Raw genomic sequence first — 70101 nt, forward strand, 5'->3', positions numbered from 1 at the left:
TAGAAACTTTCTCGAACGTAACATCAGTTTTTTGCTAAGCCTTAACATGCCAAAAAAATTACCTGGTTAAAAGGAAACACTTGTTGCATACCGTACTCAAAAGTAATATGTTTAGTTCTAAAGGAATGAGTTTTCATCTTTTTCCAAAAGATAATTTTATACGAAATGAATTAACTCTGCCTCCATGAGAAGCTTTAAAATTGCCTGGTATTATAAAAATATTACATATAATTTTAATTATTTATACCATAAGAGGATGATAATAATAATAATATTATCTTCTTAAACTTAGTTTTAAAAACATTATATATGTTACCTTAAAATATATTATCGAAAATAAACATAAGTATATTCCTTATACACGTGAGCCGACGTGTTTCTTATCTGACGCAAAATTCTCATGAGGGCAAAAACGCGTCTCCAATTGGCTTAAATATGACTTTGTGGCTAGCCATTCTAACCGTTTAACCGACCGACCGGAAATAGCTCCTTCCCAGAAGAATTTGGAGAGGGGAGTAGAAACCGAGTATCTTTTATTGAAGCGTCCATTCAAATCAAGAAACTAAAGCATTCTTTTGAGCTACCTTTTATTATCCCTACTTATAGTAAATTTTGATTACAAAATATTTAGGCTGCAGCTAATATAATAGTTTGAATAAATATAAATAAAATGTATAATTGTTTTCTACCTCAACGCGTGCGAAAGGAAATGCAGAGACAGGCAGCAATTAGCCGTGGACAAGTGGATTGATCATTACTAGTTTATCAGTCCACTTTCGGGTTCTAAATATGTAGTATTTCTGATAATTAAGTTACTTTAATCAAAGATAATGTACCCTAGATTTGAACTAGAAACGTGTGGTGGCGGAGTGGTTAGCGCTTTCGCCTCGCAGCAGGAGGGGCCGGGTTTGATCCCAGCTGGTGGTACTGGGTGAAAACTCGGAACAATTCCTTCCGCGTTGAGTTTGCAAGTTCTCTCCCCACTGGCTTATGGGGGTTTTCAACCGAGCTCCTCGGTTTCCCTTTCCATAAGAACTTGTAGAGGTAATAGTTGGTGTATGGGTGCTTTTGGCTCGCGTCGCATGAAGGGCTTGCCTACACCCTCCTACGCATTGTAACCCAGCCACCCGTTTAAAGGCATTATAAGTCGCTTGATGACTTGGGTATTATCCTAGCTGATTGTTATTATTATTTAGAGAGCTTTCCGATTGATGGTTGTTTTGTAGCGAAACGATTACCCACTTCCCAGCAAGAATCGGTTGCTGTTACCATGGTAACTGTGGACAGGATTAAGTGGGTAAACGCTATTTATTTATTATCTCTGCTTTAATGAACATAGAGTATGCTTTCTGATAGAACCTTACGATACCTGAGTGGCTGAGATGATGTTTTCCACAACTAATACTTCGCTGTACGTCTGCAAGTCCACTGAGGTTAATGACGCTATTAGTTGCCTCTACAACTTTAAATTTATAATTGCAAACCAAAATAAAAATTTAAAATGATCGAGACGAAACGGTTTGTAAAAAATAGCTTTTATTCGAGCGTATGACAACAACTTTTTGCGGTTGGAAAAAGCTCTTTAAATCAACGCCCGACTACAAACGAGAACGCGAGATATATTTACAAGTATTTGACTGTCTGACTGAAAAGAACTTGAAGAACGACAAGTCGATTCGAAGTGATATTTCTGAGCCGTGTCGGAGCCGAAGGGGAAATTGCTTCATTTGGATATCGTAGAACGCGAGGGGACACCCGAACCATTTAGCATGAAGGGTGACTTTGGCAAAGTTTATTTTCGTTAACAGTTTTGGTATGTATTACTTTCCGTAACGGTGTGAAATTGTCATTGTCTTTGGTTCGCGATGTGTGGACGTTGGATCGTCTAGCCGCGAGCCGTTCCAATGTTGTAAGAGAGGAGATCGTACGGAATGGAAGGTGGCCCGTAGTTTTCCTGCTCGCGTCTAATCTCTTCCTGGGACCTCTGACGCGGTGGGACGTATGGCTTGCCGATGGAGGCGAAGTAGGCGGCGTGGTGTGAGTTGTAGGCTGGGTTGCGGGTTGGATTACTGTAAGTTTGTTGAGGCGCTGCTTGATAATGAGCTTGCGGTCTGTACTGTTGCGCCGGTGGTTCGCGGTACTGAGGCAAGGGTTCGCGGCGTTCTGGGGCTGGTTCTCGGTACGCGGGTTGAGGAGCCGGGGCCCTGTAAGCGGGTTGAGGAGCTGGGGCTCGGTAAGCGGGTCTCGCTGGTCTGGGAGCAGACTGGCCCACTGGGCTGTCACTGTCCAGGACGAATCCTTGAGCTCCAGCCGTGTACTTGACTAATCTCTGCTGACCAGCGTCGTCGATGTAGCCGTAAGAGCCCTTGACGGTTCCATCGGGAAGTCTGACTTCCTCCCGGAAGCTCTGTCCGGCTGGTCCCTTGCCAGTGTCGTAACCGAACTTGTAGTCTCCGGCTAGCTTATCCCCGATGGAGGCGTAATGCAGAGGTGCTGGCGGGTGGTAAATGCGGGGTCGCTCTGTCGTCTGGTAATTGTATTGTTGTCCCACTACCAAGGTAGCGCAGAAAACCGCTAGAGGTACCTGCAAGTACACGTTCCATTGTATTAAAAAATTGAGCTTGATTAGTTCAGAATCTGCATTGATGTTTATGTTATGACTTATTTACTAGTTTCGAATGACCTACTGACTACCGCGTTAAGGCCTCGAAATCACCTTTCGTTAATAGTAAACTATCCATCCTTAGCTAACAAGTCTAACCCGGCAAGAAACGGACCAAAGACGTTTTTGTTAATGTACTGCCTTTTATTCCCTTTAATTAAGACATCAAGTGACATCATCGCTTATTCAGTGCCAGAATAATTACTTAGTAGTAGTAGTGAAGGGGGAGGGGGTTGTATATCATGAATTTATATGTAGATTCATGAGCGGATATAATTATGGCTGCTAAATTGTCGAACGATTTACAATCTCGTCCCGTAAACTAATAATTATCCCTCTCTCGTAGTATACTATATTATTCCCAACTTTAATTAGTATCAATAACAAAGCCGACTTTCCGAAGATTTAAAAAAATTATAATAAATAATATTCCAACTCGGAAATGTTCCGAAGTTATACTATATCGTACTTTAAATAAAGTAGCCCAGTGATACGCGATTTGGCCACTGTATCGTAATGACAGCATCCATATAAGTTGGCAGCTGGTGTAGAAGGCCAGTCCGCTTTTATAATGGAGAATTTTCAAAGTGCGGAATTTCAAGAGTAAGTTTATAATCGCGTCACGCGAGAAACCGATCAAGTTTGAATCGGTTTTTGATAGCTCAACTAGACAGGTGTTTTAAGCTCCTCGGACGATCTGGAAGGGATAATATGCCATAGTCATTATCAAAACTTTGAGGACGGCTATAATATTAATTTTCGCTCGGCTATTTTTAAAATCAGAAGGCGCCAATTGCTTTCGATATTTTTTATTGTAAAACCCGACTGAAGTCAAAGGCGTGGAATTGGGTATAGTTTGTTCCCTTAGAACCGCTTCGATCGTACGACCACTAATTAGTACGTAAATGATCGCTCTTTATGTATATTATTTGAATAGGGATAATTCGGTATATAGTAAATTACCTCGAATCATTTTAAGGTAACTGCGGGTTAATTGAGGTAACTGAACTTTAAATTCAAATCCATTTTTCACCTTTGTACGTGATTACGGGAGATAAAACTAAATCGTGATTACGAAACGTATCTTTAAAACCTTGCCCGAAATTAAAACCGAAAATTATCCGAAACTTAATCTAGATTTTAAGAATAAATTAAATCAACCGACTCTATTAATACGTATTTAAAAAAAATGTACTTCCTCGTTTAAATAATTTTGAAAAAAGTTTATCGCGAGTAAAAGTGTAACCGCCCTTTTAAGCGTACAAAAAATTATTAAAAAAAACCTTTTAGCAGTCAACCCTGAGTATTTCCGGTATCGAAATGATAATTATTATACAATAATAATTTTTAATGTAAATTCGCGGGATTAAAAAAAAACAATGGAGAAAGTGTCGACACGCGGTATCAATAATAAATAAAAACAATAGGGCTTACCAGCCTGAGCATGATTAGGCTTGAGCTTCTTGTAGCAACGAACGTTCAGTCGCTTTTATCCTCTCGCAAATGGCTGTCTTTAGCTTTATATACGGGGCTCTGGGCTTCCAAGACGCCTTTCGCTGCCTACTGGAAAGTATTATAACGGCACTTTGAAATTTTCGTATAAGTTGGTTTGAGGAGAAGGGGAGGAGACGGGGGGGGTCCTTTCGAAAGAAGGACACATTTTCGGGAAGGGAGGCTCGTCGGGGAAAGTGACTCTCAGCCTCTACTCGAATGTTCGGCAGATACACCTTAAATACCGTTATTTTCACGTTCAATAAACACGCGACGTTTTGTGGAGAATAAAAAAATGCCGTTTTCTCGGATGATATTGAGGATGCACTAGTCTAGTTTAAAGCAGTCTTTACCCTCTATCCGCCTTGAAATGAACTTTGTAAATTGCAACCTTCGCGATACGTATATTGAAGAGATAAATTCTTATTTCCCGCACCGGTTTTTCCTTCTAGAAACGCTAAAGGAACGGTTCTTTTGAAAGTGAAATGTCGCTGCCTTATTAACCTAATTTAATTCTCTCGAACTTTTTCAAAAGTAAGCGAATACCGGGTACCCCTCTAGCGGTTTTTTTTAAAGAATTTTCTTATAATATTTTGAGGGATGTTAAATTGTCGTTTATCGAACGTCAACTTATAACGTCTAGCTAATAATGCAATTTATTATCACCTTTGTCAAATTTAAGATTACTTCGTTATTATTACTATAAATAATTAATAAAGAAACGTTACAAAATTTATTAAAATTTGCTTGAATTAAAATATTATCATAAATATTATGATACTTAATATAGTATCGAAATTAAAATCAGTGGCGTAGACAAGGGGAGGTTTTCCGTGTCCAAATCCACTCCTTGGGTACTAAAATTTCATCCCCTTCTCGACCCCTCTCAGGTATTTTACATAGTTTGAACCCCTCCCTTGAAGGATTTCTGACTACGCCACTGATTGAAATGATTCTAAACAAATGGAATTTGGTTGACTTTTTAGAATACCTCTCTTATTTATAATAGTTTAGAGTAAAAGTGAAAGGTTTTATGTAAATAATTTAATTATTATTGCTCGTACCGTGCCTATATAGAAGCTCGACGTTGAACGTGACGTTTGGGAAGGGACTGCTGAAACTCGGTTTAATATTAATAACAGGAGGCTTTCGATTTCGGATCAACTTGGAGGACACGCCGTGTGAAGATAGAACGTAGGATGATCCAGATAATAATTCTTTTGACGTTTTTCCGAAATGGTATCAAGGTTTTTTGGCGCGCACCTTTTAGTACGTAGCGAGAATATTATTACCACAGTCCTTGGGCTTACAGTCGTCTCGAAGAATGTTCTAGAGCCACATTATAATCGTTCGGAATTTAGTTAATTACTTATTTGGTTAAAAGACTGGGGACTTGATTTTTTTGTACGTTTGCACTTTCTAAGTTATACATCTCCGGTCCCAACCTGATATTACTTTTCAAGGCTGGGGTGAAAGTAAAGTCTGCGCTGGAGTGCGTTCAACCGAATTCGAGTATCCAGTTAGTCTTCAGTAAGGCTAATGTTATTGATTGCTCGTAATATGGCTAGAAGCGGTTTTCCGTTAAATTTGACCGTGGCTTTTGGAATTTTTCTTTCGTTTGAGAAAATGATCTGTTTCTTTTTTGTCTCTTCGCTTATTGGAAAGCCAAGGTACTTTGGAGATTTGGCCTTCTGTCCTTGCGTTTAATTGGGGCCAATATTTTATTCTATACGGGCCCAAACTGTTCCCGGGAATTCGTGATCGAATTTAAACAATTTGGCTGATTTAAATCGCGAATTAAAAATGTTGGCTGAGCTTTGGCGTTATTATTATTCAACACTCCCGTTTGAGACAAAATTCATAAAAAAAAATTTCTTACTTTATTTTTATTTTGAATATTTACTGGTTCCAATTTAACCGGTTTTGTAGCGTTTTTTGCCCCTTTTACTGAGTTATTTTGTACAGTTCATTTGCATTTAATAACCGTTATTATATCCTTCTGGAATTTTACGCTGTAGTTTAAGTTGGTTACCTCACTTTCGCATATTTTTAGATATACTTTAATACCTTTATCACGTAATTTATATTTCAATCTTTTGGATAAGGCTTGCTAAATATATTTATTTTATATAGTTTTTAAATATAAGCATCCCGAGAAATGTTTCAACGTTGTTCGTTGTGAAAATAATTTATGGAATTTGACTGATTTACGGTTTTTTTCTCACAAATCACAATGACATTTTCTAATCGCTATTATTCAAATCGATATATGACCGTAATTTCAGACTAGTTTTTCGGTCCCAAAATTGTTGGTCATAATGTTCATTCCCGAAATTCTCGTACGACCTAAATGCAGGCCACAAATAGCTTTTTTGTTTAAAACGATTAAACGAATTATCAGTAAATAAAAACGAGAATGTATAGACGAGGTAAAACGTCGTTGCAACGGGTTTTTCAAGGTAAAAATGCGTGTAGAGACAGTGTACCCTTGAAATCGGGGTGTGATAACGTGGTAAACATTGGCGCACTCGCCACAAATAAACAGCAAAACAAATAAATTTTTAACTATATCGTATAACGCCCTGAATTTTTGTTGTACGAACCCCCGTAAACCGGTTTCCGTTTATGAAACCCTCCCTCAAATATCGTAATTTTATTATAATTTTATCACCGCAAGTATCATGTACTCGTACAGTATAAGTCACTGCCAATTTTTCCAAAATAAGTGACCACATTAAAAATTTACCCGTTCTCCAAATGGATACAAAAAATTTTATTTTTATTTTTTATAAATCGTAGATGGTATTAGAGACTTTAAGCTCGAGTTTGGAAACGTGTAGGGGGAACTTGAAGGGTCTGCGCTCATTAAGGTTTCGTCTACACTCCTACAAGTTTCTCCTACGCGTTTTTAGCACGGGTTTAACCGAATATAGTAAACGTAAGCCTCCGGAATGTAGATAACATTCTTCGAGACAATAGTCATGGACAGTGAAGTAGGTTGGAAAGCGTACGGACATTTCGACTAATATCTCGGTCTATTCTGATTGTCTCGCTGCGAAGACTAGCAGCGTTTGTCCGTTTGGAACCCCTAAAGCAGAGTTGCCAGACGTACGATAACTATCGTACATGTCGATAATTTCGAGATAATTTTTGGGACGTACGATATTTTCAATGGGGTACTATTTAGTACGCATATTTAGATAATTCAGCTCACGCGTACGATAATATACGGATTTGTTTTTTTGATTAATTGAAAACCAGTTAAAACTGCGATTTTTAAACATAAGTTTTCAATCGGTCGAACTTTAAGTGTTATTAAAAAGTTTGATTTCACAAGTTTAACGTCCCTATTTCACACACAATTTAAATTTACCGCATACGATAATTTTTTCTGAGATCGATACTTTTTTGGTTGTGGTACGATAATTTGAGTTTCAGGAACTGGCAACGCTGCCCTAAAGTGGGTCAAGTTGAAAACACAAGCGTTTTGGGGAATGAAAGGGGAAATTGCCTACCTGAACAGAATAATAACGAACATTCCATCGTCGGTTATAAATGCCTATTGCTAAGGCTTAACGCGTAGTTCTGTTTCTCGAAGTTCCATACTAGCCCGGGCCATCAATAGGGGATCTCAAACAAGGAGGTATATGGGATTCCAAATTGTGGTTTCACCACGGAAAACTTTTACTTATGATAAGACTTCGTTGATTAGATAACAGAATCTTAAAGACATACAGAAAGTGAATTTATTATAATGTCCATAATATTGCCTTTAAATATTTAAACTTTGTCTACTTAGATTAAATACTTTTATTTAGCTACTGAGGTTAAGTTGATCTTTCTTTATGGGCCGAATTACTAATAATAATAATAATAATCAGCTAGGCTAATACCCAAGGCACCATCTAGCGACTTATAATGCCTTTATTCCAGATGGCCATATTACAATGCGTAGGAGGGTGGTGGCAAGCCCGCCAAGCCACGCAGGCCAACAGCTTCCTACACTAACTATTACCGTTAACCTCAACAAGTTTTTATGAAAGGGGAAACAGCAGTGGGGAGAGAACTTGCAAACTCAACGTGGAAGGAGTGGTTCCGAGTTTTCACTATAGCAGGTTAATGTGATGGCGACAAATATACGCATTTTTGGTTTCAGACCTAAGCGAGTGTTTATAATAGTCAATTTCATGTTCCATTATTTCTCCGAAATAAACCTTATTTTTACTTTTGTTTGTCTATTTAATGCTCAATAGGCCTTGGCTTTGAACAAACGAAAATTAGCTTGCGAAGGTGATTTATCGCCTTTGATACCCGGGTGTTACACACAGTGCTAAGTGCGTTTGTGGCGTATATGTGAACTTCTTAATCGATAATTGTTTTCGTATGTGAAAGTTATTTTTACCTCCTTTTAAACAGGTTCCCGGAAAATTAAAAAATAAATTTTAACTCGGTGATAATTTATATTGTGGTAAAAATTAGCGACTCAAGTTTGGTTAAGACACCATAGCGCCCTCTAACGACGGAATTTAGTAAATTTATTTCCTTATGCTTACCCCGTGTTATTTTGACTAACATTGTAAGTATAGCTATTGTGTTAAAAAGAACCTAGTCCTACACCAACCGGTTCAGCTCGCCAAACCAAAGAAAATAAAGATAAGGAATAAAATATAAATTTTGTTTAAAACTTACTCCATAATACACTTAGAATAAAGCCATGTTCAAAAAGAGTAAATCATTTTATCTTGTAAGAATTTTATAATAACATAAAAATATCCCTAAATATAAATTATAAAAATAACTAACTAACTCTGGTTTATTAAGTTTTCGGCAGCGATTGTTACGGTGACGATTTCATAACCTTGACCAAGGGCATCTCTCGTTGGGCGCTCATCCAAAAATGGCATTCTTTCGATATTCGACTATTAGCAGAGAACCTTGGGATTTTTCCGTATCTCTGTTAGCTCTTATATCGAATGTGTGTATAGATACCACACCCAAGATATTTCACTTTTATTTTATTTTTGCTTTTTAACTATTCTAAACCCATTTTCCCCGTTATGTCTGAAAGTTAAGCGTTAAAAGACGTCACGTATTTTGAAGGAAAATATCTCTCGCGGTTTTTTCAACCGTTTATTTTTTTACTCGTCTGCATGATTTTATATATACTCTTTTTTACATAATTATATTACCGTTTCAATTGGTGATTATAGGTGGGCCAGCTTTTAATAGTTTCATTTCCATCTTTTTTAGGCCGTGTATTTCTAGAGAATTCGTTGTCCTAATTAATATTCCAAGGCTAGATGGTGAAATCTCGGCTGATGTAATACGTAGAAATACAAAATATTTTAATTTTCTTGTATTCAGTCTAAAGAATTTTTAATTATTTTTCTTTTACTATTAGTGCTTAACGGATACATTCGAATCTTCATTCTTGGAATGTCTTTCGAAGTTATCTTAATTTGAAATAATTTTTGAATAATGTTCTTTTTAATAGCAGTCAGATATAATCTACGGAGCCCCTCGTGCAATTATCTTTAAAACTCAATATTTCTTTTAGAAATCTTCGTGATTAATAGGCCTGAAATTAAGACACTCAGCGGCTCCTCAAGGCGTGATTAATACTCCATCCCCATCCTAAATCGCCTTATAAAATTAGAAAAAAAAAACACCTTCGCATCAATAGTAATTAATCTAACCGTTCGTAGATGTCACTACGAGTCAATTTAAATCCACTTGCATTGCGGTTGGAACACTTTTACAGGGACGAATAGTTCAATAATAGACCAAACTTTTTTTCGTTATTTCAATTAAATTAAAACTAGTTTTTGAAACTGCAATTATGTGACGAAAGATTCCAAATTTTCTTACTTTAAAGAATGTAAAATTGATCAAGCGTTAAATTGTAAACTTCGCGCATCATTAAACCCTAATTTTTGTTTTACCACGTGGTACCGGTAACACGTTATTCAGCGTATTTTAATGAGACAAATAGAAGGTTTTGCGCAATATTTTAGTACACACGTTTTAGGTGTGTACCTTTTAATTTTTATTTTTGGGATGACTATATTTTTTGTACGGAAGGGCTGGTCCGAATCTTCAAGGTTGTTACGTGGTACTTGATGGGAAATTGGGGGGTACAAAATTACAGTTATACATCCTTGTTTCGAATTCAACGCCTAGCTATAACGAGTTTGCCGTTCCCCTTTTCCCATTGGGGGGATTGAGGGTTATTAGATATTAAAAAATAAAATTGGGGGGAAAAAATTGCGTAGCCTTGGTTTTTCACTCGAGCACCTGCCGACAGGTGGCATCCTAGTATCGTTTAACTGACGCCCCTAGCGGAGAAATCATGAACTCCCCCCCCCCCCCCTTTAGTCTGTAAAAAAACAAAATGGCCCTTTTTTCAAATCTTTTAAGCCTTATCTCGTGCATCGGGGAAAATTCAATTAAAATTTTAATGCATTTCAGGGATCTTTAATACCAACAGAAATAACGAGGATTTTAATTATATCTCAATCGCGAATTTCTAATACCATTCTTCAACTTCTATAAACAAAAACACGATATTATACGCAAGGCTATTAAGTTCAATTTTATTTCTGCTTCAAACAATTAGTTTTATTGATATACGAATAGTTTAATTTTAACTCCTAAATCTCTTTAGTTAATGATTTATTTCATTTCATTCACTTAACTTATTTAAATTATTTATAATTAATAATTTATTTATTTATAATTATTCTTTATTTTTTTTAAATCAATGCTAATCAAATATTTTTTTTCAAATAATAATAATAATTGAATAATTAAATTTAATTTGGACGGATTCTTCATGGATATAGCCGTAATATTTATAATTGAATATATATTCAATAATACTTTTAAACTATTGGTTGTTTTAATTGAACCTAACCAACTAAGCTTTGAATGTAGTCACGTGACTGGTAATTACTAGCTGACAAAGAGGTTGGTTACGCCGAACTATTTTATAATACAATATTTAAAAAAAAATAAAACAATTACCAATTTAAAACAATGGGAAAACAACATTCTATTGTTCTCTTTTTAACATTTAAATTCAAGGACTTGTAAAAGTGTTAATTACTTTGAAAAATACAAGAAATATAAACAGGCACATAATTGATAAAATATTTGCAAATTGTCCTTCCTACCTTGACTTGCGTTCGCGCTTACGTTGAGACCAGGTGCTCCGCTTTATAAAATCCATCTTTGTTTTCGAATTTAATTGTTTGGGAACTTTCTTTAAAAGATGTGATATCTTCCTAAACCGAATCTTGAATGAAACCTTTCATGAAAGAATAGTTTTCTGTGAGCCTCCACTATAATTCAATATAGTTTTTTGGAATTCGTATTGATATTAATAAATTAACTTTTATGACAAAAAAGAAATCAAAATATCTATGTAGTAATCTTTTTAATGCTTGAAAATGATATTACACGAGTGGTATAAGTTGAATAATAATGTGGAAAAATTCTAGGAATAAAGATAATCTAGGGTTGTCAATTAGGTCAATGAAAATATATTATTGGTGGAGTTTTGTCAGGGGATTTAAAAATTCAGGCGTGGTCCATTTTTAAACTTTTAACGGTCGTTTAATCTCCCATTTTTCGAAGTAAAAGTACTAAAAATCGCCCCATTTCCGACTTTAAACTGCAATAAATATCAGGAAGTTTGGTATTTTCGCGACTGTTTTCGACACCGTAACCGGTATCGTGACCGGTTATATACATTTGGCAGTAAGAGCGGGTTTTTTTAATTGTTTTCAGCCGTTCAGATCGAAGCAAACGATATAATTTTAACAAGTTGAACTACTTTTTTCTCTAATTTTCTTAATTCACGTTTTTCAAGTACACGTGGCTAATGGTGGTGGTGTAGAGGAAAAGCCTAACAGCGAATAAAGTTAATAAGTGGTGAATGCCTATTCGAACGAAAGAAGCAAATCTAAAGCTAAGCACATTTAAGAACCATAGGCCTAGCAACGTGACCTCTGAACAGGGGCGTAGGAACGTTCTAGAAGTTGGAGGGGGCAAAGATACACGAAAAGGGGTCTGGAGAATGGTTTTTAATTTTTAATGGAGTGTAGCTTCTCCAAATGCGTGTGTACTTGTTACTACTATGTAAATAGGCGGGAAAAGACTGAAATTTAAACACAGTTGAGGTTCTATAAACTGTATATGCTTTTAAAATGATAATTTGAGCCTTTTGAAGATTTCAACTGACCAAAGGTTGGAGGGGGCCATAACATTAGTTGCCCCTCCCAGCAAAATTCTAGGGAGGGGCATTTCCCCCGTGCCCCCCCCCTCCCCGGTTCCTATACGCCCCTACCTCTGAATCGCCACGGGGTACTTCATCCACGACTTCGTTTGAAAAAAAAGTAAACAAATAAAAATATTTGTACGTAACGTAAGACCATACGTTTCGGCGGGAATGTGCCCCCTGTGCCCACTGTGCCCCCTGTGCCCACTGTGCCCCCCTGGCTACGCCACTGCCCTTGAACTACCCCGGAAGCCATGTTCACACTGACGAAACACTATACTTCAGCTTTGGACAACGAACCTATTTCATTTTGTTGATCGAGCAACAGGTTACTTGGATGACGATAAATATTAGTTAAAACGCGATTTTTATGTCAACCTTCAAAACGACTGCCTTCAGAAAAGAAACTTATGTTTTAAATAGTCATTTTTCATTCATAAGCTCAGCTAGGTTAGGCTAATACACAAGGCACCACCTCAGGCTTAAGTCAACAAGCGACTTTTAAAGCCATTAATTCAGGTGCCCGAGCTACATCGCGTAGGAGGGTGGTGGCAAGCCCTTCAAGCCACGCGAGCCAACACTAGCTCCCTACACTCACTATTACCGTTAACGGTTAACCTCTACAAGTTTTTATGGAAGGGGAAACCGAAGAACTCGGGGGAAAACACCTTTAACCAGTGGGGAGAGAACTTGCAAACTCTACGCGGAAGGAGTGGTTCCTAGTTTTTATCCAGTGAAAGCGTTTCCAATAGTACTATTTCTCAAGTAAAAATTAGCTGGCGAAGAAGATTCCTCGCACCGTTACCTGGAAGCAGGAGTGCTGGAAGCTATACTCAGCGCCAAGTTCACTTGTGGCGTATGTGTGAACTTACAAGGAGACTACAAGAGGTGTAACTCATCGATTTTGTTTAAATTCAGGGATTAAGTAGACCTTCATGTAACTTAAAAAATCCCAAAGGGAAAAAATGCGATGGGCTTTAGTTTTACCATGGCGGCAACCGAAAACGTTTTTGACAACTAAAATATTATATTTCTCTATGTAAATTAACATGGCAAAATAATTTAAACAAAGGTGGTTAAATTTGGGTAAATATCCAATTTTGGGAAAATATCCAATTTTGGGAAAATATCCAATTTTGGGTAAATATCTAATTTTGAGTAAATATCTAATTTTGGGTAAATTTATAATTTTGGGTAAATATCTAATTTTGGGTAAATATCTAATTTTGGGTAAATATCTAATTTTGGGTAAATATCTAATTTTGGGTAAATATCTAATTTTGGGTAAATATCTAATTTTGGGTAAATATCTAATTTTGGGTAAATATCTAATTTTGGTTAAATATCTAATTTTGGGTAAATATCTAATTTTGGGTAAATATCTAATTTTGGGTAAATATCTAATTTTGGGTAAATATCTAATTTTGGATAAATATCTAATCTTGGGTAAATGTCTAATTTTGGGTAAATGTCTAATTTTGGATAAATATCTAATTTTGGGTAAATATCTAATTTTGGGTAAATATCTAATTTTGGGTAAATATCTAATTTTGGGTCAATGTCTAAATTTGTTTCTATAAAATAATAAATACATTAAAATATTTCATTTAAATTAAAAATCATCTTAAACAATATTGTTTAATATAATATTTGTTTAAAAAATGGTTTCACTATCTAAACTCTTTGAATTTTACACGAACTTAATAAAGCTTTTCGAATTAAATTCACATAACCTGCTCGAATAATATTCAATTTAAGAATTGATAAAATTTCATCCAATTCACAGTAGCTGATAAAATTTTATCCAATTTACAGTACCTGATAAATCTAAACAAATTAAGACATTAGATATGAATTAACCCAATTTACAGTACCTGATCAATCTACCCAAATTTATACATTTGATATGAATTTTACCAATTTACCTGAATTTAGATATTTATAGTAAATTTACCCAATATACAAATTTGAATTTAGATTTTTACCCAAATTTATTCGGCTTTATCGACCAGAATAACCCTTAAGACTAATTTTTATCAAAATATAAAAAGGTAGGGTGGTAAATTCCAAAACATTTGATCGATTTGTCGTGGAATGACTCTAAATTTAGAAGTTTACAAAAATTTAGATATTTACCCGAATTCAGATATTTCAAATTAAAATATTTACCCAAATTTAAATAACTACTCAAATTTAAATACTTACCCAAATTTAAATTCTTACCCAAATTAAAATACTTACCTAAATTGAATTTCAATATTTAAATTAAAATATTTACCAAAATTTAAATATTTACCAAATTTAGATATTTACCAAATTTGCATATTAACCTGAATTAAAATATTTACCAAAATTTAAATATTTACCAAATTTTAAATATTTACCAAATTTTAAATATTTACCAAATTTAGATATTTACCCGAATTAAAATATTTACACAAATTTAAGTACATACCCAAAATATTACCCAAATTTAGATATTTACCTAAATTAGGGCATTTACCCTAAAAAAAATAGTTACCAACAAAGATAGCTACCAAAAATTACACATTGACCAAAAATTACACATTTACCCGAATTTAGACATTTACCCAAAATTAGACATTTACCCAAAATTAGATATTTATCCAAAATTAGATATTTACCCAAAATTAGATATTTACCCAAAATTAGATATTTATACAAAATTAAATATTTATACAAAATTAGATATTTACCCAAAATTAGAAATTTACCCAAAATTAGATATTTACTCAAAATTAGATATTTTCCCAAAATTAGATATTTACCCAAAATTGGATATTTACCCAAATTTAAACACCTTTGTTTATTTTTTTTTGAATAATTTCTTTGATTTTGCCATGTTAATTTACATAGAGAAATATAATATTTTAGTTGTCAAAAACATTTTAGTTGCCATGGTAAAACTAAAGCCCATCGAATTTTTTCCCTTTGAGATTTTTTAAGTTACATGAAGGTCTACTTAATCCCTGAATTTAAACAAAATCGATGAGTTACACCTCTTGTAGTCTCCTTGTAAGTTCACACATACGCCACAAGTGAACTTGGCGCTGAGTATAGCCAGGGCCGTCTTTAGCTTTCAGGCGCCCCTGGGCTAATTATATTAGGCGCCCTTTTATATATTATATAATACTTTAGAATTAAAATAAAAAAAATTAAGGGCCAGACGGCGCCCCCCCGGGGAGACGCCGCCGGGCGCGGCGCCCTAGGGCTTAGCCCTACCTAGCCCAATGGTAGAGAGGGGCCTGCTTCCAGGTAACGGTGCGAGGAATCTTCTTCGCCAGCTAATTTTTACTTGAGAAATAGTACTATTGGAAACGCTTTCACTGGATAAAAACTAGGAACCCCTCCTTCCGCGTAGAGTTTGCAAGTTCTCTCCCCACTGGTTAAAGGTGTTTTCCCCCGAGTTCTTCTGTTTCCCCTTCCATAAAAACTTGTAGAGGTTAACCGTTAACGGTAATAGTAAGTGTAGGGAGCTAGTGTTGGCTCGCGTGGCTTGAAGGGCTTGCCACCACCCTCCTACGCGATGTAACTTGGCCACCTGAATTAATGGCTTTAAAAATCGCTTGATGACTTAAGCCTGAGGTGGTGCCTTGGGTATTAGCCTAGCAAAGCTGAGCTTATAAATGAAAAATGACTATTTAAAACACAAGTTTCCTTTCTGAAGATTGACATTAAAATCGCGTTTTAACTAATATTTATCGTCATCCAAGTAACATGTTACTCCATCAACAAAATGAAATAAAATAAAACATTTTAGGTTGGCATGGTAAATCTAAAGCCCATCGCATTTTTTCCCTTTGGGGTTTTTTAAGTTACATGAAGGTCTACTTAATCCCCGAATTTAAACAAAATCGATGAGTTACACCTCGGGTAGTCTCCTTGTTAGTGCATCCAATCGATTCTCAGATAACAATCGAGTTATCGGAACAGAGAAAATAATTATGATATATTATATATAAGATTATCAGCGTTTACGCTCAGTGCTATTATCACTTATCAGATCAGTAATTGTCGAAATGCAAACCGAGTAGTTTAAACCCGAAACTACTCCGATTTAATTGTAAGCCAACAGACCTCGATTAAATTCTTTTCGAAATTTTAATTACTTTATATTTCGATTTGCTTCAACAAGATTTTATATCTACCTGGTTAAATTAATCATAGCAAATAATGATTTGTGAAATTCTGTTTTTTTATTTTCGTTTTTCGGGCACTATCATTGTTTCAATCTTAATGTAAATAGTTTCTTTTGTTTCGAGCGTTACAGTATCTTTTGTATCGCGTATCAGGGCCCAATAAGTGTACAGCTTTTTTTATCCAGAATTAAAACATTATTATTAGATACAATTTGAGATCAGAGAGCTGGACGGGGGTAATACAAAGGATTAAACTGATATGACTAACTGATTATCTTCAGATATCTGAAAATTACTACCTGAATAACCACTGATCGTTATTGGAAGCACTATGTAAACTTCATAATCATCCTATAATTTTAAAGGATATTAGGTGACTCTAAGGTTCGTTCCAAGGTTCGTTCTCACAAATCCTTAGCTTTAGAAAATCGAGAGACTTTTCAAAGTAATAATAAAAAAAAATAATACCCAAGGCACCACCTTAGGCCCAAGTCATCTAGTGACTTATAATGCCTTTAAACGGGTGGCCGGGTTACAATGCGTAGGAGGGTGGAGGCAAGCCCTTCTTGCCACGTGAGCCAACAGCTCCCTACACTAACTATTACCGCTAACCTTAACAAGTTATTATGGAAGGGAAACCGAAGAACTCGGGGGAAAACACCTTTAACCAGTGGGGAGATAACTTGCAAACTCCGAGTTTTGCACCCAGTGCCACAAGCTGGGATCGAACCCGGCTCCTCTTGCTTCGAGGCGAAAGTGCTAACAATTTTAGGTTTATAGTCTTAGCTAGATTCGCTATTCCTCTATATTTTCTGTGGTCTGACTTAATTCGGGGCTCCGCACGAGTGACCTAATCAAATGAACCAAATCGAACCCGCCCTCCGCATTTTCTTCCTCGAAAGATTTTCTCGGTAAATCGAAATTATCTTCAAATAAATCTTCGGTATGGCTCCTCCTTCGTACAGAATATAATAGCAGTAATCAGAAGAGCGGGGTTTCGAAAAACCACAATTTATGAAACAATAACTCTTCTTAAACTCTGCCGTAATATTATTTTTTAAAGGGGAGTGTGTTCAGAATTAATAATCAGGATAAAGCTTAAAAAGCTTCTAATTTAGTTGTTTTATTGCTGTAAGTTCGCTGAAACCGAACTGGTAATCTTTAGTATAATTAAAAAAATAGTCTTTGATGATATTGTCTAGGCTATACTTTGATTTTTATTTGAAATTGATTATTATTCGCAAAAGTATGTAATACATCTCTCCCATTGTAAACTGCTTCACACCTGTGAAGGTACACGATTCATTTTAATTAATATTCCAGATAGAGACTTACTTCATACGATATATATTATGAACTTTTGGTATTCTCTAGTTATTAAATTGCGGTTTTCTATTTTTACATACAGGTGCCCCGCCGTTTGAAGCGATTTGCTTAATTTTTCGCTTTCTAGTATTTGGCACGTTGTTAACGATGTAACCCCACCTTTCCAAAACAAGATCTTTAAATTATTTCTTATGTCTACTGATCCACGGTGGTCCTTTGCCTTTTCCAAACTATAGTCTAGATTTTATCTGACACCAATGTTTTCAATATTTCTTTGGCCCTTAATTTTCCCCAAGTGAATAAAAACCACAAATCTACATGCTATACCTAGTAATATGCAGGGTTCGACATAAGACACAAGTCACGGCATTTGACTACTAAAATAAATGCTCTGACTACTAGAATTAATCGAAATCTGGGGACTCACTAGTCAATTTGAATAGTGAAAAATGTACCTAAATCATATTCATAAATTATGGCGAATATGTCGTATCATAAATTCATCATTCATCAATCCCATTGTATTTAAAAAAATCACAACATGATTGTAGAGCTTGTAGAACATCATACTCCAGAGAGTCCACTGCACCTCTTACAAGTTCTGATTCAAAATCTCGATCTCAAATTAACGCGTCATTCGATGATATTATCAATGAAAATATTTTAAACTAGTCAAAGACTCAAGTCGTGAAAAAATTGTGATCGGCCAAAGTCACGTAACTCAAAAGTGATAATAAACTCCTATTTTCATTCTGACGGGTAAAAGCAAAAGGTTGGCTGTCCTTCTTGGTTTAATACCCCCTTTTTACCCCCACTAGTCAGTGACTACTAAAATAACTTAAGATAGGAGGCTCAGTAGTCAGGCTGACTACTAAAAAAAAATATCCTTACGTGACGTCCAACCAGACTTGTAAATAGTGTGTATTTTTAAGAGAGTCCACTGGACCCGGACCCCTCCGCCGATCTATTTTACACTAACGAAGTGTGGAAATTATTCCCCACTCTTCGTCTTAGACTAACGAAGTGTGGAAATTATTCCCCACTCTTCGTCTTAGACTAACGAAGTGTGGAAATTATTCCCCACTCTTCGTCTTAGACTAACGAAGTGTGGAAATTATTCCCCACTCTTCATCTTAGACTAACGAAGTGTGGAAATTATTCCCCACTCTTCGTCTTAGACTAACGAAGTGTGGAAATTATTCCCCACTCTTCGTCTTAGACTAACGAAGTGTGGAAATTATTCCCCACACCTCTTTAAGTTAAAAGAGGTTTTTCCCTGGTAGGTCCAAGTTTTCCAAATCTTTCATTGGTCATTGTAAATTTCTATAGGCCTCGCAGATAAGTAGATAGGGGAGCTCTAGCTCCGTTGGGACCGTCCGACTAATATTCGGGGAGCTGAAATAGTGGCGGTCAGTATACACTATACAGAGGCCTCAAAGAGAAAAATAATTCAAATTTTTATTTAATTCTCGAAATTTTCCCTCTTTTTACACAGCTAACGATACAATTTGAGGGAGTCCCGTGGACCCTTTACCCCCTTCTAGAGACATTGTTTTAGGAGTCCCGTGATTTTTTTCAGGGGTTTTTGACGCGTGGACTGCCGCTATTTACAAGTCTGCGTCCAACCATCGACAAACTAGTACTCTAGCTTTAACCAGTCTTTAAGGTTCTATAGCTAGTAGTTGCTATTGCTCTTCTTTGTTTTCTATGATTTTACACAGCTGCCTGCAAAGATTTGTGCGAAACAGTGTGAGAAATAAGGCACTATCACAGGCCAATCGTCAGTTTAAAAATTAGCTGGGCCAGTTTAAAAATTGAATGCTTGGGGTGTTAGTGGCCCTGGTGACCACTTAATTAATTACAAGTTTTTTCCCCTTCAAGATTTTAGTTCATTAAAAAATATATATATTAATCCCTACAATTGTTTGGTCTTTGCTTCTATGCTGTGTGCTTGGCCTTGTGTCAATTGTGTGTATGGGTGGGTGACTGGGTGTCGTGAGTCTGTCTACTCTACACTCTACACACAGTATAGAAGAAGCGAATTTAGCAGTTAGCAAAAAGAAATATAACAAGTCTCTCTCTCTCAGTAGGCACGTTCGGGCCGGGTCTATAGAACATATGGTCAAGAATAGATAATTTGACCATAAATTATGAAAGCCTGATTTTGAAGGTTAAAAATGGTAAGTCGCCAGGGGCAAGTTTGTTAATTAAACTACCTAGGCTCAACTGGACACAGGTCCAGTTTAAAAAAAATCCTTATTTATCACCCTGGTGCTTAACTATTTTTGTATATTGTAATTATACTGTACAAAAAATAGTAAATTTAAATTGAACGTAACTCATTGAATTTGTTTTATTTTTCAGTCTCACTGGCGACCTCTAGTAACCACAAAAGAAATAACCTTTAATTTTAGTACAAACGAAACTACGTAAAAAAATTCCTTAATTATAGAAATTAATATATTGTACTTTATTCAGTTTTTAATTAAATATATTTGAATGTAAAATTTTAATTTGAAGTAGACCAAATTTAAATTTTGCGTTCCCCGTACTGTGGCGCCACTATTGTACCCGTAAAGAATTTCATACGTCAATATTAAAAATTTCAAATCAACGTCTGGCGTGACGATACATTGGGGAGTTTCATACATGTATTTAATAACAATTTAAGCGCATAAACCAAGCGAAAACAATCTTGTTAATTGTAGAAATGAGAGTGTTTCACTCCACTAAATAATAAATGTTGCCATTTTATGAAAAACATAAATATACGATTAATGTATCAAACAATCAGCTCATTATGTACAAAAATATTTCTAGAAACATGTTTACGCGAACCGGTTTAGTTATTTACACGACGAAAAAAAAACGTGTATTTTCAACGCGATTACGAAGAGGGCACGTAGCCAAATACGCTCGTCATTAAACGTATTTGAATAATGCATATTTAAATCGTAATCTTTAACCCTGTTTGAATTATCGAATGTAAAGTAGTATCGAGTGTTGAAAATTAATAATTCATCAAGCAAGCGGCTCATCTCTTATTACTGGCCGAAATATCTCGCGTATTGTTTACATCTACTCTTGGCGTTCCGAGAGATTAGGATTAAGTACGTGTTCTTAGCATAGAGAGAGAGCGAGCCAAGGCTAAATAAGGGGAAAATTTTGTTAATATTAATGCTAGTCGCAACGTCACGCTGATGATGCACACGCTTCCATGTAGAAAGACACTATGAATAATTGTCCGTTACATTGTTCTCGTAGACGACAGCGCTCGCATCCTGGTTAGGATCCAGCCTTATTAGCCTTCCCTCGTATGCCATCGCTCCGTTGGTGACATACATATACGATATTAATATAAGTATTATTAAAGCTTAGTAATCGGGTTGGAGACGGGCTGTTAGAAGCAGATATGACGTTCGTTGGGCTGCGTTTTCTATATGAGAACCTCGTAGCGTAGCCTATTTTTCACTTTTTTCTTCCATACATTTTCTACGACTACCCTTCGCGGCGGTACTTCTAGAATTTGTTTAATAGGAATAGGATATTGCACAGTTCTCGGCGCTGAAACGTAATATCGTTCTCAGAACGGATATTTTTTCATTTCTTTAAAGTAGAAACGTATTTGACATGAAACCGTATACTTCATATTATTCCTTAAGTGTCTAAAAGGCGTTTGGTTTCTTCAGTTTTACTTAAAGATAAAAAAATGGTTCGGTTCAGTGGTCGATTTGTGGTCTTTTGTTTGGCAGTCTTTATCTTGGACTATGTTGTTGGAAATTCCGCAAGGTAATTAATTAAAAAAGCGTTTTAAGTTGACTCGTGTCGATGGTTAAAATTAGCATATTGCATTGTTAATTTTTTAAATTACGCTTCATAAAAGTTTTCTGAAGTATTTGCCTTTTTAGTATTATTTTTGACCGTTGTGTATTGTTCCGATTTCAGTAACGACCCTGTTTCCAATTTTGGATTATATCTCCGAGACTCGGAATACAATCGGCATACGCGACCCCAGCAGGATGGTCAGTGTAAGATAGCCATGTTTTCCTTTCTCATCGTGATTTTATATGGCCCCAAATTTTGACAATGACCTCAAACTTTATCGTTCAATCTATTATTTTACATTGTTTGTTCGTTTTGGATTAGCTTCGCCCACCGATGTGAAAGTGTCGATACATGTCGTTCGAAGTTGGGGCATTTGTTCCGAGAAATCGGTATGACGTTAATTCCACTTCTTAAAGGGCAACGCAAGTGACCACGCAGGGGGGTAAATTATCTTATAGATAAAAAGAACGACTGCGCATGCGCTATCTGCCATAGCCTTTCCCTCTGTAAAAAAGCAGAACCATATTTGCCGAATTTATTTTGTATAAATGCGCCTCTCGCGGTTTTTACGCAAAATCCACGCATTCTTTAGTCGCGAAAATGGCCGAGGAAAGTGAAGTCTCCGTGCTTACCGACAAATCGGATCCTAAACTTCTACAAAATAAATGTAATAAAAAAAGATAAATATTCTGTCGGGGTATAATGATAGGGAAATTGTTAAGGGAGACGGGATATAGGAGTGTGTGTGATGTTGAATTTTCTTAATCCAATGTGAGGCTAGCGGCAGAGATTTACCGCGTCCAAGGCCTAATGTTTCAACTTCCATTATTAAAAATATTCAATTCACAAATAATTTTATTCCAAAACATTGTTAAATCGAAAATATCAAAGTCCAACTCTCGGAAACTAACCCAGTTCTTTTCTCCATAATAAATAAATTAAGCTAGGCCTAAATTCCTGAATTCGTTGATTGCGAGCTAACTCAGCGAAGAAAATCGAAAAATCCGCGAATGAGAGCGAAATTGCGCCACGTGGCTACACCAAGAAGAATAAGGCTTTCGCGCTGTATAAAATTATCCTTGGAAAACCTACTTACGGCTTGTTGAAGAAAACATAGCTCCCCCCCCCCCCCTTGCATGACCACTTGCGTTGCCCTTTAATTAAGAACGTACGTTGATGTATTGTAATTATTAGATATGGAAAGCGGAGTTGTATATGAAGCAAAGATGGTTGGATAAGAGACTCGTCTTTTCGGAGCAAATAGGCAACGTTACTTTGCTTCCAGCCGATAACCGCCTCGCGACTCTGATATGGACACCATACACGTACATGCCAGAAGCTAACGTTGAATCTCAAACAACCGATGACTATATGACTGTCACGGACGATGGGTCAGTGACTAAAACGACCAGGTACGATTATCAGTTTACATTGAATCTATAGTTCGTAAGTAAACAGTCGATAATTTTATCTATTAGAATAGTGGGTCAGTTTCCATGCATTTTCAACCAGACAAAGAATCCCAACCACGTGGCTATTTGCAGTTTGAAGATAACCGACTGTAAGAGCTGTTTAGTTACATTTTTCCATAAGAGAAAAGTAATGTGAATGTATATATTCGTCAAAACCAGTTGGCAGAAGCGGCGATGATGTATCTTACAACTGGGATAATGGGTCAAACTCCATTTCATCGAAACCTGGAGTTCTCAGTAGTGGATCGTACAATTTTTCGGGACAAATCCTAAAATGTAAAAATTTATTTTCCATTCACTATTTATATCGAAATCACTCAAAATAGACCGATTTACAAACTGCTTACGAGGTAACAAACATTATCGAAGCCATTAGAGGTTCCATTTTATTTATACTAGATGGAGCCAATTAACACTTTTTGGTAGGAAGTATATACATTACTTACCGACCAATGAGAACTACTTCTATCATAATTTTAAGTGATGTTTAAAAAAATATTAAAAAAATGTACAATTCGGGGAAAATTCCATGTATAAAGAAACAGAAAGAAATATATTGTTCGCGGTTTTGGGATAATAGTTCTTTTTATAAAGTAACTTGGCCTTCTTATTTTAATGTGGCTCTTACGTCACAGTCTCTTATTTTTACAAGGCAACGAGCGCGCGCTACAGTTGCCAGAGGAATATATGTTTTTCTAGCGCACGTGCGAAGAATATACCAATAAAGCTGTGTCTTGTGACGTAATAGCAACATTTTAACAGGTTGTGCCAGACCACTTTTTATTTTTTTTAAATCAACTATATATTTAAAATGTTCTGGTTTAAAATTGCTGGTGCCTAGGAGCAACAAACACAGCACCCCACACCAGGAGAACGCAAACCGTCAAAAGTCGAGCATTTTCAGGTGTACAATTTTCATTGGTTTGACGCTTTAGCGTCTGCTGCCGTCGGAAGGGGAAAATTCTGAAATTGTCTTCCCCCTTTCCGTAAAACGTTCAGCGTAAAGGTTCGTTCAATGAAATTTGTACACAACACTGCGTTAGCGTGTTTAAAGGCTAGCTGCGTTCTCCTTGTGTTTGTTGCTCCTAGCTGGCGCCATTTAGTAAGATTTCGGGTATGAAAAATCGCCTTCTAATGGCGTTAGTCCTCTCAAATTATCTTTTCCCTATTGTTAGATGTGTATCATAATCAGTGTTGATAGTTTCGCAGCACAGTAGCCGACGGCCCAGCGTACTAGTGGCGGAGATGGTCTTCCAGAAGAAAGTGGGCAAAGAATGTCGATTGATACTTTTGCCAGCTCTGATCTGCGTCTGTGTGGCGATCTTGGCTCTGTTCGTGCCCATCGAGAAGATCACCTGCAGGTTCTTACTGTCCGTTCTGTCCTTGTTCGGTGGAACGGCCATTTCAATGTACTACGTGGCGCGATTGTCTTCGGGAAGCCCTGTTACTTCGGTGGAAAACTTTCTGTATGGCTGTCTGGCGGCAATCGCCTTGACCTTGGTCGATCACCTTCTAGCGTCTTTCCGTCACGTTTACCGGGAGAAAGAGGAAGTCACTTTCGTCGAGGCCAGAGATACCAGAAGCTACTTATCGCAGGTAAGATAGAAATTCGCTAACAAAATCTGTCTAGAACGTTATCATAACCTGGCTGATTTAATTGGTCGGTTTGGTCAATAGCACGGCTATTTTTTAGTATCTTCATAAGTCTATAATTATGTTCCATAAGTGTGTCAATTAGTCTACATAATTACTGATAGCTTTGTGTGGTGTGACGTAGAATGGAAAATATTTTTACTCCGACCTTGCTGAAGATGGCGCCACACTATACTAGAGGCCTTTCCTCTTATATTTAATAAAGACACGCGACGCATGCTCCGTGGAACGTGACACGAAGAATACGTCCCGTTCTTTATAAAATAGAAACGGGAAAGACCCCTAGTGTTGTGTAGCGCCATCTTCCTCGTGATCGGAGTAGACGTGTTCATCATTGACGTCACACAAAAATAGATAAGCGCCCCTAATAGGCTACAAACATATAAACATCTTAAAAACATTGATGCAATGTCTTGCACGTGATAGGACTAAAATATAGAAGATAAATAGCAACTCTAACTTAGGCATTCTTTAAAATGTATCTCAAGGTTCTAAAGCTAGGGGTTGGCGTGGGGTACTTCCGGTGAATATTTATTTCAATAAACGAGGCTTAAGTAGTAACACAGCTCATAGGCCTAAAAAATCCCGAGACAATAAATCGACCGAATTCAATATTTAATATGGACTTAATAACTTAGCCCGAACACAGACCACTTACCCCAAGAAGGACTTGCATCAAGCTCGTAAAACAATTGTCTCAAAAGTGACTAGCCTTTATTTTACAGCAAACAGAAAAAAGCGCGTAAAAATTCTTTATTTTACGAAATTAAATAAAAAGTCCTGCATGAGCCAGCTTCTACAAAACATTTTTCATTATCGCGCTGGCTCGTCTTTGTACCTTTATAACTGCCTTTACTTGCCGTGAGATGGCGTGCTCTTAAAAAGACGCGTCACATTCTAACACACGCTAAATAGGGAACTGACACACTTACGTGAAACATAATTTTATAAACTTATAGTATCTTAAATTGTAAAATTAGGTCATGATATTGACACATACCGATTTCACGAAGAAGCCATTAAACGTAAAGGAAAATAGTACGAGGGCGTATTTAGATAAATCAAATTTTAAATTATCTATTAGCAAGAATGTATTGAAGTTACTAAGAATATTTCAGCATAGCATTAACCCCTGGTACCATCCTTTCAGCTTTTGTGGAGAAAGTTCGTCTGCATTTAAGGCTCATTCAAGGTCATACCATATAGCAAACTTGAATGGGAGAAATTTAACCTACAAAGGCTGCGAGGATGGGAATCAGAATCCTGTAGTCCAATATTCTTAGTAACTTCAATACATTTTTGCTATTAGTCATAAGAATTTTCGTCCTCTTTCTTTAACACCCACCAATAAAGTGTAGGATGACATTAAAATTTCCAGTGGGGATTCTATCATTTTGTGGGAAACGTCTTAGTCTCAATTATTGAACTTGAAAAAATATTTAAAATGTTGGAGGGGAGGTAGCAACCGTGGTTCCGTGGTTCGACATTTGTCGCAACAAATGTATGATATTGTATTGTTGATTTGCAGCAACAATATCGGGTACTGCAGAAGCATCCTGATCACCAGCGTCTTTTACAGTGTACTCCGGAACCCAAACAGTCCCGATGGCAAAGATGCGTCTCTTGCACGCGTCGTTGCACTCTGTGGTTCGTAGCCGTCTTGGATTGGCTCTTGAGAATAGCGGTTCCCGTGGCCTTTGCAGTTCTGGTTTACCTCTTCTGCCAACATTGGTGCCAAAATAAATCTGTGGAGACGCGTGGCTTGGAACCGCCGGTTTACCGATTAGATAGTACCGTTACTCCACTCGTTTTATAGTAGTCTGCATACAGCTATAAACACTCGCAACGAAAAGAAAAAATAAATAAATAAATATATTGAAATATTGTTCGTTTAGCGCGTCGGTGTCTACGTGAGTAATTGTCCGGACTGAACTCTCTATATATAGTGTATTTTAATGTATTTTTAATCATGTACAAATAGATAAATTTTTTATCTATGATACCGGCCCAATTTTACTATTTGGTTGTAACGGTTAGTCGCGTTTCCCTCATAATTATTTAACGTATACGTTCATAGTCCTTTATAGAGAAATAACGGTGGGAAGGTCGCGTGAAGTCGTCACGAAAATGTTACTTGGTGTTTTCCACTAAGCCTTTGGTGCTAATTACATTTTTTTTTTTACTTCGTCATACGCAACTTCCTTTCCTCTTTTGTTCCGGAAAATGCGTATCTAATTGAATTTCTTTTTCCGGTTGTTGATTTCCACTGCCACAGTGGTGTCTGTACTTATTAATATAGCCTAGTTTCGCGTTTGCGTTCCATATTATATTAGAGAGATAGGGTAATTATTAGAAGCAACGGCGAAACGTACACCGCTTTTAACTCCCACCCTCCTCGCCGTTACTATCATTCAACGTTCCATTCCAATGCCTTTTTGATGGAAAAGCGAATTAAGATTTCGAGATATTTGTCCCATTTCCCCCCACTTAAAAACAATGAAGAAGGAAATATCCCGACGAAGATAAAAACAAGGGTTTTTTGTTTCGTGCCTTTTCAGCGAAAAAGTCTTTATTTTTGGTCCACCTTTTCCAATTCTTTGGTTTTCTTTAGTCATCCATTGAATCTCTTTTTAACACCTTCGATATATTTGGGGCGCAATTTGTCCGCGGCACGTTTCTTACGTAAATTTAGTATCCATATATCGCAAATCAGCTACGTAGGATTATCTAGGTTATTCGAAATCATCTTTTACGATGATTCAATGAAGGATAAATCCGTTTTTGTCATTTGACTGACGGAAAAAGTCAATCGTCGATTTCTTGTTATTGAAAGTCGTACGTCTTCGGCGTCTAGTTGGGTTGGCGAGACGTAGACGCGGTACGTCATGTGACAGCTATAATTGAACTCTTGTTTTTATTAGCACAGAGCCAACAGACCATTCTGTTTTTTTTTTTAGTTCGTCCCGTACTAAGAAAATAACGGTTTTTGTTTTCGGGCCTCGAAACCTCGCGCTCCTTTGGGAAACCACGGAGCTCTTGTTGGTACCACAAAGTATCACAGCGGAACTAAGGGGTAACGCGATATTTTTACTAATAAATAAAGGGATCTTGCATTTTATTTATTGCCCAAGGGGGAACGGAAGTACGGGATAACAAAAAAGAATGCTATAGACCAAAATAGACTAATTGGCGAGAGCGCTGTATTAGAGATTTTTACTTTTGGCGTTTCGGTGTGAAAACAAACATGCGAACAGCTGAAAACAAAGTGGATTTGGACAGAACCAAGTTAGGTAGGTCTCTTTATATACATTCTTAAATATTTTGCCGTTCGTGTAGGCCTAACCGATCTGTTTTGGACGTTTCTACGAGTACTGGTTTTTGCATGGGAAATTGGATACGCAAAAATTGTATAGGCGGTTCGAAGAAAGAAGTTCCGGTGGGCGTACGAAGTTCTTTTTTGTTAATATATTGAGTAACAAAGGGAGTATAGTCCTCGGAGGTCTGTGACCATTTTGCCGGGGTAATAAAGCACCGGGAGTCGGGACTCGAGAGATCAACTATTTTGGATTTAATTTAACCGTTATATTTCATGGTTTACAGTTGGTAATGTATGCGTTTGTTTAAATTAGTTTTATTACTGGAATTACTTAAATGTCAAGATATAACCTTATGCTTGTTCCCGCTAGTTTATGACGATTTTGTTTCAGGGTAATTGCCCTTTAAACTTTGTTTAAGCTCGTTCCAGTCATTTGACGTTGTTCAAATATATTAATTTAGTTTCAGGGTTTCGTCGTCCTTTCTCCTTTCTTTGGCGACTCTCTAGAGTCGTGTGACACCCAAAGATTTATTAAATAATTGAACATTTTTGGCATACTTTGAAAGATGCATCTTCAAGAGTAAAAAAATAAATAAGCGTGAAAACGGGATAGTTGCCAATAAACTTCGCTACAACTTCAATGTCGAAAAAATTAGGGTTTTAGTGACGGAAAATAACTTTATAAATTGTAAGAGGATTTAATTCACATAATTACTCTAAATTTGGCTCTAGTCCGATTTTTATTTATTTCAAATTTAGCGGTTATATTTAGCTTTCATTTACGCTTTCTTTTGGAGGGGCGTTCATATTCAGTTCCCCTTTCCCCTTTGATTTTAGTTTAGTTATTTTACCGGGAAAGGGAAGAAGGTTTAGTAAATTTCTCCCTCCCTTTTGTTTCGTTTTTTATCGCATTATGAAAGAGAAAGTGGCAATTTTTATCTTAAAGTAGTAATGTTTAAAGAATTTTTCTCAACTGCGAATAATTTGGACTTATTCTTCGAGCTGTTGTCATTCTTTGGGTAATATTTGTTAAGCCTTGATTTGTTTTTGTTTAATCATGAAAGTTGCATTGCCTTGAAAAAGCAATAGTAGGGTAGGTGTTCATCTCCTAGCATAGTCTGTTTAAATTGCAGACTGTAAAAATATCCATGGACGTATAAACAAACCCCTGTTCAATAGCAATCAAGGTCTTTTACATCATCATTTTGCAGATGATTTGGTTGAACAGCCTGAAATGGCTGTATCGGAGGATGATGGATCTGTAGATTTATATGATCTTCTGCAAGAAGTTCAACTAGAGCAATTTTATATACGTATCAGAGATGATCTACAGCTTACACGCATCTCCCACTTTGACTATGTTCAACCTGAAGACCTGGAAAAGATTGGTATGGGTAAACCAGCAGCTCGAAGACTTCTTGATGCTGTCAAAAAACGACGAACTTCACTATGGAGGAAGAATCTTTTTAATAAGGTCCATTTGAAATATAATTTAATGAAGAGGTATAAAAGCTAGTACTTATAAATGTATGTTGTATTTAGTTTTTACCAGCTGGTGGCAAAAGTGAAAAGAGTTATGCCAACAAACCAAGCCCAACATCACCTATCCAATCTCATCTTAGTGGAGGAGGTGGTTTAACATGTCTTATTAATGAAAAAGATATAGAACTCTCGAACAAAATTGGAGATGGTTCTTTTGGAGTAGTCAGGAAAGGAGAATGGAAAACCCCTACAGGACATACAGTAAATATTGCTTGTTAATTTTTTTTTTTATAATTTATAATGCTTGTACCTTTTTTCATAGGTTCCAGTTGCTGTAAAGGTTTTAAAGCAAGAAACGCTCTCTTTACCCGGAGCTTTTGAAGATTTTGTGAAAGAAGTCAATGCTATGCATCAGTTGGATCATGTTAATTTAGTTAGGCTTTTCGGAGTGGTTTTGTCTTCGCCTATGATGATGGTAACGGAGCTGGCTCCCTACGGCTCTTTGCGAGACCGCTTGAGAAAAGAATGCAACCGTACCCCTATTTCCCAACTCGTGGAATACGCGATTCAAATTGCAAATGGCATGTCTTTTTTGGAGTCCAAAAGGTTCCTTCACCGAGACTTAGCTGCTAGGAATATATTACTGGCAGCGTCATATTGTGTAAAGATCGGAGACTTTGGATTAATGCGAGCTTTGCCCACACAAGAGGATTGTTACATCATGACAGAATCTAAGAAAGTACCATTCCCGTGGTGTGCCCCGGAAAGCCTAAAATCTCGTAACTTTTCACACGCCAGTGATACGTGGATGTTTGGAGTTACTCTGTGGGAAATGTTTACATTTGGCGACGAGCCTTGGGTGGGCTATAACGGAGCTCAGGTTGGAAGAATAATTTTGACCTTCTGTAGGAATTAAAATTAATTTTAACCTTAATTTATAGATATTGCAAAAGATTGACCAGGAAGGAGAGAGATTAAACTGCCCAAATGCTTGCCCTCCTGACATTTATCAGTTAATGCTTCAGTGTTGGGCCCATAAACCGAATGATAGGCCTACTTTTTTAGCCCTGAAAGATTTCCTTATAGAGGTATAAAAACTAAACTATATTGTAATGATAACTTAACTTATCTTTTTTATGTGGATTTATTAGGCTAAACCAAGGAGCCTCACTGCTGTAGAAAAATTTGACGAACCTGATAAGATGAATATTGAAGTTGGAGATAATATTGAAATTATTGATGGCAGGTAATGTAGTTTAGCAATACCGTTTACATTTTGGTCAATTAAAACTTATTACCTTTATTTTAATAGACCCGAAAACTATTGGTGGAAAGGTCAGAATCATAGGACATTTCTTATTGGGCAATTTCCCCGCTGCATGGCTGATTCATCTAGAAAAACTGCCAAAGATATCAGCAAACCATTACGTCACAGTTTTATACATACGGGACATGGAGATATAAATGGGAAATCGTGGGGAAATCCTTCCACAATTGATGAGTATGACAATTTTTGGCAATATTTGAGAGTAATATAATTAAGTTATTTCACTTTTCAGGATGTATCTGAAAAATCCTATAGACCCCCCAGATGTCTTGGGCATTTCCAACGATCATGTGGCAGTTCCTAAACTCCTGGACAGAAATAGAAGTAATTAACCTTAAATGGATGTGATATATGTTAGGGTGATTAACAATTGTCTTTATTTTAGAAACTCCCGAGTTACCGGTAATGATTAAAAGAAGTGCTTCCAAACAGTTTTCCTATCGTCAATTTCAGAATGAAAATGGAGAAACTAAACATTCAGTTTTGAAGCAAAGAGTCGTAACCACGGAGCATCGTGTAGCCAAAAGATCAAATTCTAACCCATCTCACTCCGATGTCAAAGAAGGGGTGCTTATAGATTTCACGGATGAGTTGGCAGTTCGAACCTTACCTCCTTTCCCTCAATTGAATCATGCTCTATCTCGTCAAAATTCTCCCCCTCCGTCACCCGGTCAGGGTTCGCTAGGATACCATTCATCTCTGAGCTCATTTGATTCCGATTTCTCTTCCATTTATGCTTCAACTCCATCTTCCTGCAGTGGACCAAGATACTATAATTTGCCTCCTCCACCACCACCTAATGTGAATATAACTGCAGTCCCTGTGGTAAAAAATTTCCCTTCCAATGATAGTCACCTTTACTACTTACCTCCCGATGCGGCAATGCCATCGGGTGCTCCCACCGTGTACAACAATATACCTCAGCCATCAAACATGCATTCAAATCCTTCCAGGTCACCTAGTTTGCTGCAACAAAAGGCCCCGTTCATGAAAAGTTGTCCAGTTTTAAATGAATTTCCCACTGACAGCGAGACATTAACAGACGTCTCTAACCCCAACGATTGCAATGCTGTAAAAGTGGACGCATCTCCTCGAGCCAATCACGCTGATATTAGACGGAAGCGAGACCAAGCTTTTAACTGGCTTAGTACCAAAATGAATGAATTAGCTTTAGATTTACCTCAGTCAAAGATCAATAGTGTGTCACCAATTATCTCTACTACCGAGATGAAGAGCTCATCATTGAATAATGATGCAAGAAAACGCTTGGTATCCCAGCTGGAGCAAAGCTTGGCTAAGCCTCAGGTATACGAAGGGACTTTTATTGGCTCAGGACAAGTAAACAGGGGCGTATCATCCAATTCAAATACTAATTTGGGCATTCCTTTACTTCAACCTCCTCCTCCGCAAATTAGACCTAGCAGAAGGAGTCTGATTAATCTTCAAAATATTGAAGAAACGTTTGTATCCAAGTCTAGTCTTATTGGAGCCACAAATAATCTAGAAAATACTCAACAACTTCATCCTTTCAAAGATTCTAAACCTGGTAGATTTCCATTAGATTTATCAGCAGGTTATTCGCATAATTCTACACCTCCTCTACCTTCTATCCCACCTAATATGGCTGAGGTTAAACCCTTCTTGGTAAATAGCAAAAGGTATGAATCTTGGATGGCATTATCAGGAGAAAGTAGGAGCTCCACGTATCAAGAAAGTCATCATGGGACAATCACCAATCCAGCAACCATCTCTCTAGTTAATCAAGTTCAACAAGCTGTTCCTGGAGTGACCAGTGAAGAAGTTTATGGTTTGCTGGCCCAAAATGGGATGAATTCTGTCTTGGTTATACAGAAACTTAAAATTGACAAGCTGTTAAAATTAGGAATGGCAAGTTACGCCCAGTGTCATTCGGTGTTGAGTTCTGTAAATTGGAATGTGGAAATGGCAGCATCAGTATTATTGGATGAAGTCCAACATATTCAAAGATAATTTAAGCTTTTGTAGATGAGATAAATAAATTTTAACTTCAGAGAGATCCCTATAAAACATGTTTGCTATAACAAGTATCCCCTTAGTTTGAAATAAATGTGCCACAAAACAGTTTTTGAGATTATATATTATTTTAAAGCAATAATGTTCTTCCCAAAACTATCATTCTATAAATTTATTATTGCAGCATTTCGTTTTTTTTTTTCGTTCTTTCTTTTTATTAAAAAGTTTGTACGCTATACTCCAAAAATGTGAAATTGGTTTTTTGGAGTAGAAATCGATGTATAATATAGTTTCACAATTTTCTATTAACATTGCATTTTCTTCTGCAGGACAGTAAGATATTGTATTGTTGAGAAATATTTTAGTGATATTTGCCAAAACTAGACAACTGGAACTAATGTGATTCCTAAAACAATTAGAAATGTGTTAATTTGATTTGAGGTTAAGTATATTTCTTCAAATTAAAATGTTACTTTTGAAGAATTTTTTACCTGCCCCTTTTTGAGCTGGATTTAATGAGAAGTACTTGTCTTTTTTGTGAAAGGTACTTCTGATTGTACCCATCAGAGATTGTTGGTTTTTAATATTTGTGATAAAGATCTGAAGTTGTCATTTTTGTAGGATTGGTTGTGTTTTTATTTAATCAGGAGGAATAAACGTCTGTTTTCTATAAAAATTTCGTTAATTTTTATTGGGTAATGTAATTTCCAGTGGAGTTTTCCTTAAAAATGAGAACATGGTTCCAAAATCATGATATTAGGTCTATATTTAATTAACATGAACCGTAGTTCGTCTTACGGAAGCTACAGACTTGAAAATTTGCATATTAAAGAATGAGGCACCAACTACCCTCCTTTTCTCGTACCCCCTGTCCTTTTTTAAGTGGTTGAAGTTTGTCACGTGACTTTCATCTGCAGTTTCTTCGGCCATTTTGTTCAGTGCTGTTGAGTCAGTGATCTCTAGTAGTTAAAAGTGTTTACACGGATATCGAATATATTTAAATCTGCTTTGGAGAGGTAATTAAATAATTGTAATTTAAAGATTTCATTCCGCTATTCTACGTTACGTTCTTTCTAAACTCCGCGTTGTTGTAAAATACTGGAAGACAAAAAGATTTAGGCCTAAGTTACAAAATATAAATGCCTTATTTGCTTCTCTTTATGGAAATATGGTACAAGCCAAACATCTCGTCCTAAGGATATGTGCTTGGTTTCTATTTTAACTTGCATCCAAGGGCGGGGGGGAAATACGGAAGTGAATTTAATAAACTGGAAGTAGAAACCTTTTTGCCATAGGCCTAAATCCACGCTATTTTACACCTTTTTCTATGATAAAAGATAATTTAAAAATTAAAGAAATATCTTGGAATTTTAAATTAAAAGCTTATACAAATAATACAACACATTCAAGTGATAGTTCTACCAGCTGTTTGAAGCTTTACATGCTTTATTTTAGGCTTATTTTAAAAAAAACAAAAGTGTACTTTGCATTTTCTTGATAACATTTTTAACATCATTTAGTTTGATCCAGTCAGAGGTTCATTATAATTAAGACTTAATTTTGGAAATGGCTGAAACCGCTTTGAAGTTTGGCCCTGAATGGTGTGATTTTTAGTTTCTAAGCTATTTAACTTGAACATCTCGAAAGAATTAATCTTGAAAAATGGTTTCTTTAGGCTTCGAGCTTTGTCTCACCCAGGAACCAACAATCAAAACCATCAATCACTTCCAAATTTTGTGGGGAATCCTCCGAAATATAAATTGGCCGATTATCGCTATGGTCGTGAAGAAATGCTAGCCTTATTTGATAAAAACTCAAAAATGCCTGATAGCATAAAAGATTTAACAATGATATCTTCAGAAAAATGTCAGCTACCATTAGCTCTTGTCAGCATGTCAGATGAAGAACAGGTTGTGGTTACTTTTATATACAATGAAATGAGTGGTGACTTTTAACTGGGTTTTTATTATCAGCGTATGTGGTCAAGATCAGTCAATAGTGAAGGGTTAACTAGAATTGGTAAAGGAGGGCCTGCACCTACTTCAGCTCCAAGGGGCAGGGGAGGCTCCATTGACAGAGGACGTGGAAGAGGTACCATCATGGTTTCCTTAATTGTTCAGTCCATTATCTTTTATTAAAAAGATGTAACTTTTAAGGCAGGGGCACTGGAGCGTTTTATCAACGAGGTTCTTCTTTTGATGACTTGGAAGGCCCTCCTGGAGGGCTTTCAAGAACCAGGACATTTGAACGTTGTGCGAACCCCACCGAAAGAACAGAAGGTTATTGGGATGACAGGTGAGGTTTTATCAAAGGGATAAAATGTCAAACGTTTTAACATTAACATTGCTTCATCTTATTTGTAGGGAACGAAGATTTGATCGACAATTTTCTAATAGTAGAGGAGATGAAAATGGAGCTGTAGTAAGGAAAGAGCTATCCAGGGGAGGTATAGCATCAGATGCATGGCGTGGCTCAAGTAGAGAGCCGGAAAAAAATCGAGATGAAGAAAATGGGTGGAGATCAGTTGGAAGAGGCACTGAAAAATGGAATGGAAATACGGGTATGTATAGATAATCATAGAACCAATAATCTTTGCGTAAGGTAATCATTTAGAGTCCTATCTTTTTAGGAAAGAGTTGGAGAACGGATAAAGAAGATTGGGATCGCAGGGATGGAGATCATTTGGGATCGATGAGAAATGGTCCATCATCCAGGGGTTCCCATCAGAGTAAGAGATCGTCTAGTCAGTTATGGGATGATGATATGGGAGGTAGGCCTATAACGGGATTGTTAGAACTATCTTTTAATTTTTAAACTCTTTAACACTTTCTACAAGATCAATTACCGGAGTGGAGCAGAGAGGATGATTGTGATGCGGAGCAAGTTGGAACTTTTGATTCTGCTGGAGCATTTATGGAAACGAAAGAGGAGCGAATCTCGTCACGCAATGAAAGGAGCTCTTCAAACGAAAATGAAGAGTTTACAAAAGTAAATAATGCATTTTCGTGCATTTTTGAGGAAGAGGCTCAAATATCATTTAAATTATTGCAGGAAAGTAAGCTTTCCCCAGATAAAGAACCGGTGATAGATAAAGTGAAAAAACAAAGTGCAAACTCTGTTAATATTAGGCATGGCGAAGAAGCCCCTAAGAGTAATCCTAATTTACTGGCATCCAGCACTGAGCTTCATAATGGGTCTGCCCAGATCAATGTAGAATCGCTAAAAAGAACCAAAAACCTTAGAGAAGACCCACAAAATACAATTCAACGTGGCCCTTCTAGTGAACAACGTGGCCCTTCTAGTGAGGCGATTGTTTTACTAAAAAGTGATTCTGTCGTGATACAAGAACATCAACATCAACCTCAGAAAATGCTACCACCACGGCAGCTACCTAATCAATTGAGACAAAGTAGCGTATCTCCAGAGGATGACTTGAATCGAGTGATGATTGAAGCTTCTCAGAAACCAACTACAGTTTTAAAATCAGGAATGATGAATGTTAAACCCGCGATATCTATGCAACAAAATGTTGCTTATAATAGTGCTATTCAGAGTGTCCCAGTGTCTGAAAAAATGACTGTGCCATCATCACACGCAAGTGCTGAGAGAACAGAAAAACCCTCTGACGATGACAACTTTGCACTTTTGGAAAAAGCTGCGGAAAACATGATGGCTAAATGGACTGCTGAGGTACATTGTTTTTAAGTTTTATCACTCCTTTCTTAATTTATACGCAACATTTTCCTGTAGGAAGAGCAAAGAACAGTAGCTCACATAGCTTCTCAATCTGTTGATAAAGTGTCTGTTCTTCCAATCCATCATGAAGATGCCTACAAATGGTTTTACAGAGATCCACAGTCGCTGGTTCAAGGACCATTTACATCTCAAGAAATGCTTGATTGGTTTAGCGCTGGCTACTTTACTATGGGTTTGATGGTCAGGCGTGGTTGTGACGAAAGATTTTCTCAGTTAGGAGAACTAATTCGTAACTGGGGTCGGGTTCCTTTTCTAACAGGAGCCAGTCCACCACCACCTTTAAGAGCTCAGCCTCACAATAATGTAGGGCTCCTTTTAACCTTTATACTCTTATGAAAGCTAAGATTCTACATAAATGTCAGGTTCCACCTCATCAACAGCCTCACACGCAAGGAGTAGTTTTGCCACCCCAGCCACCACCAACGATGCCTCATCCTCTCGTACCACCTCCACAGCCCAATCAGCAAGCCCCGGATCATGAACAGCAAATGCGTTTGATGATTTTACATCAACAACTTATTCAGCAACAACTTCTTTACAAGTTAGACCTTCTCTATGATGGGTTATTACTAGGGGTGTGCGAGTCCTGTTTTTTGGGTTTCGAGTCGAGTCCCGAGTCTTGTAAAATTGGACTTGCGAGTCTTCGAGTCCAATTTTTCAATACTCGTTCGAGCCTTCGAGTCCATAGGAAGTTGATTTTAATTCTTTCGAGTCCAATGCGAGTCCAAATTTTCTGAGCGAGTCCAATTCGAGCCCTAAAATTTATACTAACCATTTGAAATCAGAAGAAAATATTTTTTAAATGATTATTGTTTATGTCCTTCTCCTTCTGGTGGTAAAATTTCCTCTTGAAATGGCTTTTGTTTTTTAATTTTACTCATTTTTTGGAAATTATTTTTATTAAATAACCGAAAAAACTAATGACTAAAGTTAAAACTTTAAAGTAACTTAAATCTAAAATTAACCAATGGCCACCCCGCCTCAACTCTACTCTAGAAAATACTAAAAACTTTGAAAGTAAAAGTAAAACTAATCGGGTGGGATTTGACAACCAAACAATGAGTCAAGAATATTAAGGGAAACCACGGCCAACTACGATCGTGCGTAACTTTGATTGCGCATCGAAGTTGGCCGTGTGGAAGAAAACTATTGCCACGCCGTTTGCGTAATATTTGGAAGCAAAGCAAGCTACTAGAAATGAGGCTCATAGAAAAAGACTCGACGGGAAATAGAGGACTCGCCGGGTATTTATTAATATTCTCGAGTCCACCCGAGTAATTTTTGAGTCTTGGCGAAAGACTCGGGTACCCGATCGAGTACTGGAAATATGATTTTCGAGTCCCGAGTCCGAGTACCCGACTCGGACTCGAAACCGAGTACTCGCAATTTTCGAGTACTCGCACAGCCCTAGTTATTACTTACGTAAGAATTGCAAGGACTGAAACAATTTATTTATTTCAGGCAACATTTCCAAGTTCAGAATTTGTTGGGTCATTTGAAACAGGATGAAAATTTCTCTAATTTATCAAGGGAACAACAACAACAAGTTCTTCTTCAGCATTTAATCGCTCAGCAACAGCTACAAAGGTTGATGGAGATTATAATTTGGTTGAATTTTCAAATGATTTTGGAAGATTTAAACTTATAATTTTTATTTTCACATACGATTTTGTTGATCTCGCAGAGCGGCACCGGCTGGAATGTCAGATCTTCCTAGTCTACCTGATCCTCTAGCGCAACTACAGTTACCTCTTTTGGGATTAACCTTACCACCGTTAATTGGTGGTGAAAATCCATCTTTGTGGAATTTAGCCCCGAACCAAAATAATCACCCTAACCCACCCAACAATGTATCTTGGCCCCTAGGGGTACCGAGTCAACCAAAAAACCCTGGAAATAGTATCTGGGATATTGAAGTGCCAAATCAAGCCGAAGTTGATGCTCAACAGAAAGCTTCAAGAGAGAGAAAAGTAATTTATTTTTAAAAACTCCACAAACTAAAATCTCTGATTTCTATAATATCCATTTTGAAAGGAGAAAGAAGAAGAGGAACAGAGGAGGTTAAAAGAAGCCGAAGAGGAAAGACAAAAGCAGCAAATGATCGAGGAGCAAAGACGTAGGATGGCAGCTGAACAAGAAGAAAAGCGGCGCCAAGAAGAAGAAATGAAGCGAAAAAGGGAAGAAGAAGAGAAACAACGCAGATTGGAAGAGCAAAGAGCCGTACGTGTCTTTTATATTTTAATATTTCTACAGTTAATTCTTAATGAATTAATGTAGGAAGAAGAACATAGACGCAAGGAAGAGGAACGTCGGATGTTGGAAGAGAGATTTAAGGCGATAAGATTAGCAGAAGAACAGACTATCAAACAGAGAGAACTACTTAATAAGAGAATAGAGGAAGAACGGCTCAAAAAACAAAAGGATGATGAACTTATGCGTAAGAAAATAGAAGAGATTGCCCGCAAAGAACAGATTGAAAAGGCTCGTGAGGAAGAAAAACGAAGGGAAGAAGAGAAAAGAAAGGAGCTAGAGAGACAACAGCAAGAGTCGGAGAGGGAGAGAGAAATGGAACGCAGAGAAAATGAAAGGCGATCATTGCAACAACAAGAGGCCTTGAAGAAAATGCAGGAACAACAAAGAGCAAAGAGTCAGCTGCCTCCTTGGCTGATTAGCGATTCCCTGGAAGATAATACGCTCTCTTTAGCTCAAATTCAACAGTTGGAGAAGGAGCGTTTGACTATGGAAAGAGAAGAGGTTTGTTGTAGGTTTCCCGTAATTAGCGTTAAATGTTTTTGTTAAAACCAATTAAAAAACTACAGAGAAAGAGAATTCTGCAGCTGGAACAACAAGAAAGAGAAATGCAACAAGCTCAGGCTGCTCAGCAGATGAAAAATGCTACCTTCTCTTGGGCTCAAAATTTCAAGTAATATCAAGTCTATATGATATTGTTTACGGGGATTTTTATGACATTTCTATTTTTCATTTAGAGCTGCTGAACCAGATCCCGTTAAAACTTTACTTGAAATTCAGCAGGAAGAAGCTGAAAGATTGGCTAGAGAAGAGAAACAACAACCAAAACCTGTACAAAATGTAATTCAATGTCAAAATCCTATAGTACTCAAAAGTCATTTTTAAAATTACCTTTAATTCTTTTGAATAGGTTCTGAGTCAAAGTAGTTCTGGTGTTTGGAATAATGCCGCTAGCAACTTGTCATGGGCTGCCTCAAATAGAGATGGTGGTTGGACTACTGTTGAAAGTGACAATTCAAACTCATCAAGAGGTTTTTGGGATGATGCAGTTACTAATGTATCTCAAACTACAGTTTCCACATCTAATTCAAGACAACCAAAAACTGCCAAGCCTTCCGGCAGGTTAGATAATTTGCCGTAGATTGTTTTTATATTTAATGTAATTCATCTTTGATTATTTAGTGAAAGTGCCTTTCCCGCATTGGCCAAGCCTGCCCAATCAAGTAACAGCGGCTCAAGCAATAAGGCCAAAAATATCCGAGCCAAAAAGAATGAAGTGGGTATTTTACTCCTGATTTTATTCATTCAATTTTAATGTAAGCCAACCAAGAGCGTTGTGTTTGATTATTTCTAGGAAACTGTGATGAAATTATTTGAGACGCACAAGCTTAAAAATAGTGACGATGATGATTTTACTCAGTGGTGTACTAAAGCTTTGAATTCAATGGCCCATTCAGTTGACAGTGCGTTCATTGTGTTTATTAAATCTTTACAAATTTCAATATGATGTTTCCTTTAGTACCTATCTTCATCGGCTTTTTGAAAGATGTGGAGTCTCCGTATGAGGTACATGATTACGTTAAGTCTTACTTGGGAGAAGGAAAGGAAGCCAGGGAGTTTGCTAAACAGTTTTTGGAAAGGCGCAGCAAACTGAAAAACCAAACTAAGAATACAGTTGCTGAAGTAATATCTTTATTTCGTGCCCTGTGAGCTTGGTATTTTTCATTTATAACTATTTGTGAAATTTTTTTGCAGGAAAATATGTGGGGACCAGCTCCAGCAATCACACCTTCCCAAACCAAAACTCAACAACAAATTCACGCTGATTTTGAGGCAAATAATTTTACCACCATCGGAAACAGCACCAGCACCGCTAACAGCAAAACCAAAAAGAAGAAAACTAAGAAAATGCAGAAATTAGACATGTCGTTGCTTGGATTCACAGTTCAAGCTGACCCTGACCGTATCAATGTTGGTGAAATTGATCGGTTAGATGCAATCTAAGTGGACGCTCTTCTTTTCTTGCAATGTTAGCCTGGCGTTTGATACAGTGGTCTACAAGTTTCTATGTTGAAGATTTAAAATAGTTTAAAAAGAGGGATAAGTTTGTTACAAGAAAAGTAAGAATGAATCCCATTTTGGATAAGAATGTGGTATTTACAATTGCCTCTTTTTATGGATTATTTAAAGGGGGAACGAAAAAGGTGATCTTGAAAATTGGTCTAATTGAAAAAAGGAATTTCAAAATTATTGTTATGGAATACTGTCAATAACTATTTATTGGACAAAAGAAGTGTGTTACTTCTAATTTTTTAAATTTAATTGCTTTTCAATATAGACAACCTTTTTCTTACCCCTTCAAGAAACTTAAATAATCTTGCAATAATAAAATTCTATAATGTTTCATCAATAGAGATATTAATTTTAATAAAATATTTCAATTCGGAATTATTTTATCTCTAAAATGATAAAATCAACGATAATTTGTTTTGAAGAAAGCTATTTGAAAATATTCTAATTTTGGTTTTATGAGTATTAGGGATTTCTCTACTTTTCTTGACTTAAAGGAGATTGGTGAGAAACGTAATACTGCCAATGTTAAATTTCCTTGCCAATCTCAGAAAAAAATTATAATTTTTAGTCTTTACTACTAAATTTGGATTTTTACAATCGAATGACAAACGCCTATCTCCTAGTCTTTCATGCAAAAATCTGAGAAAACTTAAACCCCAAATCTATTGGATAAAAATTACTGATGTTGACCTCAAATGATTCTGATATCACATACACGCCCAAAACTATTTTCCATCTTAATAGGCTTCCCTTCTAAACCTTTAACAAGAGCATTTTATCGGCCAAATGTTTGACAAAACTTTTTTAGATATTTATATAAAACTTTTGTCTGAAAGATAATTGTTGCATAAAAGGTTCTTCATGATAAAATGGATCGCAACTTTGAAATAAGGGAGGGAAAAACTTACACATCCAAAGAAATAGAAAATATTTCTGGATAAAAAATGCCATGTAGACATTGTAAATAAATTTGAAACTTGTTCTTTGTTTTTGTTTTTAAATCTTTAATGGAACAAGTTTTTGTTTGTATATACACTGTTTTGAGATATAAATTATAAGGTCCCCATTCTCCTGTGCTCTTGGAATCAATGCATTATTTTATAATTTTAGGCTTTATTGGCCTTTTTTTTTCCTTTTGGAGGGGTAGCTTCTTCTTTGACAGTAGGATCCTTAGATTTGACCCATGGTAATGGTTTGCGCCTGTAGATGGGCCAAGGAGGTAGAGTTAACTGTAAATGATTAAAGCGTCATGAATAAGTTTTTTTTAATGTTGGCAAAGTTGAAATTAAGCATACTAAACAAGAGAGGAGGAAGCCTGCTGCTAGGATGTAAACAGTTTGTGAAAACTGTTGAATAGCATATCCCCAAACCAATCCTACTACCTGTAAATATAACTGTTAAATTTATGTTTAGGATTATTGACATTTTAAATTGCTTACAGAAAATAAAATCACTATGGTTTGGAATATCTTTTCAGCTTTTCTTTGGCCATCATAATCCTGCGATAAATTTATTTTTAGAATTTAAATTTGAAGCTGCTGTATATACATTACAACTTGGATTAATAAGATTACAATATGATGGAGGATAGAAGCAAAGTCCTTCGCAATAGAACATTAAATATCATTTTCCTAAAGTTCTTACCATGTAAGTGGGCAAAGACTTAAAATACTCAAACATTTTTAATTATTATACTTCTTTAAAACTAAAAACTGATTTATTGAAATATTCTAAATGAACCAAAATGCAAGAGCTGATGGATTACCAACTCGACGATGACGAGGCCTTAACTACAGTTACATTAGGCCTTCTGCTACAAACTTCCGGTCTGATTTTTAATCATGATAGGGCGGGACAATTAAATGGCGAAATACTAGTGATTTAAGGTAGGACGGAATAAAGTAAAAGGTAATTTGGTGTAAAGCTTTCACACCATTCGCTCCAAATTTTACGTGTTAAACAAAAGATAAAAGTTCCGAAATATACAAGAAATGTCAATAAAAAAACAAAAAAAAAACTGTACAACCCTCTGGTACAACATAAGAGTCAATCGACATAGGTTCTCACACCTAGCTCACACAGAGTTAAAGTTATGGACTAATGGCCTTTCACAGAATGTCACAAGTTGCCTCAATCACACCGTGGGACCCGGCGTGGATCCCCGTTAGTAAGCCAACCAATGTTTCTGGAAGACCCTTCCGATGTAAGGTAAATCTGAGTAGGTTCCGAGCAGCTGCATTTGAAGGGCAGTCAAAAAGGATATAATGCCACACCGAATATAGGCGTCGGTGGGGCTCAGCCGAAAACGATGTAGCAAAGACTAGGTAGGAAGCCTGCCGCAACCGAGCCTCGCTAGCAGGGTGTCATCCCGTCGCGTAAGATTAACGCGCATAATAGCACGAGATTCAAGACTGAGCTTCGCATCCCGAAGAGGCCAATGATCCGCCAGAGAGAGCCATTGTCCATGCCGAGGTAATAGCTCGTCCACATGCACTCTTAACTCCACTAAAGAAGAGGGAAGGAGGAAGTCAATCCGCCCAGGGCGCGGGGTTTTAGTAGCCCCTGCAAGACTGTCCGCCAATTCGTTTCTCGGTATTCCCAAATGTGCCGGACACCACAACAGAGTTATGGAACTAGAGTACTCGTTGAACCACTGGACCAGGAGAGCGCGAAAAAAGTTGAGTAAGGGCGCTTTTTGAATTCGAGCAGAGGCCCGTCGAGATGAGACGACGCGTAGGAAAGAGCCATTTGGGTAGCGAACAACTCAATCCTATTGATGGTGTGCCCGGAATCTAAAAACGATTTCGCACCGACTTTCAGAGCAGGAATCGCAAAACCCGCACCTGCCACTCCCGAGTCCGGCGTGAGTGAGCCGTCAGTGTATATCTTGACGTAAGGTTCGAGAGTCGCGAAGAAAAGCTGGCGGAGTGCGTCCGAACTATGATCCTCTTTGGGAGCTGTGAGCCACCGCGGCACAATCGTAGCTGTTGGAGGTTCCCATGGCGCGGTTGACTTGAGGGGAATGTGCCGCCTGGTGGAGTGGAATAGCCTGGTTAGATTGTGAACCTGAGCCAATCGCCACGCTTGGAGAAGAAAGGGGAGCCTGCCCAGAGGAAAGTGGTGCTCCAAGATCTCTAGGGGAGCTAGTGCTAGAGCTGGATATTAATACGGAGTATCAACAGCTCCGCACGGAGCAAAACTGAGTAAGTCTAATAGGTCACTCCTAGAACTCAGCGGTTGAATATCGGCCTTGGCTTCCATCAACCTGATATGCGTAGATGGCGGAACTCCCAAAATAACTCGAAGAGCCGCATTTTGGACCTTATCCAACTTGGCGAGCAGGGTTGCCGACGCTGACGCATTGAAAGAGCTGGTAAAATCCATTGAATTGGGAATAATACTGCTAGAATTACAATTTCGGTTGCCATGGTTACGTGGGACCTGTTCTGATAAGACTGTACGAAATTCATCTTTATAATTAGGCGGTAGCGCCATCTATATTTTCTAAAGTTATATGGTTAAAAATAAATAATTATTAGCTAACTCACCGTAACTTGAGTTAAAAAGGATCGTGTTGACAGAATAAAATTATTTTTAAACAACTTCAAAGGTTTGTTTGTTACGAGTATTCATACATTTCAATTTCGCATCAGTTTCGGGAAAAAATTCAATTGCAATATAGTTTCCACCACTAGAGACAGATGCCTCCACGATAGAACGATAAAGTTGATAAAGTCTCCTTATTGAAAGAAATTGGTCCCGCGCCAGCCAGATTTAGTTGTACCTCTATTTATTCCCAACTCAATGGTAAAATCCATCCTGGAGCGGATGAGATGGGTGTAAAACAGTCTAAGGACTGCTCTGTCTGCCCCCAGCCAGTCACAGAAACCGCCCTCAAAAGATTGAGACGCTTCAGAGAAGTCGAGATCAGCCCGACGATGTGGGCCGCCCATGAGAGACTGTCGTCTATCGTGACCCCTATATATCTGTATGACGTCACCCTCGACAGAACATTGTGTCTTAGCTGAAGTTGAAGAGAGTCCGGAATGTGTTTGACCTTAGATAGAACCATGTAGTTGAATTTTAGCGGCTGGAAGTTTCGGCCCAATCTTACGCCATAGGACGAACCGTTGTCCAGGAAGACCTGCATGGTCGTATATAGACGCTCAAGGTCCCCATCGCATATCCAGGCAGCGATATCATTTGCGTGTTCACCTTGGTCAACCACCTTGGGACATAGCAAGGGAATCCCATCGAGCATGGTGCTGAAGAGGAGTCGACTTACCGAGTTGCCCCGAGGGACGCTTCGCTTAACCGTAAAAAGTGCCGAGAACTCGGACTTGGGAGGTACGATCTGTCAGGAAGCTTTCTACCCAGCTGGGAAGGTTTCCCTCGAGGCCGCAACGTTGGAGCTTATAGAGGAGCGCTTGGTGATGAACACTTGCGAAGGATAAGACATTTCAATTTGTAAAAATACCATACTGGCCACCAGATATGGCTATATACGCGGGAGAGTACGGGGTGACATGTAAGAAAAGTACACGCGAGACTTATTATTCCTGTTTAACTGAATAAAGTACTCGAAAGTACAAGTTGTTAATGATTGAATACTTTTGGTAATTATTACTATTACAACAATAAGGTTACCAAACGTATTTCGACTATTGCCGGGCTCATTCGCCGTAATTTAAACTTTCGCGGATTAGGTGGGTGTATAGAAGCCGTAGAACGCTACGGCCCGCCCCTCAAGTACTCGCTGACAAAGCCCGAAAGAGGTTTAAACGCTTCATCGAAGATGAAATGAGAGACTCGATATGTGGTTTATAGGAAAGGCCATCATCAATTACTCCTCCTAAGTACCTGTTGGAGGTCACGTGTGTCAGGAGGGTGCTTTCTAGGTTGAGAGTGAGACTTAGTGGGATTTGTTTCGCTTTGGAGATGGCCATGTACTGGCATTTGAGTGGCTGGAAGTTGAGACCCCATGTGACTCCGTAGGCTGAAATATTATTCAGAGTGACTTGCATAGTCTCCTACAGAATGCTCGGAGGCATGATCACTCTTCTCAAGAGAACACGTGAGAAGAGATTACGTCACCTCCTGTGAGAAGGACCGTCAAAATTTTGAGAAGTGAGAATTCTCACTATCAAGGGAAGAATTCTTAGAATTTTGATGTGCCCCTGGGTTGGACATCAGGAGAACGTTCCGCAGCGCTCATCGGACTCACCGATTAGTAATCTCTGACATCGGTTTCCAACGGTACGCTTTTTCGCGTGTCTGGTTTTGACGTCACGATGGTCATCGGAAGAGCGGGTTTTTCCGATGACTGACGTAAAACTACTATAAATTCAACGCCATTTAAAAAAAAACCACCTATGACTAAATAAAAGCGTTCAATAACTTATGACGAAAACGCTCATCCGTTGAAAATATAAAACAATCGGGTTTTTTCCCGTTGACTGTTACTGAACGTACCCAAGGATATTTATTTTAATAGTCAGCCTGACTAGTGAGCCTTCTATCTTAATTTAATTTAGTAGTCACTGCCTAGTAGGGGTATAAAAACCAGAAAGACAGCTAACATTTTGCTTTACCCGTCTGAATTAAAATAGGAGTTTATTATCACTTGAGTTACATGATGTGATTTTTTTTTAAATTGGGATTGATGAATGCTGAATTTATAATACGCCATATTCGCCCTTATTTATGAATAGTTAGGTAAATTTTTCACTAATAAAATAGAGCGTTACTCTTCTTACCCTACTCCGAAATCCCAGAACAAGTGAAAAGAAACCACCTATTATAAAACTCCGTACCAGAGATTCGAATTCTGAACGTTTTCTGATGGATGGTTTTGTAATGAAGCGTTTACCCACTCCCGGCACATGTATAAGTCCTATCTATCACAACCAACTTTGATGGGACAACGTGTGAGACAGTTATTTCAAAATTGGGGAACGAAGTTTATAATTATTATCTTTTTCCTGGGCAATATCATTGCCAAAGTTTAAAAATTACTTGACGGTGTCTAACGAATCTGCCAGATTTCATTTGAAAAATGTGGGTAAGTGGAATTTTACAAATAGGAATCGGCATAGAAATCTCATAGGTAACTAGAATACTGCCGTGTAACTGGCAAATGGGCCAAACGCCGTGGCAGACGATAGCCAGATCTCAGCCAATCAGAGCTCAAAGAGTGGTTCTGCCAAGAATTTAATGTCACCAGAGAGAATGACGTCACCAAACTCCCGTTATAGTAGCGGATCCAAGGAGGATTATTATCCTCCTTGGCGGAACCACTCTACGGCCTCTCATTGGCTGAAGGTTCAAGGCGAACTGGCGTCAAGCTCGGCCGTAGGCGGCAGCATTCTAGTTACCTATGAGATTTCTATGGGAATCGGATAACCAACTAGAACGCTTAATCGAATGGCTGGCAGCCCCATAGAAATCTTATACTCCTACCTAGAATGTTCCCGTCTACGGGAGAACCTGACGCCAAGACATTTTGTAGCAACGACTAATGATTATATAGTCTTTGCTTAAGCTTCAGCCAATCAGCGGCCATTCATTGACTACGGCAAGCCGCTAGCACCATAACATGGGCCGCGTCAAAATTCTGAGAAGGAATTCTTCTCTTGAGAAGAGTTCTTATGAGAATTTTTCTCCCAGTGAGAACCCGCTAAAATGCGTCAAATGTAAGAAGCTTCTTCTAAAGATGGCGGCTTGCGATAATCCCACGAACGTAGTAAACTAAGCCTTTGACAATAAATATTATTTTTACACGATTTCACGACAATATATGAAGGAAAGAAAAGATTTTATTTATAATTTAAAAGGAAAGATTTCATAGGAAATTAACTAACCATTCTAAATTCTCTTAAATTAATTTTCGTCCACAAAAATATCATAATGTTTATTTTCTTCAGCATCAAGTAAACTTATTAAAATATTAGCTGCCATTTTTATTTGTAATTTGACCGAGTGAGAATGCTCGGAGGCATTCTCACTCTTCTCAGGAGAACTCGTGAGAAGAGATTACGTCACCTCCTGTGAGAAGGACCGTCAAAATTTTGAGAAGTGAGAATTCTCACTTTCAATGGAAGAATTCTTAGAATTTTGACGTGCCCCTGGCGGTTAAAAATAGTAGAAGCTCAGACGATTTTTACAGGATCCATCCGATCCAAGCTCGCAGAATTCCCATAGGTTTTTGCTGGAGTTTTTCACATGAACCACTTCAACGTTTTTGGATTTTTATTTAATAATAGTGTTAAGATTTTTTGAACTTTTAGTTTTGTTTTCATATTTACTTATTATAAGGAATATTTAAATGCCATTGTGAGGAAGATAAATAAGATTTCCTTTAATTTCGCTTTGAAAATATTTAAGCCTAGGCCTGACATAGGCCCAACTTTAAAACAGCAGGCATTGCCTGCCAGGCAATGTCAATGGCAGTTTTGGTAGAAGCAGTGACTGAAGGTCCTTAGTATTAACCTTTGTATTTAAAGGTTATTTCACATTTAAAGTAAGTAATATTATATTTATTATTATGTTTGTAGAAACTTAGATAAACAAAAACCCTATGAAAGAGTAATTATATCCCAGAAAAAATACATTACACTAAAGAATGACACTTATGACGAATTGACGACAGTCATTGAATTAAACAGCAACAATCATACTGATAATTGTCTTATTTTTCAAAACTTTACCTTTTATTTAATAATATGCTTTTTCTCTTAGAAGCTTAGCCAAGATAAATGTCTCGCACTCTGCTTAAATTCAACATTCCCTGTTAAACAAAATAAGAGATAGTACTCAACCATGGAGTACTAGGCTCACTGAACTTCCTGAAGTAATTTTTACCAAATCATCAATTGACGTGGGCCAATCAAATGCGGGTTCTTAAGGTGACGTAATCCATAATCGAATTATTATTTTCAGTAACTCAAACTAGATGGCAACGAGTCGTTGCCGTAGTCACTCTTTGAATCGTGATTGGCTGATAATGACGAAACCTCCGAAAATGTAATTGGCCCATTTTGTATTTATACGGAATCATTCTATGTTATAAGATTTCTATGGGCAGCCCACCGATTAGATTCTTGGCTAAAACGATAGTAACACCATCTACGCCGCGCGCACGAAGCATATTTTATCTAGTGATCAGGTCTATTTTGTGAATAACGTAGGCACTGATGCAAATAACCATTTACATGGTGTTGTTGATTAATAAGTGGTCTTTTCCACTTTCTTTAACGGTTTTAGCTGTAAGTACAAAGCGAGAGAAGGCTGCAACTATCCAGAATGTGGTTTTCGGATTCATATTTTTCGAAAGGTAAATACAGAATTTCTTTGTTATTTATAGCCGTACATACAATACTAACGTAGATATTCGCGATAAACCATTACTGTGCACTATTTCTGACAGAAGCCCGTGAAAAGATATGTTTTTGTTTGAGTTATTACTCCTAAAATATTTAATTACGCAATTTTGAACAATTCTTCATTTTTTATTTAAAAAAATCTAGCTTTCTATGATTGGAAAGAAACGCGTTTTCTAGTGCGTTCTTAGCGTTTGGAAATTATGGTAAAAAGAAAACTATTTCTGACACTAACCTGTGAAAAGATATGTTTTCTTTTGTGTATTTACTCTTAAACGATTTAATTATGCAATTTTGAGCCATTCTTTAACTTTAATTAAACATAAGTCGCTTTAAAGTTGTCAAAGAAACCGCATAGGTTAACAAACTTAACATAGAAACTTCAACGAATGGGTTGGCCGCTGTAGCGCGTGATCAAAGTTGGCCGTGGTTCACTAGTATGGCGCCGATGGCATAACTTTCGTTGCCAGAAAAACGAAAAGTGTGGGCCAAAGGCAGGGTTCTTTAAAAGTTCTAATCGGACCACGCGACCAAATTTAAAAAATCGTTCTAGTTTGTTATCCGATTTCTATGATTTTAGCTTCTGCTTCTTACCAAAGATAATATAACCATAACTACGTACCCTAGATTCGAAATCACGGCGTTTCTCGATAGCGCGTTTTCTCGTGAGGCTTTTGCGCCGGCTACGGGCTAGGAGGATTCAAAAGTACCTGGAGAAGAAATTTGTATTCCCCCGACCAATGCATCGCGGCTCGGTTACAGCTGTTGCCTGGTGTGTCAAATATTTGGACATAACGTTTTTAGCGCCACCTACAAAGCTTCAAAGTAACCTAGGAGTTACCAAAACATTCGTCTACTAGACAGTATTTCGAACTTTAACGGTTTTTAGCTTAGGCCACGTCGAAGAAATTTGCCCGAAAACAATATAATTTCAAAGAAAGTTGCAATGAATGTTAAGTTTTAAATTTAATTATGGGGAAATATTGTTGCTTTGACAACTGTCGTAGCGATTCTAGGTGCCATAAAAATATAATTTTTTATCCAGTTCCTAAACCAAACACGTGGTCATGGTTCACATTTTCCCCACTAGATGGCTCCGTTGTAGTTTTATGTCCAAGGGTTTGAGGCTTTGAGCAGCCTCTCCCGTGGCCCCCCGAATTCTTATCCAGGTACACTTGAATTCTCCATGGACTAATTAATTAAGTCGGAAAAATCGGGCCCCATAGGCTGCCGCGGATCATGCGCCATCTATTGATCAAATAATTAATTTTTGATTAAATAAACATTTGACATTTCCAAGATGGGGAAATCATGTCAATAGAGTAATATCGGCGTGACGTATGTCGACGTCACTCATGCTTTTTCCTATAGATAAAAAACTGCCCTAAAAATGGCGGCCATAGCCCAAAGCTACAGAGCGATATTACTCTATATGAGTTTTGCAAAAACTACGGTTTATCACAACTAACATTTCTGTTTGTTTAAAGCATAGAGGAATATCCCTGGAGTGGTATTGATAGTTCTGATTGGGCTAAGCACTGACGTTCCTCTTTAGAAATCGCGTAAAGGGGGATGTAGAAACGGGGGGTATGTCGAGGTAGACTTTTATCTATTCATACATTCCAACAAAGGCAGCGCGATCATGGTGCGATCTACCGGTTAGGGTTTGAATTCTTTAAAAAGTCTACCTCGACTTCCCCCCCTTTTCCCCCCTCCTCGAACTGGCACTACGCTGTCGGATTTAGCGCCTTCTTTCCTTTCCTCTCCTCTACTATTCCTCCATGTTTAAAGTTATATCTAACTTTATCGAATACATTAGATCCTTCAACTTAAAATATTGATAAATAACTTAAAGCTTCATCCGTAAGACCAGTTTTATGATGTTCCCTTAATTCTTCAAAGCAAGTCTATATATACAAGAGTATTTGAGAAACGATGACTATCGTGACGTCAAAACCGGAAACGTGAAAAAGCGTACAGTAGGAAACCGATGTCACCGATTACTAATCGGTGAGTCCGATGAGCGCTGCTGAACTTAGATTATATAGTCTTTGCTTAAGCTTCAGCCAATCAGCGGCCATTCATTGATTACGGCAAGCCGATAGCGCCATAGCATGGTGATTAAAAATAGTAAAAGATCAGACGATTCTTACAGGATCCATCCGATCCAAGCTCACAGAATTCCCATGTAAAGAAACAGTCTACCATGTTTAAAAACTACATTAAACTCGATTGACGTGGGCCAATCGAAGAGAATGTGCTCCACAGTGTCAACCACACCACACTTCAAACAACTGTCTGTGGGAGACAGGTTGAATAAAAAAAGGAGCGTCTTCATCGGAAGGCGGTTGCAACCGAGACGTGCCAAAAGAGTGTCATCGCGTCGAGTAAGCTGTAGACTCATGATTTCGGGTGAACCCGGATTCGGCTTCGCGCGATGGAGAGCATACGTGGACGCACGAGTCCTCCAGGAATCAGCCCAAGTAGTAGTCTGGACCTTGCTGCACACCAACTTCAGTTCGGAGAGCGCTTAACCGGAATCGTGGCCATCGCTGTTTGATGTAGAAGAGATTCCGCCGATTGGACAGTTAGGTTATCTGATCCGAGAGAGTCATCCAGGAGGATCCAGAAAAGTTTAAAGTCAGCGACAGGGTAGTGACAATGGGCTGGACCTGGTGGACCGCTAGTGACGAGTGACGAGTCGCCCAAGTAGATTGGCAGATGATCGCTGGTTCCGTGATGCAAAATTGACCATGGAAGATGAATAGCCAGTTCGGTGGTAGCGAAAGCAAGATCCAACGCTCCGTCCGGGCCTTTAGGCGGGCTGCGTCTGGGTTCGCCAGTGTTGAGGAGTACCATGTTGTCATGGGCTTCTAACCATCTCTGAATGACACGACCTTGAGTGTCAGTTCTATAACTACCCCAAAGGATGTTATGGGCATTGAAATCACCCAAGATTAGAACCAAGGGGGGTGGCATCCCGGAGAAGAAAATCGAAAATCTCCTTGGTGGCGGAACCCCTGGGGTCATAGATGTTGTAGAGGGTGAACCATCCAACCGAGGACCGAATCTTCAAGGCTAGAGCCTCCACGCCGGCGCAGGCTGGGGAGGGGATACGGACGACCGGAAGGGACTTGTCTACCAGTGTCGCAACGCCACCCCGGACTCCGGAAGCCGAGGGAACGGGAGGAATCCGGTCCTCGCGAAAAGGTTCGTAGTAGCCGAAATGTAAATTGCAGGGGAATCAGTTGGAGTGAGAAAAGTTTCTTGTAGCGCGATAATTGTTGGGTGTAAGTTACCGAAAAGGTCGGTCAAATGAACAATTCGGTCATATGAGCAGTCGGCCAAACGAGCAGTCGGCCAAATGGGCATTCAGATATATGAGCAGTCGGGCAAATGCACCCCACCCACGTAGTTATATTATCTTTGTTCATGTATTAGAACAAGTTCGCCAAGAAGGCGAGAATATTACTTCATTGCCTAACTTAAAGTATTCTTTCACGGTGGGTTTTTTGCATAATCAAAGACACAACCATATAGATACAAGCATAAGTAACATAATAACTATAAACATTAGCAAAATTTATAACCGAATTGATTTAACAATCCCGGGGTACGTTCAGTAGCAGTCAACGGAAAAAAACCGATGGATTTGATATTTTCCAGCGATGAGCTTTTTCGTCATAATGACGTCGTAAGTTGCTGAACGCTTTTATTCAGTCATCGGCGTTTTTAAAAATGTCTTAGCTTTTTTAGTAGTTTTACGTAAGTAATGACGTCAGTCATCGGAAAAACCGACTCTTCCAGCCGATGACTTCGTGAGTAACCAATGACTATCGTGACGTCAAAACCGGAAACGCGAAAAAGCGTACGGTAGGAAACTGATGTCACCGATTAGTAATCGGTGAGTCCGATGAGCGCTGCTGAACGTACCCCCGGTTTAGTTCAGCCACGGCCAACTTTGACACTCCCGCCATAGCGGCCAACCCATTCGTTAAAGTTTCTATGTTAACCTACGAACAAAAATATATCTCGGCTCTGAGCGCCCCTAGCGGAAAACTATCTTTAGAATAGTTTTTGCATTGAAGCCAATATAAAAACGAGCGTGGCGCTAAACGCCGATAGTTTATAGCGGGAAAATAATTGTTCATGGAATTTCAGCGCGAGTGTCAAAGTTGGCCGTGGTTCAGCACAGGGCACCCTAGCGTCTAAATTGAATGTCCGTGCCTACACTAACTATTACCGCTAACCTCAACACGTTTTTATAGAAGGGGAAACTGAAGAGCTCGGGGGAAAACCCATTAAACCACTGGGGTTAGAACTTGCAAACTCGACGCGGAAGGAGTACTTCCGAGTTTTCACCCAGTGCCACAAGTTGGGATTGAACCCGGCTCCTCATTCTGCAAGTCAAAAGTGCTAACCACTCCGCCACCCCATTTACTGGATCTGCTCACCCTGGACCCGTGTGCGTGTGGCGCGGTGGATACCCCTGATTTCTACACCTTTCTACTGCCAGAGGCCCTGGCTCCCCTGGAACATCTCTTCCCGACGACTTTTTTTCCTCGCGCGTGGCGTTTGGCCTTGCTACGACTCTACTTGCCCCATCCCCCGCCCTAATATCTTTTTTTTTCGTGAGGGGATGAAAATAAAGTAATTACATGAAGAACAACGGAATTTAAACAAGTTCGCTAAGAAGGCGAGTATATTATTCCATTGCCAAGCCCTAATTTTCTTTCAGAATGAGTTTTTTTGCATAATCGAATACAAAAAATTTGCAAAGACGCAACCATGTTGGTACAAGCCTAAGTAACATAATACCTATAAGTAGGACCATGAGTAAAAATTATCACGGAACTGTCAGAGCTATTGCACAATCCAGGTTTAATTCGGCACAGAGCCCCCTCGCGGTTAATCTCACCTTTGCTGGTTGCCTTGCTAACCGCCGACATAAATTTGACAACTTACTTTATGTGGGAATGTGGGTTATTTACGAACTAGGGTAGGTTTAAGACTAAACAGTACTACCGTGCCAATGTTCATTTATTAAACAGCTAAATATCGACCAGCACTTATCTTACCAAGAAGATAGCAACGAGATTTTATGTAATAGTTCCCCGACAATCCCAACCCGCATGCAAATCAAAATTCGCTACCCTCATCACAAGAAACCCCGACATTCCTATTATACAAATTATTTACTTTTTGGAGCACTACTAATTTTTAGAGTGAAGTCGATATTTCTGATTTCCAGATTATCGTGTTTGTTTTCAGAGTTCCTTGGATTTTATGTTAAGTGAAATACGGATAACTGAGGTCACACGTAGTTGATCCAATCGCTGACCATGGGTGAGGTATGAACTACCAAATCCCAAAATTCACAAGTTTTTACAATAGAGATTTACAATTATTTATAGTTATAGAAGTTAATACGAACCAACGATGAATTTTGAAAGGTATTTTGGATGGACACCTTTTCGCGTTTTTCAAATTTCATACAGTTTTTTTCTGATTCACAACGCGCTGTAAGAAATTTTCAACGTTACTAAGGAAATGGCTTTATGGTTTATTTTTCATTGCTAGGCATTACGATTTCTAACTAACCCACCAAAATACAAACGTAAATCTATAAATCTAAAAATATTCCCCCAAAAAGGGGGCCACTTAGCGCAACGACCAACAAAGGTGATTTTTATTTTGTTTACTATATATATATACAGGGTGTTTCAATTTGATCACCCCAGGTATTTTGCTCAAAAACTATGTTGCCTAGAAATGTGAAATTCTCAGGATATGTACAACATCGGTGAAGGTCGTTGTTATTTGTAAATTTCACCAAAATCGGGGTTTGGCAATTTTTAGTTTTTAACACTAGGTGGTAGACGAAAACTGACAATGAAAAAATTGTAGAGCATACTCGAAAACCATAAATGAAATTGGTTTGGTGGGAATAGGTCAATTTGTCAATGTGATATTAGGTGATGAAAAATAACAAGTTGGTAGTAGGTGGCCTAAGTCTTTTCATAACTAATTTAAAAATAAACCTATCTAAATTGTAATGTTTGTATGACTAATAAAAATTTACTTTTTTAAACTAATTTGTTTTATTGGTAATTAATTTTGAGAGAAAAAATTATTTACGAAAGTAGGTTGTAAGACGTCTACAAAAATGTCTAATTTATGCCAACTGAATTTCCCAAAGCTTTTTTTGCATTTGCACTTGGTTAAATCTAGGTTTTCTTTTAAGTATTTAAAGTGCGAAGTCACCGATAATAAAGACATTATCTCAACGTACTTCAGTAATTAAGTATTCCTCGTTATAGCCGTGAACAGCGGTCCAAGATGGTAGAGTTATACTTCAGTGATGGTCATCAAAACGCGCGTCTAGTAAGTCAGTAATTTCAAATATTCTATCCTGACAGTCAACCAGATCACCACAAGTACTATTCTCCGTGCAGTTCGTGACTTTGAAGATGATGGCAACGTGAATCCCAGATTCCGCGGACGGGGACATTACAACTTTAATATGGAAGACACAGTCATCGCCTACTTTGTCGCCTACGCTCGAGCAAGTATAAGAATGGCATGCTCCGTATTATGTCTGGAGTGTCCTTGACCGCCATAACTTTCATCCATACCATGGCATGCTCCGATTTGAACTTGTCAACGTATTATGTCTGGAGTGTCCTTGACCACCATAACTTTCATCCATACCGTGTCACGCTCCACCAAGCACTCACGATGGTGATAGGTGACTTAGATTGGACTTTTACAACTGGTTCAGTATCATGGCTGATGCAAATGAAAATTTCCTCCGTTTGCTCCACGTGTCTGATGAGTGCTCATTCTCGAGAGACGGCCCGTTTAACAGGCAGAACAACCACATTTGGAGCGATGAAAATACGCATTGGGGATTTCCTCACCACAATCAGGTCCAATTTCGCATCAACGTCTGTGCTGGTCTACTAGGAGATCGCGTTACTGTACCATTTTTCTACCGAATTGGCTTATTGTGGAGAACTACTTTGTCTTCCTACAGAATGAAGTTGCAGAAGAGTTGGAACATGTACCTTTGATCGACATCCCACACCTTTAGTTCCAGCATGACGGTGCGCCTCCTCACCAGCAAAGAGTTTTAGTACAATTCCTAAACACCCAGTTCCCGGACCCTGGCCTCCTAGGTCTCCAGATTTGACACCATTGGGGAGCGTTCAGCGTCTAACCCGCGCCTTGCCGAGAGAGAGGGGTCGGAGATATAAAGGGTGTCCACTAAAAAACGAAAAATGATAACTAAGGACCGTTTTTTTTTTTAAATTTCTATGAAACATTCCTTGTACAGGGGGACATTAACATTAAAAAACTATCTCGAGAACCGTTGGGTTTTCGGATTTGCTTCGAATTAGAAAGATGTTGCTCGCCATATTATTAGTTCAAATAACTTTGAAGACATGGTTAAAGGTCATTCAATTTTACACTAGTAAATGTCCCCCTGCACGAGGGATGTTCCATAGAAATTTGAAATTTTATTTATCATTTTTTAGTGTATTTCCGTATGGACGCTTCAATAAATCATCCTCCCAGGAAGTCGCTAAGAATTTCCGAGAGCCAGGACCTGAAAGTCACTTTTTATATAGTGCTTGTTAAAATAACGGACATTTTCCACCTTTATACGGCAGCAACAAGCGTTCCCTTTTAACCAGATAGCTTCTTTTACATATTAAGGCTTAGCAAAAACGCGACGTTCTGTTTACAGGTGAAAAGCTTACATTATTTCAACAAGCACTATATATAAACAATACCTTGCGGGTCTAGCTGGCTCTCGGAAATATTACTTCTTGGCGATTCCCTGGGAAGATGATTTAATTAAGCGCCTATTGGACCGTTTGGACGTGGAGAATCCACAGGTATTCTGACCGAACGAACACCAGAGATCCTTCGCGGTTATAGGGCCGTGTTCTATGTCTGTCTTCGGTTACTATATAAGTGATAGAGCGGCAGAGGGAGAGAGAACGCGATTTTGAATCTTTTCCGTGGCGGGGATGGTAAGTGGAGATCAAAGACTATGGTCCCCGTAGAGCACTCCAGTACGTTTAAGTACTTATAGGAACCTTGACCCTAGAATTTATATAGTCTTTGGTGGAGATGGTGGTTGAGTTCGTTTGGCGTGTGTGTACTCTTCCGGCTTTCATTCGCGATTCGTGAGAGGGCGACCGAGATAGGGAGAACGCGACTTTCAATGGGTGGGGTGCTATTGGCCGACTGCTCATTGCACCAACTGTTCTAGCATTGGCGGCTGACAGAACCTAGCCAAACGCACCTAGGGTACGTCATGAAGGAATAGTAAGGAGGGTAAATTATTGGTCTGAACTGGCTAGACAGTGTAATTCCTCTTCCCTGTGGGGGCCGTTAAAATAAAGGGGATCTCGTGGTAGACTTTTAACATGTGACACGGAAACTGAACTCAGTGTAGCCATCTATCGGACGGTGTTTATTCTGATTCTGAAAACAAGAAAAGCGCGGGAGAGCCAGGAGAAAATTAAGACAAGGCTTGTGTATAAATATTAAATACAAGAAAACGTGAAAAGTTAACAAAGTATAAATAATTTATTTCTAGAAATATGTTATTTGTTTTAGCGCCTTAACAAGTGGTTTTCAATAATAACAATCTGAAATGGGAAGGTACCTTTATCCTCTCCTGCCCCGGAGGGCCCCAATTATGGACCTCGTTCAATTCTCTGTACCTGGTATTCGGAAACTGCTCAAGACGATCAAGCCCTTCAAGGACCCTGGCCCCGACGGAATCCACTCGGCCCTCCTTCGGAAGTGTGCAGATGCTTTTGCTGCTCCCTTGACTGCCCTCTCTCTCTCTCTCTCTCTCTCTCTCTCTCTCTCTCTCTCTCTCTCTCTCTCTCTCTCTCTCTCTCTCTCTCTCTCTCTCTCTCTCTCTCTCTCTCTCTCTCTCTCTCTCTCTCTCTCTCTCTCTCTCTCTCTCTCTCTCTCTCTCTCTCTCTCTCTCTCTCTCTCTCTCTCTCTCTCTCTCTCTCTCTCTCTCTCTCTCTCTCTCTCTCTCTCTCTCTCTCTCTCTCTCTCTCTCTCTCTCTCTCTCTCTCTCTCTCTCTCTCTCTCTCTCTCTCTCTCTCTCTCTCTCTCTCTCTCTCTCTCTCTCTCTCTCTCTCTCTCTCTCTCTCTCTCTCTCTCTCTCTCTCTCTCTCTCTCTCTCTCTCTCTCTCTCTCTCTCTCTCTCTCTCTCTCTCTCTCTCTCTCTCTCTCTCTCTCTCTCTCTCTCTCTCTCTCTCTCTCTCTCTCTCTCTCTCTCTCTCTCTCTCTCTCTCTCTCTCTCTCTCTCTCTCTCTCTCTCTCTCTCTCTCTCTCTCTCTCTCTCTCTCTCTCTCTCTCTCTCTCTCTCTCTCTCTCTCTCTCTCTCTCTCTCTCTCTCTCTCTCTCTCTCTCTCTCTCTCTCTCTCTCTCTCTCTCTCTCTCTCTCTCTCTCTCTCTCTCTCTCTCTCTCTCTCTCTCTCTCTCTCTCTCTCTCTCTCTCTCTCTCTCTCTCTCTCTCTCTCTCTCTCTCTCTCTCTCTCTCTCTCTCTCTCTCTCTCTCTCTCTCTCTCTCTCTCTCTCTCTCTCTCTCTCTCTCTCTCTCTCTCTCTCTCTCTCTCTCTCTCTCTCTCTCTCTCTCTCTCTCTCTCTCTCTCTCTCTCTCTCTCTCTCTCTCTCTCTCTCTCTCTCTCTCTCTCTCTCTCTCTCTCTCTCTCTCTCTCTCTCTCTCTCTCTCTCTCTCTCTCTCTCTCTCTCTCTCTCTCTCTCTCTCTCTCTCTCTCTCTCTCTCTCTCTCTCTCTCTCTCTCTCTCTCTCTCTCTCTCTCTCTCTCTCTCTCTCTCTCTCTCTCTCTCTCTCTCTCTCTCTCTCTCTCTCTCTCTCTCTCTCTCTCTCTCTCTCTCTCTCTCTCTCTCTCTCTCTCTCTCTCTCTCTCTCTCTCTCTCTCTCTCTCTCTCTCTCTCTCTCTCTCTCTCTCTCTCTCTCTCTCTCTCTCTCTCTCTCTCTCTCTCTCTCTCTCTCTCTCTCTCTCTCTCTCTCTCTCTCTCTCTCTCTCTCTCTCTCTCTCTCTCTCTCTCTCTCTCTCTCTCTCTCTCTCTCTCTCTCTCTCTCTCTCTCTCTCTCTCTCTCTCTCTCTCTCTCTCTCTCTCTCTCTCTCTCTCTCTCTCTCTCTCTCTCTCTCTCTCTCTCTCTCTCTCTCTCTCTCTCTCTCTCTCTCTCTCTCTGAGAGTATCCGCTGTTGTATGGTGCAATTTTAGCTCCGGCTTTTCGTTTCCCGTCCAACGGTTTTTCAAAGTTTTTGTTCCGAATTTTCTATTTTTATTGTTGTCTAAGTCACTGGTAATCATTGTTTTAAACTTAATTTTAATCTTTTCGCTTTAATTTTCGCGTTTTTGCGACCTTTCTGAGGTTGTCAACGCGGGTTTCGGGCCTTGGCCCCGTTTTTGTCGTTTCGGCGACGGTATCGGTGCAACCGATCACCCGACGATCTGAAATGTCGGAAAATTTTTCAGACAACACTAATCTCAACGGGCCAGTTGCCAGCGGCGTACTTCCCGACCCTTCCACCGACATTTCCTCGGTGGTGAACTCCGCCTCTCCGATGGGATTTTTTCCCTCAACAATTGCAGGGATTCCACCCTCTGCCTCTGCCGGCTCGCCAACTGCAGCCTCCATCAGCGCAGGCGTGGTTTTTCCCTCTGCCGCATCGCCTCTTCCTTCACCATGCAACCCTCCGCAAAACCTTCGCAACAGTGGCTGCTAACGCACTCCTGCCGGCTACCTCGACGAACCCTGCGGCGCAGGTTATCGCCAACCGCCCACCGATTTTCTACACTGACGCTAACGGGAAGAAAACTTTCTCGTTGAGCTACACCATCCCACCGGACGCTGGGCTTGCTCCGATGGATTGTGGAATCTCGATTCTGGCTCACGCCAAGAACGTTACGGTTCGTGATTATTTAGACGCCATTGTCGCGACCGGTATCCCCGCCGCGTCCATCACGGACGCCTCCCGTCTTGGAGACTCTGTTCAGGTGTACTTTAAGACTTCACAATCCGCCCTCAAGCTTATTGCTGATGGCTTAATGTTTCGCGGCCAACGACTCGACATACTTCCGGTCGGTATCGCGCCGAAACGTGTCACTCTCTCTGGTATCCCAACTTTCACACCGGACTCGGTGATCTCCGCTGTTTTCGCTTTATTCGGTACGGTACACGGTACGATTCGCTCTCTGCCAGCCACTGTGTCTAATATCGCGCCGTATGGTAACATTCGTAGCTTCCGTCGCGTGGCCTACGTCTCATTCGCGACCCCGGCCGACTACGACGCGTTGCCAGATGCCGTTGAAATTCAATTGAACGGAATTTCGCATCCCCTTCACGTGAATGCTCCGCTCTCGTGCTTTAAGTGTGGGGCTGCTGGGCACAGTGTTCAGTCCTGCCCCACTGCCCAACGCGCACAGTCAAAGAAGGCGAAGAAGCCGGTTCAGCTCGCTTCCGCTAAAACCCCTTCTCCCCCTACGCCGCAGTTCACTCGCGCAGTTTCACTTTCCGCACTGCCTACGCCACCGGCTCCGCTGCACTCTAAGGAGCCTCCTAGCGGGTCTGATCTCGACACCGACGCTGATGAAGCCATGCAAACTGACTCCACCGCTGACGGTTTTCGCTTTCAGAAGTCGCGCCGTTCCCGCAAGAGGGTCAGCACTGACCAGATGATGCCACCACCACGTGGTGGTTTGAAATCTGCCTCCCAATACAGCTACAACGCCGAATCCAACGAATGGAGAGATCGTTTAGGCACCTTTTCACCAGCCTTCGACGTAAGCACAATTCAAGACTTCCTCGCAAAAATTGACGGTCTCGAAATGGACGAAGCGCGCGCGCAACTCGTCACCTACGCACCCACTGGCGACCTAGCTTTCACTATGGCTCGCCAAATCCGTATATATACCGCTACCGATCCTGACATTAACGCCATTACACCGGGCGCTGAGAAGCAAGCCGTGAAACGCCATTACTACAATCTCTCCAAGTCTCTTATGCGCGCATTTCCGGACTTTCAGCCACCGGTCTCGTCCCCCTCCTCCTAATCGCCTTATTGTTTTTGTCCTTGTTTTTTTTTCCACTCTCCCCCCTCCCACCTTTTTGTTTGTTTTTTGTTATGTTTTCTGTACTATCCCTTAACGTACGTGGCATTGGAACCGGTGTCACAAATATGCGTACTCGCGACTTTATAGTTCGTCACAATCCCACGGTTGTTTGCATGCAAGAGACAAATGTCTCTCCCGCATTTACCGATTCATACCTTTGGACCACTTGGCCTTACTGTTTTTATCATAGTTGCGCCGTTTCCGTCCGAGGCGCTGGCGTCTCTTTAGGCATCTCACCGACGCTCGCCCAGTCTGTAGTCTCTTATGACACATTTCCCGGTCACTGTGTCTACGTTAGGCTGTCCCGCGGTACCACGGCGGCCCCCTATCATGACCACCTCTTTGGGGTCTATGTCCCATCCTCTGACGATTGTCTGGCTCTCGCGACGCTAGCCTTTATTAATTCACACCTCGCAGCGGTTAGGGATGTCGATAATGTTTACCTCTTCGGCGATCTTAACTGCACCCTTGCACCCGCCATTGATCGCGCTAACTGCGCCGAGCCCCGAGTTCGTGTTGCCAAGGCTCTGGGGGACCTGATTCTTCAGTACGACCTTAATGACGCATTCCGCCAATTATACCCTCAAAGTCGTTCTTTTACTTGGCGCTCGCGGAACAGTGGTGTTTTGCGGTCAGCTCGTCTTGATCGTTTATACTATTCCTCCTCCGCCATGCTAAAATCCGTATCCCATATTCCTACCTTTTACTCCGATCACGACGCTGTCTTCTGCGCCTTTATTCAAGACGCGACGATTCCCCGCCGTCCGCCTTTCTGGCGCTTATCTTCCGAGCTACTTCTCGATACTGGCTTTGCCACCAAAGTCCGAACGGAGATTCTAAGCCTAATTCGCGCGCGCCCCAAGTATGTAACCTGGAGTTACTGGTGGTTCCGCATTTTCAAACCGACCATTAAATCCTTCCTCATACGTCTATCTCACGAACTACGAGTCAATGAGGCTATTCATCGAACTGCTCTCGAAGTCGAACTGTCCGCTCATTCCCCCGACTCTCCGGCTTACACCGCGTGTCGGGAACAGTTAAATTCTTACCTTCTCGGGAAGGCGCGGGACAGCCTGACTCGCTCCCGTAGCGAATTCGCTTGCGCTGTTGACACCCCATCAAAACAGTTTTACGGCCTGGAAAAAAAGGTACGCGCCTCCTCCGTGGTCCAAGGTTTATACGACGCCTCAGGCGTTCTCGTTCGTGACGCCGAGTCCATGCGCGACGTAGTTGTCAATTTTTACACCGACCTCTACTCGTCTCCCGTCTCCTCTCCCACCTTCGAGTCTTCAGAAGCGGACCTAACTCGGGATCTCCCGACTCTAAGTGACACCAACGCGACTAGTTTGACTTTCCCTATAACAGCGACTGAAATCGCCGACTCGATTTCGTCACTACCGCGTGGCAAGGCCTCGGGTATTGACGGTTTACCCATTGACTTTTACAATATGTATCAAGATCTTCTCGCGCCGATCCTCTTGGACGTCTATCGCGATCTTCAAGCAAATCCACACTTTGGCCCCGCGTTCGCGGAATCCATCGTGTTGCTCATTCCCAAGAAAGGCGACCTTTACAATCTCCTAAATTGGCGTCCAATCTCGGTCTCTGACGCCGACTACAAAGTCTACGCGAAGCTCCTCACAAATCGTTTGAAGCTAGCCGCTACTTCCGTAGTTCACGCCTCTCAAACGTACGCTTTACCGGATCGAACAATCTACGACACCCTAGCCGTTCTTCGCGACCTCATTGCTCTCGCCAATAGTCTCGACGAACCGCTCGCCATCGTCAACATTGACTTCGAGAAGGCCTTTGATCGGGTTGGCCACGAATACCTTTTCCGTGTGCTATCGCGTCTCGGTTTTCCGGTTACATTCGTTGACTCTTTACGCGTAATCTACACCAACTCGGTCTTCCACGTGCGTTTTAACAACGCCCTTACGGACCTCATCCCTTTTAATCGAGGCATACGACAAGGCTGTCCTCTCTCCGGCTTACTCTTCTCCTTGGCACTTGAGCCATTAATGTGCCTCCTTCGCCACCGCATTGGCCCACGCATTGGCCCAACGCATTATAAAATTATTAACGGTACTTTCGCTGATGATTTTAATTCCTTTTTACGCGACAATATGGAATTCAACATTCTCCAACGTTGCCTTACACAGTACAGCGACGCTTCGGGTGCCGTCGTCAATACCGAGAAGTCGTACATTCTCTGGTCGGGCTCGTGGAAGGGTCGAACCGACACTCCCCTCGACATCCCGTCTCGTTCGGATGGCGGTCGGTTTCTCGGCACATTCTTGGGAAATTCCAAGAACTTCGACGCCCAGAACTGGCCCGAACTCCTCACACGTTTACGCAATGTCTTAGGGCGCTGGATGAAACATCGTCACCTGTGCTCCCTCGACGGACGAACTCTAATCGCCAACACGCTCGCTTCTAGTGTTTTGTGGCATCGACTGAAAACGCTTCACCCACCCGCCGACTTTATCACAGCCGCTCAGAAGCTCCTGGTCGACTTTCTGTGGGACGGCATTCACTGGGTGCCTACCTCTAAGCTTTACCCGAAAAAACGGGATGGTGGCCTCGGCCTAGTCGATATTGCCACAAAAGTCAAAGCTTTTCGCGTCGCGGAAGCTCTCTCGATTTCCGCCGGTCCTGGTTCCGCGATGCCACGCGCATTGACTGCAACCGCCATCCTGCGCGAATGCGTGCAAGACTTTCATTCGCTCGACGACTTGCTTCTCCGTCGTCCGCAGCTTCCGCTAGCGAACAGCTACTATTCGTCGCTGTACAATAGCTGGCACTCCGTTAGCGTGGCATACTCTCCTTCCGCAGTGACTCGCGCAACACTCGAGGCGCTGCCAGTGTTTGATTCCCCGTTCCTGAAGACAGTACAAGGGACACCACTCTCTACCGCTTCCCACGGGTTTTTCATTCGTGTTGGACGCGTTCGCTTTGCCGACTTTCTTGACGATCGCAATCACTCATGGATTCAGCCACATACTTTGTTTCGTGACTCTCGCCCATCTCGCGCTACGTTGCTCGCCCTTCGGGCCATTCACACCGCGGCCGCACATTCGTTTCCGGGTGTCTTCGACTCTTCTGGTATCATCCGTACTTTCTCTTTCGGTACCTCAACAGTTCACCGGTTCTTCATTGAAATCCGCTCCTACTGGGGAGTTTCGCGTGTTTCTCTGGATAACACCGTCACCACAAGATCAATATACCACGCTCTCGTCTCAAAAACTTTTTCGCTTTTAAGGCCCGTTGCCGTCGCTCCTTTCACTCCTCAAGAAGCGACTGCTTCGTGGCCCATTTCGAAAATTTCACCGTTCACAACGCAACTCGAGAACTGCGTTCAGTGGCGCGCCCTTCATGGTTCGCTGGCTAGTCCTTCGCGTCTCGTCCACTTCGTTCCAGAGGTCACTACTCCTCATTGTCCCTTCTGCCCTGCCATTGGTACTTTTAACCACGTCTATTTTGAGTGCCCTATTGTATGTATGGTCGTCGTCGGTATTTTGGAGTGGGTACGCTTCCACACCGGCCACGAACATCACCCTATCGAAATGTTTTACCTGGTAGCCACCCCTGGTAATCACTGTTTTTGCAACCTTGCGTTCGTTATGTTAAAGTGCATTCTTAGAGATCGCTACTACAACCTCTCTACCATCAATTTTAATGCCGCCAACTGTTCCTTTTTCACCCGATGGTTGCAAAACCGGTGTAAAACTCGGGTGGTTGCCAGGTACCGCTCGGCAAAGGCATACGCAATTTACACGGACACTTTAGTGTCTTTTAATTCCCTCTGGGCTGTACCAAAGATGTTTTAGTTTGTTAAGCCCAATTTTGGCTATTGTTTTTCCGTTTTTATACTAGTATTATTTAGTATTTTAATATCTGCATAATCACTCTGTAACTTAATGTATTTTCTTCGCCGCCAATAAAGGCCATTTTTGAAACAAAAAAACTCTCTCTCTCTCTCTCTCTCTCTCTCTCTCTCTCTCTCTCTCTCTCTCTCTCTCTCTCTCTCTCTCTCTCTCTCTCTCTCTCTCTCTCTCTCTCTCTCTCTCTCTCTCTCTCTCTCTCTCTCTCTCTCTCTCTCTCTCTCTCTCTCTCTCTCTCTCTCTCTCTCTCTCTCTCTCTCTCTCTCTCTCTCTCTCTCTCTCTCTCTCTCTCTCTCTCTCTCATTCTCTCATTCTCTCATTCTCTCTCTCTCTCTCATTCTCTCTCTCTCTCTCTCATTCTCTCTCTCTCTCTCTCATTCTCTCTCTCTCTCTCTCATTCTCTCTCTCTCATTGACTTTTTACAATATGTATCAAGATCTTCTCGCGCCGATCCTCTTGGACGTCTATCGCGATCTTCAAGCAAATCCACACTTTGGCCCCGCGTTCGCGGAATCCATCGTGTTGCTCATTCCCAAGAAAGGCGACCTTTACAATCTCCTAAATTGGCGTCCAATCTCGGTCTCTGACGCCGACTACAAAGTCTACGCGAAGCTCCTCACAAATCGTTTGAAGCTAGCCGCTACTTCCGTAGTTCACGCCTCTCAAACGTACGCTTTACCGGATCGAACAATCTACGACACCCTAGCCGTTCTTCGCGACCTCATTGCTCTCGCCAATAGTCTCGACGAACCGCTCGCCATCGTCAACATTGACTTCGAGAAGGCCTTTGATCGGGTTGGCCACGAATACCTTTTCCGTGTGCTATCGCGTCTCGGTTTTCCGGTTACATTCGTTGACTCTTTACGCGTAATCTACACCAACTCGGTCTTCCACGTGCGTTTTAACAACGCCCTTACGGACCTCATCCCTTTTAATCGAGGCATACGACAAGGCTGTCCTCTCTCCGGCTTACTCTTCTCCTTGGCACTTGAGCCATTAATGTGCCTCCTTCGCCACCGCATTGGCCCACGCATTGGCCCAACGCATTATAAAATTATTAACGGTACTTTCGCTGATGATTTTAATTCCTTTTTACGCGACAATATGGAATTCAACATTCTCCAACGTTGCCTTACACAGTACAGCGACGCTTCGGGTGCCGTCGTCAATACCGAGAAGTCGTACATTCTCTGGTCGGGCTCGTGGAAGGGTCGAACCGACACTCCCCTCGACATCCCGTCTCGTTCGGATGGCGGTCGGTTTCTCGGCACATTCTTGGGAAATTCCAAGAACTTCGACGCCCAGAACTGGCCCGAACTCCTCACACGTTTACGCAATGTCTTAGGGCGCTGGATGAAACATCGTCACCTGTGCTCCCTCGACGGACGAACTCTAATCGCCAACACGCTCGCTTCTAGTGTTTTGTGGCATCGACTGAAAACGCTTCACCCACCCGCCGACTTTATCACAGCCGCTCAGAAGCTCCTGGTCGACTTTCTGTGGGACGGCATTCACTGGGTGCCTACCTCTAAGCTTTACCCGAAAAAACGGGATGGTGGCCTCGGCCTAGTCGATATTGCCACAAAAGTCAAAGCTTTTCGCGTCGCGGAAGCTCTCTCGATTTCCGCCGGTCCTGGTTCCGCGATGCCACGCGCATTGACTGCAACCGCCATCCTGCGCGAATGCGTGCAAGACTTTCATTCGCTCGACGACTTGCTTCTCCGTCGTCCGCAGCTTCCGCTAGCGAACAGCTACTATTCGTCGCTGTACAATAGCTGGCACTCCGTTAGCGTGGCATACTCTCCTTCCGCAGTGACTCGCGCAACACTCGAGGCGCTGCCAGTGTTTGATTCCCCGTTCCTGAAGACAGTACAAGGGACACCACTCTCTACCGCTTCCCACGGGTTTTTCATTCGTGTTGGACGCGTTCGCTTTGCCGACTTTCTTGACGATCGCAATCACTCATGGATTCAGCCACATACTTTGTTTCGTGACTCTCGCCCATCTCGCGCTACGTTGCTCGCCCTTCGGGCCATTCACACCGCGGCCGCACATTCGTTTCCGGGTGTCTTCGACTCTTCTGGTATCATCCGTACTTTCTCTTTCGGTACCTCAACAGTTCACCGGTTCTTCATTGAAATCCGCTCCTACTGGGGAGTTTCGCGTGTTTCTCTGGATAACACCGTCACCACAAGATCAATATACCACGCTCTCGTCTCAAAAACTTTTTCGCTTTTAAGGCCCGTTGCCGTCGCTCCTTTCACTCCTCAAGAAGCGACTGCTTCGTGGCCCATTTCGAAAATTTCACCGTTCACAACGCGACTCGAGAACTGCGTTCAGTGGCGCGCCCTTCATGGTTCGCTGGCTAGTCCTTCGCGTCTCGTCCACTTCGTTCCAGAGGTCACTACTCCTCATTGTCCCTTCTGCCCTGCCATTGGTACTTTTAACCACGTCTATTTTGAGTGCCCTATTGTATGTATGGTCGTCGTCGGTATTTTGGAGTGGGTACGCTTCCACACCGGCCACGAACATCACCCTATCGAAATGTTTTACCTGGTAGCCACCCCTGGTAATCACTGTTTTTGCAACCTTGCGTTCGTTATGTTAAAGTGCATTCTTAGAGATCGCTACTACAACCTCTCTACCATCAATTTTAATGCCGCCAACTGTTCCTTTTTCACCCGATGGTTGCAAAACCGGTGTAAAACTCGGGTGGTTGCCAGGTACCGCTCGGCAAAGGCATACGCAATTTACACGGACACTTTAGTGTCTTTTAATTCCCTCTGGGCTGTACCAAAGATGTTTTAGTTTGTTAAGCCCAATTTTGGCTATTGTTTTTCCGTTTTTATACTAGTATTATTTAGTATTTTAATATCTGCATAATCACTCTGTAACTTAATGTATTTTCTTCGCCGCCAATAAAGGCCATTTTTGAAACAAAAAACTCTCTCTCTCTCTCTCTCTCTCTCTCTCTCTCTCTCTCTCTCTCTCTCTCTCTCTCTCTCTCTCTCTCTCTCTAAGCTTTACCCGAAAAAACGGGATGGTGGCCTCGGCCTAGTCGATATTGCCACAAAAGTCAAAGCTTTTCGCGTCGCGGAAGCTCTCTCGATTTCCGCCGGTCCCGGTTCCGCGATGCCACGCGCATTGACTGCAACCGCCATCCTGCGCGAATGCGTGCAAGACTTTCATTCGCTCGACGACTTGCTTCTCCGTCGTCCGCAGCTTCCGCTAGCGAACAGCTACTATTCGTCGCTGTACAATAGCTGGCACTCCGTTAGCGTGGCATACTCTCCTTCCGCAGTGACTCGCGCAACACTCGAGGCGCTGCCAGTGTTTGATTCCCCGTTCCTGAAGACAGTACAAGGGACACCACTCTCTACCGCTTCCCACGGGTTTTTCATTCGTGTTGGACGCGTTCGCTTTGCCGACTTTCTTGACGATCGCAATCACTCATGGATTCAGCCACATACTTTGTTTCGTGACTCTCGCCCATCTCGCGCTACGTTGCTCGCCCTTCGGGCCATTCACACCGCGGCCGCACATTCGTTTCCGGGTGTCTTCGACTCTTCTGGTATCGTCCGTACTTTCTCTTTCGGTACCTCAACAGTTCACCGGTTCTTCATTGAAACCCGCTCCTACAGGGGAGTTTCGCGTGTTTCTCTGGATAACACCGTCACCACAAGATCAATATACCACGCTCTCGTCTCAATAACTTTTTCGCTTTTAAGACCCGTTGCCGTCGCTCCTTTCACTCCTCAAGAAGCGACTGCTTCGTGGCCCATTTCGAAAATTTCACCGTTCACAACGCGACTCGAGAACTGCGTTCAGTGGCGCGCCCTTCATGGTTCGCTGGCTAGTCCTTCGCGTCTCGTCCACTTCGTTCCAGAGGTCACTACTCCTCATTGTCCCTTCTGCCCTGCCATTGGTACTTTTAACCACGTCTATTTTGAGTGCCCTATTGTATGTATGGTCGTCGCCGGTATTTTGGAGTGGGTACGCTTCCACACCGGCCACGAACATCACCCTATCGAAATGTTTTACCTGGTAGCCACCCCTGGTAATCACTGTTTTTGCAACCTTGCGTTCGTTATGTTAAAGTGCATTCTTAGAGATCGCTACTACAACCTCTCTACCATCAATTTTAATGCCGCCAACTGTTCCTTTTTCACCCGATGGTTGCAAAACCGGTGTAAAACTCGGGTGGTTGCCAGGTACCGCTCGGCAAAGGCATACGCAATTTACACGGACACTGTAGTATCTTTTAATTCCCTCTGGGCTGTACCAAAGATGTTTTAGTTTGTTCAGCCCAATTATTAGTATTATTTAGTATTTTAATATCTGCATAATCACTCTGTAACTTAATGTATTTTCTTCGCCGCCAATAAAGGCCATTTTTGAAACAACTCTCTCTCTCTCTCTCTCTCTCTCTCTCTCTCTCTCTCTCTCTCTCTCTCTCTCTCTCTCTCTCTCTCTCTCTCTCTCTCTCTCTCTCTCTCTCTCTCTCTCTCTCTCTCTCTCTCTCTCTCTCTCTCTCTCTCTCTCTCTCTCTCTCTCTCTCTCTCTCTCTCTCTCTCTCTCTCTCTCTCTCTCTCTC

General features: G+C 40.2%; 5 protein-coding genes across 15 annotated transcripts; 3 read left to right on the forward strand and 2 right to left on the reverse strand.

The window, feature by feature from the left end:
• Window positions 1-1552: 1552 nt before the first annotated feature.
• On the reverse strand, window positions 1553-4282 carry LOC149924923 (uncharacterized). Its single transcript, XM_090160539.1, has 2 exons — window positions 4097-4282; window positions 1553-2584 (listed from the first exon to the last, which is right to left on the reverse strand). Exons 1-2 carry the CDS (start codon window positions 4106-4108, stop codon window positions 1886-1888), a joined length of 711 nt encoding a protein of 236 aa, XP_090016665.1. The 5' UTR covers window positions 4109-4282; the 3' UTR covers window positions 1553-1885.
• A 16679-nt stretch (window positions 4283-20961) lies between these two features.
• Window positions 20962-26867, forward strand: LOC149924924 (gamma-aminobutyric acid receptor subunit alpha-2-like). 4 transcript variants are annotated; one of them, XM_090160975.1, is made up of 8 exons: window positions 20962-21706; window positions 21863-21945; window positions 22064-22131; window positions 22937-23154; window positions 23221-23303; window positions 23374-23490; window positions 24416-24810; window positions 26447-26867. In XM_090160975.1, the coding sequence occupies exons 1-8, from the start codon at window positions 21627-21629 to the stop codon at window positions 26681-26683; spliced, it is 1281 nt and encodes a 426-aa protein (XP_090017101.1). In that variant the 5' UTR covers window positions 20962-21626; the 3' UTR covers window positions 26684-26867. The 4 variants fall into 4 exon arrangements, with proteins under 4 accessions (XP_090017101.1, XP_090017100.1, XP_090017099.1 ...); XM_090160974.1 differs by having other exon boundaries at window positions 20963-21706; window positions 21863-21939; window positions 26396-26867; XM_090160973.1 differs by having other exon boundaries at window positions 20964-21706; window positions 26396-26867.
• Window positions 26868-27904: 1037 nt separating this feature from the next.
• Window positions 27905-33555, forward strand: Ack (activated Cdc42 kinase). Of its 4 annotated transcripts, none has more exons than XM_090160249.1 (9): window positions 27905-28157; window positions 29395-29657; window positions 29726-29926; window positions 29988-30545; window positions 30607-30753; window positions 30817-30911; window positions 30978-31166; window positions 31225-31316; window positions 31378-33555. In XM_090160249.1, exons 1-9 carry the CDS (start codon window positions 28112-28114, stop codon window positions 32979-32981), a joined length of 3195 nt encoding a protein of 1064 aa, XP_090016375.1. In that variant the 5' UTR covers window positions 27905-28111; the 3' UTR covers window positions 32982-33555. The 4 variants fall into 4 exon arrangements, with proteins under 4 accessions (XP_090016375.1, XP_090016378.1, XP_090016377.1 ...); XM_090160252.1 differs by lacking the exon at window positions 27905-28157 and adding an exon at window positions 28218-28470; XM_090160251.1 differs by lacking the exon at window positions 27905-28157 and adding an exon at window positions 29000-29276.
• Window positions 33556-33894: 339 nt separating this feature from the next.
• On the forward strand, window positions 33895-42445 carry LOC149924926 (uncharacterized). Of its 5 annotated transcripts, XR_016476888.1 has the most exons (23): window positions 33895-34000; window positions 34505-34585; window positions 34660-34894; window positions 34958-35075; window positions 35141-35279; window positions 35348-35544; window positions 35614-35754; window positions 35821-35972; window positions 36036-36674; window positions 36735-37043; window positions 37103-37281; window positions 38202-38326; window positions 38415-38710; window positions 38775-38960; window positions 39018-39494; window positions 39560-39663; window positions 39728-39830; window positions 39901-40112; window positions 40173-40266; window positions 40345-40453; window positions 40510-40673; window positions 40746-41110; window positions 41181-42445. XR_016476888.1 is itself a non-coding variant. In XM_090160245.1 (22 exons), the coding sequence occupies exons 2-22, from the start codon at window positions 34551-34553 to the stop codon at window positions 40992-40994; spliced, it is 4263 nt and encodes a 1420-aa protein (XP_090016371.1). In that variant the 5' UTR covers window positions 33895-34000; window positions 34505-34550; the 3' UTR covers window positions 40995-42445. The 5 variants fall into 5 exon arrangements, 4 of the variants coding, with proteins under 4 accessions (XP_090016371.1, XP_090016373.1, XP_090016372.1 ...); XM_090160245.1 differs by having other exon boundaries at window positions 40746-42445; XM_090160247.1 differs by having other exon boundaries at window positions 37121-37281; window positions 40746-42445.
• Window positions 42041-42862, reverse strand: Spase12 (Signal peptidase complex subunit Spase12). The gene is made up of 4 exons (XM_090160253.1): window positions 42708-42862; window positions 42503-42562; window positions 42359-42445; window positions 42041-42292 (listed from the first exon to the last, which is right to left on the reverse strand). The coding sequence occupies exons 1-4, from the start codon at window positions 42741-42743 to the stop codon at window positions 42170-42172; spliced, it is 306 nt and encodes a 101-aa protein (XP_090016379.1). The 5' UTR covers window positions 42744-42862; the 3' UTR covers window positions 42041-42169.
• Window positions 42863-70101: the final 27239 nt, after the last annotated feature.

The sequence above is a fragment of the Leiobunum rupestre genome, chromosome 10 (genome assembly GCF_980474605.1).
Source record: "Leiobunum rupestre chromosome 10, qqLeiRupe1.1.hap1, whole genome shotgun sequence".
NCBI lineage: Eukaryota > Metazoa > Arthropoda > Arachnida > Opiliones > Sclerosomatidae > Leiobunum > Leiobunum rupestre.

What these genes read in the sequence shown, in the direction of transcription:
- LOC149924924 (XM_090160973.1), top strand. Translation starts at nt 21,627, where the DNA reads ATGGTTCGGTTCAGTGGTCGATTTGTGGTCTTTTGTTTGGCAGTCTTT. An exon ending in CAGTTTGAAGATAACCGACT is followed by an intron (nt 23,304 to 23,373) that starts GTAAGAGCTGTT and finishes CGTCAAAACCAG; the next exon opens with TTGGCAGAAGCGGCGATGAT. An exon ending in TTCGGGACAAATCCTAAAAT is followed by an intron (nt 23,491 to 24,415) that starts GTAAAAATTTAT and finishes CAGTGTTGATAG; the next exon opens with TTTCGCAGCACAGTAGCCGA.
- Ack (XM_090160249.1), top strand. Translation starts at nt 28,112, where the DNA reads ATGCGAACAGCTGAAAACAAAGTGGATTTGGACAGAACCAAGTTAG. An exon ending in TTTGGACAGAACCAAGTTAG is followed by an intron (nt 28,158 to 29,394) that starts GTAGGTCTCTTT and finishes ATCATTTTGCAG; the next exon opens with ATGATTTGGTTGAACAGCCT. An exon ending in TGGGCTATAACGGAGCTCAG is followed by an intron (nt 30,546 to 30,606) that starts GTTGGAAGAATA and finishes CTTAATTTATAG; the next exon opens with ATATTGCAAAAGATTGACCA.
- Spase12 (XM_090160253.1), bottom strand. Translation starts at nt 42,743, where the DNA reads ATGTTTGAGTATTTTAAGTCTTTGCCCACTTACATG. An exon ending in AGTCTTTGCCCACTTACATG is followed by an intron (nt 42,563 to 42,707) that starts GTAAGAACTTTA and finishes AATTTATCGCAG; the next exon opens with GATTATGATGGCCAAAGAAA. An exon ending in CCATAGTGATTTTATTTTCT is followed by an intron (nt 42,446 to 42,502) that starts GTAAGCAATTTA and finishes TTATATTTACAG; the next exon opens with GTAGTAGGATTGGTTTGGGG.
- LOC149924926 (XM_090160245.1), top strand. Translation starts at nt 34,551, where the DNA reads ATGGCTGAAACCGCTTTGAAGTTTGGCCCTGAATG. An exon ending in TGGCTAAATGGACTGCTGAG is followed by an intron (nt 36,675 to 36,734) that starts GTACATTGTTTT and finishes ATTTTCCTGTAG; the next exon opens with GAAGAGCAAAGAACAGTAGC. An exon ending in TGACTATGGAAAGAGAAGAG is followed by an intron (nt 39,495 to 39,559) that starts GTTTGTTGTAGG and finishes AAAAAACTACAG; the next exon opens with AGAAAGAGAATTCTGCAGCT.